The 60,948-nt window shown below is 44.0% G+C and overlaps 1 protein-coding gene across 1 annotated transcript; it reads right to left on the bottom strand.

The window, feature by feature from the left end:
- Positions 1–8,798: 8,798 nt before the first annotated feature.
- On the bottom strand, positions 8,799–50,237 carry LOC115476025 (protein BTG3-like). Its single transcript, XM_030212134.1, has 5 exons — positions 50,171–50,237; positions 22,061–22,270; positions 17,349–17,486; positions 12,022–12,235; positions 8,799–9,613 (listed from the first exon to the last, which is right to left on the bottom strand). The coding sequence occupies exons 1-5, from the start codon at positions 50,182–50,184 to the stop codon at positions 9,425–9,427; spliced, it is 765 nt and encodes a 254-aa protein (XP_030067994.1). The 5' UTR covers positions 50,185–50,237; the 3' UTR covers positions 8,799–9,424.
- Between the last annotated feature and the right edge of the window lie 10,711 nt (positions 50,238–60,948).

Genomic DNA, 60,948 nt, shown 5'->3' on the forward strand with positions numbered 1-60,948 from the left:
TGAGTTACATTGAGGTACACTGAGTATTTCCCAAGCTCCTTGCCCAAGATCACAAGGCGCAGCAGCAGGATTATGAACCGGGCACCTCTGGATGTCAAGATTGGTGCTCAAACCACTAGGTCACTCCTCTACAGTGCGGGGGAAAACTTCCTGCATGTACTTCCAGGCATAGGAGCCAACTTTTTCAAAATTACTGGGGGTACTAAATATATTGGAAATTACCTCTCCATGGACACAGTCAAAGAGTTTGTTTAATATTGTGGGTGTTCAAGCACCCACAGAGCTGGCTCCTATGCTTCCAGGGGCGTTTGTACCTGTGAACTCTGCTGGTAGTTAAGCACTTGTAGGCCATGCTGAGACTGAAACTTTCAAAAGGACAATTAGTTTCCCTGGGGGTAATTCTGTAACAGTGCACCTAAATATACAGGTGCTCAGAAGGCACCCGATAAGTGCATATACTATAAAGGAAAGCACCTACTTTTCATTTTAGAATGCTTGTGCAGCTGAGTATATAAGCACTTAGGTGTGATCAGGGGTATGCTAGTTAAATTTTAACAACAGGCTCTCTCTCTCTCTGGGTGTAGCCAGTCCTGTAATTTGTTTTTTTTTTTTTGGGGGGGAGCAACATATGCCTCTTCCCCCCCCCCCCCCCCTTGTGCGGGCATGCTAGGCAGGCATACCTTTGCTGTCAGGGATGCTGAACCCCACCAGCCAATAAATGGACTGCCACCACTCCCCACTTCTGGATCTGAGCAGCATGCTCATTAGGAGTCACCAACCAGGAAAGTGATCTAGGTGTCATTATTGATGATACGTTGAAACCCTCTACTCAGTGTGCAGCAGAGGCTAAGAAAGCAAATAGAATGTTAGGTATTATTAGGAAAGGAATGGAAAACAAAAATAAGGACATTGTAATGCCTTTGTATCACTCCATGGTGCAACCACACCTCGAATACTGAGTTCAATTCTGGTCACCGCATCTCAAAAAAGATATAGTGGAATTAGAAATGTACAGAGAAGGGTGATGAAAATGATAAAGGGGATGGGACGACTTCCCTATGAGGAAAGACGAAAGCGGCTAGGGCTCTTCAGCTTGAAGAAAAGACAGCTGAGGTGGGATATGATAGAGGTCTATAAAAATGAGTGGAGTGGAATGGGTAGACGTGAATCGCTTGTTTACTCTTTCCAAAAATACTAGGACTAGGGGGCACACAATGAAGCTACAAAGTAGTACATTTAAAACAAATCAGAGAAAATATTTCTTCACTCAACGTGTGATTAAATTCTGGAATTCGTTGCCAGAGAATGTGATAAAAGCAGTTACCTTAGTGGGGCTTAAAAAAGGTTTGGATGGCTTCCTAAAAGAAGAGTCCATAAGTCAACAGCTCCTATCAACAACAGCATTATTAAGATGGGGAAAATCCACTGCTTATTTCTAGGATAAGCAGGATAAAATGTACTGTACTGTTTTGGGATCTTCCCAGATATTTGTAACTTGGATTGGCCACTGTTGGAAACAGGATGCTGAGCTTGATGGACCTTTGGTTTGTCCCAGTATGGCAACACTTATGTACTTAGCAGCAGGCTATTTACTTGGCTGGCAGAGCTCAGCATCCCTACCAGCAAGGTAAAAGAAAATTCAGGAGGGGGCCCGAGCCCACATTTTGGGAGCCAGTTGTTAAAGTAGCCATGGGGGGGGGGGCTACTTTAACAACTGGCTCCCAAAATTCTTAACAAATGGCTCTCGGTAGCCCGTGAGAGCCCGCTCCAGTATACTTCTGAGCCTAATACCAATGGCTGGCAGCAAGCCTGTTTGCCACGTGGTAACTTGGAACATGGGTGCCAGCGGTAGCTCCACCCTCAGTGCACGCCATCTCCAAACGCTATAGAAAATCAGACCTGACTTTCTAGTGCAGAGGCCCCTAAAAGATTTAGGCGTGCATGTTTATAGAATATTGCCTAACAAGATGCGCATGTAAATCCAAACTTAGCAGAGTGGAAGTATGGCCTAGTGGTCTTGACATCCAGCAGTGCCTGGTTCAAATCCCACTGCTGCTGCTTCTTGTGACCTTGAGCAAGTCACTTAAACTTCCATTGCCTCAGGTACAAATTTAGATTATGAGCCCTCCAGGAACAGGGAAATGCCCAGTGTACCTGAATGTAACTCACCTTGAGCTACTACTGAAAAGGTGTGAGCAAATCCCAAATAAATAAATGATGTCACCTTAGTACGGCCAACACACAATCTCTCTACTGCAAAACACTATACACAAACTTGTGCAAAAACACACTCAGAACATTATCAAACCAAAACAGCACTAATTCCAAGGACAGGACGAGCTACAACCTTATGCGTGGAAAGGCAGCACTGTAATTACACCAGGCTCTAAAACACCAATACACTATCTAGTGAAAAAAACAAAACCAAAATGGTTGCAAATAGTATACGCTAGCAGAATACTGCACCTTGATCACACATGAAAAACACATGACAACGCACATGACACATGACACGTGCTGCAACGTCACACTCCGAACTGGATTCAACAGCTGCTATCAACAACAGCACGGCCACGGAGGCCGAAGATGAACTTTAAACACCTCGGGGCGGCTGGCAGGGGTTTGGGGTCCCCCCGCCAGCTGAAGAAATAGTTTTTAAGGCAGTGGCAGATGGAAGCGGACCTCGGCTGGCGGGGGTTGGGCCCCCCCCCCCCCCCCCCCCGCCAGCAAAGGTAAGCAACGGCAGCGGGGGACGGTTGGCGGCGGGAGGGGGGTGGAGAGAGTCGTTGGTGGCGGGGGGGGGGGGGTCTGACAGTGGTGGGGGGGCTAAAATGTGCCCCCTCCCTCTGGCTCTGGCCCCCCATACCGCCGGAGTCCAGATACGCCCCTGGTCCTAACCTCTTTAACCTTTCCTCATATGGAAGCAGTTCCATCCTATCATTTTGGTCGCTCTTCTTTGAACCTTTTCTAATTCCGCTTATCTTTTTTGAGATACAGCGACCAGAACTGAACACAATACTCAAGGTGAGGTTGCACCATGGAGCAATACAGAGGCATTATATTATTTTTGGTCATATTTTGCATCCCTTCCTCATCCTGTTTGCTTTTTTGGATGCCGCCGCACACTGTCTTAATGGTAACCCATTTGATAACTTCCCTCTTAATTAAAGAAAAAGATGTCTCTAGAAATCAAAATCACTGCTATATGTAATAAAGTTGAGCCAAGTATAGGGCAATCAAGCCATTGTGACATCACTGATTGAGGTTGACTCTTAGGCATTGGTGGAATGAGGCATTATGGCATCACAATATCACCTCTGGTTACCAGACTGAAATATTTCACACTAAGGGGGAAATTATTAAAGTGAGCTACCGTTAAGGTGTGTTATTTTACCACTAACTCATGCTAGTTTAGCACAGGTCCCATTTTATGCAACAAAACCTAGTTTCTAACAGGGGAATTCTATATATGACGCCGAATGATAGGCACTACTTGCACACCAAATTTTCAGCATGGAAAAGCATTCTAACAGATGCAAGGCACCAAAATGGGGCAGAAATGACTTTACACCTGGTTTCAGTTGGTGTAACCTCACAGCCAAAGGTGAGCGCTGATTCCGGAGCAACACAATATTTCTATAATGGCGCTGATCTCGAAACACCCACTATATAATACTGTTCAGCACTGATTTTTTTCGGCACTAAATTTTGAATGCCATTCACTGAATCCAAACCTAAATAAGGGGCTCTTTTACAAAGACTCAGTAGGCTCTACGTGCATGCATTGTGTGGCAAAATGAGACTATTGCCAGGCTAGCGTGCCCCCCCCCCCCCCCTGGAAGTAATTTCGGACTTGCTGCGCACCCATACTGCCGGACAAAGTATTTTTTTTATTTCCTACCGTGCACAGCGTTTCTGGTGTTTATTGGCAGTTGTCATATGCTGACGGGTCACTGCATGTTTAGCACATGAGCCCTTACTGCTAGATCAATGGGTGGCATTAAGGGCTCAGGCAGTAAATAGGCACACACTAAGTACATAAGTACATAAGTAATGCCACACTGGGAAAAGACCAAGGGTCCATCAAGCCCAGCATCCTGTCTACGACATCGGCCAATCCAGGCCAAGGGCACCTGGCAAGCTTCCCAAACGTACAAACATTCTATACATGTTATTCCTGGAATTGTGGATTTTTCCCAAGTCCATTTAGTATTGGTTTATGGACTTGTCCTTTAGGAAACCATCTAACCCCTTTTTAAACTCTGCCAAGCTAACCGCCTTCACCACGTTCTCCGGCAACGAATTCCAGAGTTTAATTATGCGTTGGGTGAAGAAAAGTTTTCTCCGATTTGTTTTAAATTTACTATACTCTAGTTTCATCGCATGCCCCCTAGTCCTAGTATTTTTGGAAAGCGTGAACAGACGCTTCACATCCACCTGTTCCACTCCACTCAATATTTTATATACCTCTATCATGTCTCCCCTCAGCCGTCTCTTCTCCAAACTGAAAAGCCCTAGCCTCCTTAGTCTTTCTTCATAAGAAAGTCTTCCCAACCACTGGTTTCAATTTTACTGCAGGCCCTTTTCCTGGTCCACTGGAAAAAAAAAACCTTTTTCCTAGACACGGTAAAAACTGGCTCGGTGCGTACCAAAAACACGCACCCACACTACCAAAGGCCACATTTTGCCACGGCTTAATAAAAGGACCCCTTAGGAAGTTAAGGGTTAAATATCGCACTTAGGGGCCCTTTTACAAAGGCAAGGTAGGGTTATCACATGGGTAGCGTGTAGCAAAACAACACTACCATGTGGCACACCATGGCACCCTGCGGTAGTTCTGTGTTTGCCACACGGCATTTCCCACTCCGGAAAATATTTTTCTATTTTCTAGCGCAGGGGGCAGGGAGTAGACGTGCCCAGCGGTAATCGTCCATCGGTGCTCGCTGTCCAATTGCTGCCGGGTTAGTGCGTGAGCCCTTACCACCTACTACATAGGAGACAGTAGGGGCTCAGGCAGTAAATTGCCGCGCATCAATATTTTCATTAGCGCATGGCCACTTATGATTTCCATTTAAATGGAAATTTCTGTTGCAGTAGAAGTGGCCTGGTGAGTGGCAATTTTCATGCTCCCACACTACCGTGGGTCACTTTTTACTGCAGTTTTGTAAAAGAACCCCTTAACTGGATAAGAGATAGCTGGCTGCACAAACCTGGATATTCAGTGCTGGTGTTTGAACCTGGCCCTGCATTGAAGTTCCAGGGATAATGCTGGCAGCAGCCAAAAAAAATACTCACCACTGCCGGCTTGAATATCTACCCCTTAGTTAGTAATAACTGGTATTAACAGTAAAATAACATCTTAACAGTAACCCATGTTGATAACTTCCCCCTTTAACTGGGTAGATTTTTCAAATTTCCCTGTTAATCACATAATTCTATTAAAGTCACCAGAAATTTTATGTGTAAATTTGGGCGCATGCACAATTTAGTTGAATAAATAGCAGATTAGCGCCAATAATTGGCTTTTAACAAGGGAAAGGGAAATGGGACTTGATATACTGCCTTTCTGAGGTTTTTGCAACTACATTCAAAGCGGTTTACATATATTCAGGTACTTATTTTGTACCAGGGGCAATGAAGGGTTAAGTGACTTGCCCAGAGTCACAAGGAGCTGCAGTGGGAATTGAACTCAGCTCCCCAGGATCAAAGTCCACTGCACTAACCACTAGGCAGTGGCGTAGGAAGGGGGGGGGGGGGCGGGAGGGGCTGTCCGCCCCGGGTGCACGCGCTCAGGGGGTGCCGGCCCCGCTGGTTCCCTGCTCCCTCTGCCCCGGAACAGGTTACTTCCTGTTCCGGGGCAGAGAGAGAGCAGGGAACCAGCGAGGCCGACGCAGCTCCGAGCTTCGTGCACTCGGAGCGGATCGGCCCTCCTGCAGGTAAGAATGTGCTCCGGGGGGGGGGTCGCTCCAGAGGGGGGTGCGCCGTGGAGGGGGGTGCACGCCGTGCTGCACCCGAGGGGGGGTGCGCAGCGGCGACCCGCCCCGGGTGTCATTAGCCCTCGCTATGGCACTGCCACTAGGCTACTCCTCCACAAGGAATTATTGGCACTAATTATATTTAATTGGCATTTATGTGTATAAATTTAGGAACAGGATCTGCACTTATACTTTACATGCGACTGGAAAAAGAGGGTGCGGATATGGGAGAGGCATGAATGTAATGTGGGTGTTCCTAAAACTAATGTGCGTTATTATAGAATAACGGGGATATGCCCTTAATGGAGGTACGTACATTTGTACTATGTTTCAGTTGGTACAAATGGCTGCGCCTAAAGTTAGGCACGATTCCTGGGCGTAAGTGCTATTCTATAAACCACGCCTAACTTTAAGCACAGCTCATAGAATAGTGCTTTTTTCGGCGCCAGTTTTTTTGGTGCCATATACAGAATTCACCCCCACATGTCCATTTAACTTTAACCAGTTAGGTTCTGGAGCACTGAACATCAGCTTCTAAATTTATTTCTCCTCTGCAGCAAAATAACCAAAGGGTTCCACATATAGTTGAATTTATTTTTAATTTTTCATGATCATATTTATTAGAAAACAAAATTAAGTTAGACACAAACATATAAAAACCCAATACATAAAAAAATACCTTAGAAAGAATTTTTGGTCTGGCAATCTTTACAGTGTTAATAAATATCACAGTAATTTAATACTTTACACTTGTGTGTGCATGTTTATATATATATGTATATGTAAACAAACAGTGCACATGAATCTGCTGAGATATGTTATTTACATACATGTACATTTATTCTAATCTTATTTATATATACAGTGGAATGTTACTGATTATGTCCAGATGAGTCTCAGCAGCCATTTTGAAGCGGTGCCGGCAGTGAACGGGAGCGGCATCACCAGGGAGGAAAGAGTGGGATTCTTTCTTGCCCCAAAAAGGCCACTAGCCCACCAGGGCACAATAAGGTAGGGGAGGAGAGGACACCCTGAAGCCCGCCAGTGCCAGCACCAGCCTCAGCCTGCCAGCCAGCCTGCCCGCTTGTCCACAAACCCGGACAAAAGGGCAGGCTGGAAAAACCCACCTGGATGTTCCACAGTGTCCTCAAAAAGAGGACATGTCCGGGTAAAACCGGACATATGTTAACCCTACTATAAAGGAAAGTATTTTCCCTTACAGAATACCAATGTAACTAGGTCTATATACACAAATGTGCTTAGCTGCGAGCACTTATGCCAGCCATAGAGTTTGTGGAAATGTTTGTGTCTAATTGCCAGAGAACTACACTCTTCCCCAGATTCTATATATATGGCGCCTGAAATTCTGTGTGGAAGCCGAGGTGTATTCTATAGCAATGAACATAACTTAATTGGTTAACTAGCTAATCAATGCTGTTCATTGAATGTTAACAAGCAATTATCAGCACTAATTGGCATTGAGATTTACGCACACAACTCACTAAGTTTATTCTATAATGTGGTGCGCCTAAATTTTAAGTCGCATAGTTGAAAAGGGGGCAGGGTGTGGGCATTTCTAAAATCTATGCGCATTATTATAGAACGCACCCGCTCTGCACTTACACCAAGTAAAATGTGGCCTAAATGGATGTGACCAAATTTGGTTGCATGGTGAGCCACTCGACGTATTCTATATACCACATGGAAATTTAAATCTATTCTATAAAATTTAGGCATACTTTAGAGAATACGCCAAGGCGTAATTTTTTTACACACAAATTTTTCAGGCACCATATATAGAATCTCCCCCTCTGCCCAGACTCCGCCCATTTATATTCCTCCTTGCAAATATATTCCTCTTGCATAGCACGTATTTTACAGCTGGCAATACAGAATAGGACATAACCAGATTTTTGGTATTTACACACATATGAACATGCATATGCATGTATTTGCCAATATTCTGGCCATTTATGCTTGTATTTGATATATAAATTTTAGCTTCTTCTTTACAGAATTATCCCCCTCTCCTCCAAGTGTCATTTCAAACCTCCATGCGATTTCTCATACTCTCCAATTGTCCAGCACATTCTCCTGGAGCCTTCTACACTCTGCACTTCATGAATTAGCCCAGGACCACCGAGGGGGAGGGGCAGCCTCTAAGGAGGGCCAGACGCTGGCCATAAAAACCTAGACGTGCGCTCCACAGTCCGATATCGCTGTTATCCTTCCCTCCTCCCCTTCAGCAATCCTCCATCGTTTCTGCAGGCTGCCGGGCTGGCAGCATCAATAGCCCCAGAAGTGTTCCCTCTGCTGTGTCCTGCCTCCTCTGACACAACTTCCTGTGTCTGCGTAGGTGAGACACAGCAGATGAAACACTTTCAGGGCCAGCCAGAGATAGCTTGCTCTCTTTAATGATGCTGCAGGCAGCCCGCAGAAATGAAGGGGAGCAAGGAAGGATGACACTGATACCAGACTGCAGGGGGGAAGGGGAAGAGATGCTAGCCTGTGTGAAGGGAAGGAAAGAGATGCCAGTAAGCAGGTAATGGGGAGAGGGACAGAGGTGACTCTGGGTAAGTCACTTAACCCTCCATTGCCCCATGTAAGCCGCATTGAGTCTGCCATGTGTGGAAAGCGCGGGGTACAAATGTAACAAAAATAAAAATAAATAAAATGGCAGACCATAGGGGTGTGGCTCCAGAAAAAGGAGGACGGATTGAGCCAGCCGGGTTTTACTTCCATTGCTTTCAATGGAAGTAATTGAGCCAGCCGGGTTTTACTTCCATTGCTTTCAATGGAAATCAATGGAAGTAAAACCCGGCTGACTCAATCCGTTCTCCTTTTTCTGGAGCCATATGGTAACCCTAGGGGTGGGGGCCTTGTTTGCCCTGGGCCCAACTCTGCCTTTCGGCAGCCCTGAATTAGCCAAATGTGTCTGAGACACCAGCAAAGTTCCAGAAAATCTGGCACTGCTCTGAAAACCCTTGGGAACCACATTAATCTATGCTGTTGCCAATCTCAACAAATCTTCAGAGAAATGTCACTTTAGTGAGCTCTTTTTAGGCAACCTCTTCAAAACAACATCTTGGTTTTTGCAAATAGAAGTCTGGTTTTTCTCCCTTCCTCTCCAGGCCCTCTCTTAGTTAGTTCTCTGACATCAAAACACTTACGTACTACAGAAAAGGTCATTAGTGAGCAGTTCATTCAGTGTATAAAGACCCCACAGAAGATAGAATTCTTTACGTCTAACTTAAATTTGATCTGATGTATTCCCACTAGCCTCCAACTTAGAAGCAAAAAGCCCCTATTTTAAATCATATATTTGCCCTCACAAGTAGGCCTCTTTGGTGTTAAGATGGCACAGGAAGGGACCAGGCAGCCAGATTTTTTTTGTCCTTTTGTGGCCAGGATAGAGTTAGTGGAGGCCTCACCCCCTCCTGCATGGAAACTCAGGATTTCACAGTTTTCTGTTTCTGACGCCTGGCATGAGGCAGAGGCTGGGGGCAGAATTTCTGGAGTTTGGGGTAGATGTAGTAGAGGGTGACAGGCTGGTAAGTGGGGATGAGACTCACACCTCTTCTGCTGAAGGGGAGGAAGACTGGATTTGCTTGAGCAGGGTGGTAGAAATATTCAAGTCTCTGTAGAAAAAAAAAAGGAGAGTGACAGAAATGAGTCTGGGTGAGGTAATTGGTGCATTTTTAACTATTCAAGTTCTAGTGGCATGCAATGTTGAGAAGCTACCTCCACTGCAGGGTTTGTGTTATTTAACTATACTTCTCAAAATCACATTAATTGACCGCAGCAGGAAACTTAGCACACTTTAGTAAAGTGTGGGGTACTGGCAATTTATACCTCCAGCTCAGTTAGAACCCTTAAAAGCACAGAGGTTCACAGACCAGCATCTTTAAAACTACCAGTAGTTTCTCCTTAAAATAGTTTTCTCCTTACCCCCATCTAGGATTGTGGTCTAAGAAAGCAACCTATATTTTCTTATCGTTTATTATATTTCTACTTATTTTAGAGAATGCAAAACTAAGAGAAGTTGGGAATATTTTATTTTGTATATAAGGAATAATGCAATCTCTGTAATTACATGGCTGGGTTACTGTTTTATAAGTGTTTATTTTGTAAATTTGAAAACAATAAAGAAATTAAAACTACCAGTAGCTCATAAGCTCCGGAACCTTTAAGGGGCTAGACTCAGACAGAAAGCACCACTGCCACTGGTTGTGCAATAGTTGTGCAATAGTGGCCAGTATGGATCACAAGAAAAAGAGTAGACAAAAAAGCTAGAGGTGAGGAGGATGGAAAGCAACAGACAGACATGTTTGTAATGCATCTTGTGCAGGGCCGGCACAAGGGCATGTAACACCCTAAATAAACATTCAGCCATGTACTCTCCCATAGACCAGCATCACTCTTTCCCCTCTCCTCCCACTGTATCCTACACCTCTCTTTCCCATCTTTCTGCCACTCCCCCCCCCCCCCCCCCCCACCATATCCAACATCTCTTCTTCCCTCCCCTGGTATCCAGCATCTCTCTTCCCCTCCCCTCCCCTTTCCTTTCCCTGCTGCTGCTGTTACTTCCATCCTCCTCACCTGAGAAGGAAATGTGACACAGGGCCTTTGAGTACCATATGAGCTACAGACCTGCAGCAGCACCCCCCCCCCCCCAATGCAAACTTTCTGTCAGAGAAGGGCGGGACACAGCTGGCCTTGAGCACATGCATGTATTCAAAGGCTCATTGCTGCTGTATTGCCAGGACTACCCTGCCACCCCCTGAACACTGCCACCCTGGAAGGATGCCTAGCCAACAAAGTGACAGGGCCAGCCCTGACCTCATAATGCTGTGTCTGAAGGAGAAAGGGTAGAGAGTTACTAGGTTGCTTAACTTCATGCAGAAGCTCTATCAGACAGGCCAGGTAGGGGGTTTCCTCCTTTTCCCACATCCTCAGGGACCCTTCTCTCCAGGCTGGCTTTTTTAGTTGCAGTCAACCCGGTGGGATGACCCTCTGTCACCACCTCAGAGAACACCCTTTGATAAAAGTCATATTAACATTACCACTTTCAAACGGTTGACCTTTCTTCACCAACCCTCCTCTCTGGCAGACGGATCAGGGTCTACAATAGCAAGCTGGTAGCATGGGAACAAAATAGCTACATACAGCCAATCTCTGCTTCTCCTCCTCTGTCTTGCTCCTGTGTGTCCAGACTATAAAGGAAACAGTCCTCATGTGGAAGAGAAGCCAAGAGGGCAGGGTGCACACACATCATGTGTCCACTCTGCTCATATCCCAAGAAAGCAATGGGAAGGAGAGGAGGGGAGATGGAGGAGATCTAAGTGAAAGAAGAATCTAAGTGAAAGAAGAGGAGACAGTGAGAGGAAACCAAGGGCAGGGGCACAAAGAGGATTCTAGCACAGGAGAGAGGATGTTGGAGAGGGGCTTGAGAGCACAGAAGAAGGAGAAGAATCTTTTGGGCATTAAGGAAGGAGATGGTGATTAATTAAGGGCAATGGGAGATAGAGAGAAACACGTGAGAGAAGGTGGGGATGGAGAGAAACCTAAGAAAGAGATGAACAAGAACCTGGAAGGGGTAGAAAGTGTGTGGGTGGAAAGGGTGTGGGGAGGAGAGGTCAGAGTAGGAGGCTGATAATACACAACACTGCCTACACCTTCCTTTCTAAAATCCTAGATCTGACCACATGCATCATTTTCCATGAGTGGCTAGATTGAAAACTAGGACAGTTGTGCACGCTGCTCTTGCTTAAGCAAAATAAAGGACAATTTCTTAACAAACAAGATTGTTCCATATAAAGCAGCGCTGAGATACCTAGTTGCTATTTCCAGGGCCCACTCAGGCTCATTTCCTCTGAGGCCCAGTTCCTCAAGGTCTTTTCCCATCAACAGAATAGGAGAACAATATGTTATCTGATCACTTCAAACACCCACCAACTCCCCAAACCATGTTTGGCTGAAATCAGGAGCTACCCCTCTGGGTCTCTAGTGGTGGCAGGAACTTCTCTTTTCCCCACTACCCTCATACCTGCTTTGTGGAACCTTTCGCAGAAGTCTCCAGCTGGACCTGTTTCTCCTTCTTTTTCCTGGTGCTCTCATCATCATCGGAGCTGTCAGCCTGTGAATCAGAGCCTTCGGAATGATAATCGGAGGTCTCTTGCTCTGAGGGGCTTCTTTTCTCTATATCTTTGTCCTTGACCTCAGGGAATCTGACTTGGAAGTGACAGCTGTTTTCCCCCAGCCTTGGAAAAAGACAAACAGAAATCAGTACCACATCACCAGGCAGTTTGCAAGGAAGAGAAAACCAGGGGGTGAGCCTGAAGAAGAGCAGAGAACAGTCACTCTGTTTCCTAATCCAGCCCCCCCCCCCCCCCGCCCTTCTCCCATTGCTCCTGTCCCCGCCCCCAGCTCCACAGTTCCATTTCCTTTTTGTCTATAAATTAAGCCCCTGGTCTGGCGCAACATAGCACAGTATTCACATAGGGCCTGATATTCAAAATAATTTAAGTGGGCAGCAGAGACTCCTGCTCACTTAAATCACGTTATGCGGGTTGGAAGGGGATATTCAGTGGCACTTAACCAGGCAGTGCCATTGCATATTGCATCTGACCACTGTAACACTGTCTGGGCAGTGATTGGGTGGTCTGGGGACAGAGTTTGGGCAGAGCTGGGAGCTATTCAGGCATTGGCAATATTCAATTCCAGTCCCTTTAGAGATAACTGATAAAGTAGAACTCCTTAAACAGCAGTCATAATTGTGTCTGGTTAGCTATGTGGGTATGGCACTAAATACTGGCTGTGGATAAAGGTGAGCCGGTTGATATTGTGTATCTGGATTTTCAGCAGGCGTTTGACAAAGTACCTCATGAAAGACTCCAGAGGAAATTGGAGAGTCATGGGATAGGAGGTAGTATTCTATTGTGGATTAAAAACTGGTTAAAAGATAGAAAACAGAGAGTAGGGTTAAATGGTCAGTATTCTCAATGGAGAAGGGTAGTTAGTGGGGTTCCCCTGGGGTCTGTGCTGGGACCGCTGCTTTTTAACATATTTATAAATGACCTAGAGATGGGAGTAACTAGTGAGGTAATTAAATTTGCTGATGAAACAAAGTTATTCAAAGTCGTTAAAATCACGGAAGGATTGTGAAAAATTACAAGAGGATCTTACGAGACTGGGAGACTGGGCGTCTAAATGGCAGATGACGCTTAATGTGAGCAACTGCAAAGTGATGCATGTGGGAAAGAGGAACCCGAATTATAGCTACATCATGAAAGGCTCCATGTTAGGAGTCGCGGACCAAGAAAGGGATCTAGGTGTCGTCGTTGATGATACATTGAAACTTTCTGCTCAGTGTGCTGCTGCGGCTAAGAAAGCAAATAGAATGTTAGGTATTATTAGGAAAGGAATGGAAAACAAAAATGAGGATGTTATAATGCCTTTGTGTCGCTCCATGGTGCGACCGCACCTCGAATATTGTGTTCAATTCTGGTCGCCGCATCTCAAAAAAGATATAGTGGAATTAGAAAAGGTGCAGAGAAGTGGCAACGAAAATGATAAAGGGGATGGGATGACTTCCCTATGAGAAAAGGCCAAAGCGGCTAGGGCTCTTCAGCTTGGAGAAAAGGCGGCTGAGGGGAGATATGATAGAGGTCTATAAAATAATGAGTGGAGTTGAACGGGTAGATGTGAAGCGTCTGTTTACGCTTTCCAAAAATACTAGGACTGGGGGCATGCGATGAAGCTACAACGTAGTAAATTTAAAACGAATCGGAGAAAATTTTTCTTCACGCAACGTGTAATTAAACTCTGGAATTCGTTGCCAGAGAATGTGGTAAAGGCGTTTAGCTTAGCGGAGTTTTAAAAATGTTTGGACAGCTTCCTAAAGGAAAAGTCCATAGACCATTATTGAATGGACTTGGGGAAAATCCACTGTTTCTGGGATAAGCGGTATAAAATGTTTTGTACTTTTTTGGGATCTTGCCAGGTATATAAGCATCGCCATGCTGGGACAGACCAAGGAGCCATCGAGTCCAGCACCCTGTCACCGACAGCGGCCAAAAGAACAAGCAATTTGTCCCGCCCATCCTAGAAATACTATACCTTGGATCTTTTATGTGAAGTGCACTGCAGTGCCCCCTAGGGTGCCCCACTGCTCTGTGTGGCCAGTCTGCTAAGAATGCTGCCCCCCCCCCCCCCCCCCCATATATCCCAATGGCTTGCTTTTGTGCGTTTTTCCCTTGGACTTTTTCTTTTTCAAAAATGGTCCAAACAGGCACAAAACATCTAACAAATGGACATTTTTGAAACAAACCGTTGATGTTTTTCTGGTTTGAAAATGGCCATATTTGCTACGTCATATCAAAAATGTCCCTCCACGTGCCCTTCAACTAATCCAATCTTTAAAAAATTGCTGAATGTTAGATTCTTAAGAGTCTTTAGCTTTATTGGGCATAGTAGCAATACTATGTCTCAACTGAAACCATTTATAATAGTGAGATTGAGGCAATCCATAATGTGGTTGTAAGTCCTGGAACGATGACAAGAGATCTCCTTTTCTTATATGAGTCAATATTTTTTACTACCATAAAGGCCATGATATTGTTTGATGACCAATTTTTATACTGGGGGTTATACTATAATGGAATTTGTTTAGATTTAAGCTAGGGAATATCACAGTTGTCAAGAACTGTGAAAGATTGTTGAGTAGCCTTTAATGGAACAATGTTATTGATCCTTTTAAACTTACATTCCAAAGCAGTGTAGGATTTGTAGTCCTTGATTCTACTCATTGAAACCAGTGAAATGATAACGTATAAGGATGAGATTGGCAAAAATCTGGGACTGGGCCAATATTTCCCTCCTTGAAACGGGTCACTTCAAACCTCTACAGCTGCCTTCTTGTCCTGTTCATCCTCCACTTTCTGGCAAAACACTTTGCTTGTTATAGTGAATTTTGTTTGTAGAGAGAGAAAGATTGTCTAGGGATAAGGGAGTGGAGACATGTAAGAACTGCCTACTGAGGTCACCAGAGTCCCCAGGCAGGCTCCACCTTTTTAGTGCAGGCTGATCCAGGCCTAATCTTATCCACTTGCTCACATGGACTTGTAGTTGTGAATTTCCTAAGAACAGGAACTAGAAACCCTGGCAGGTGGGTGGGCTGATCCAGGCCTAGACTTATCCACTTGCTAACAGGGACTTGTAGTTTTTAAATTTCCTAAGAATTTCCCTCATCCATTCAATAACATTCTATAGCTTTTTCCTCCAGGAAGCCGTCCAACCCTTTTTTGAAGTCCGCTCAGTTAACCGCCTTAACCAGCTTTTCCGGCAGTGAATTCCAGAGTTTAACTACAAGTTGAGTAAAGAAAAATTTCCTCCGATTCGTTTTAAATTTACCACACTGCAGCTTCATCACATGCCCCCTTGTCCTAGTATTTTTGGAAAGCGTAAACAGACGCTCCACATTGACCCGTTCCATTCCACTCATTATCTTATAGACCTCTATCATATCTCCCCTCAGCCGCCCTTTCTCCAAGCTGAAGAGCCCCAGCCTCTTCAGCCTATCCTGATAGGGAAGTCATCCCATTCCTTGTATCATCTTTGTCGCCCTTCTCTGCACCTTTTCCAATTCCACTATGTCTTTTTTGAAGTGCGGCAACCAGAATTGAACACAATACTCAAGGTGCGGTCGCACCATGGAGCGATACAATGGCAGAATAATATCCTTATTTTTGTTTTCAATTCCTTTCCTAATGATACCCAACATTCTTTTTGCTGGGCTTGATGAACCTTTGGTCTTTCCTAGTATGGCAATACTTAAGTACTTATGCCCGCATTACTTCCGGCAACTGCCAAAAACTAGATATTCATGCCAGTGCTTAGATATAGTCCGACACTGAATATCCGGTTATATTTAAGTCAGCAGTGGTCAACCTTTACAAAAACATTGACCGCCATCTCCTGAATACTGGACCAATAGTATTTGATATAGTAGTGTTCTGCTCCATTAGAGATCACAGAGACCTCTCGTGACTCTACAGGGTAATGGACACTGATTTGTAAATATCCCCACAGTTTCTAAAAATGAGGGAGGTCTCTCCTGACCAGAAGGGTCTTAGAGGGAATCTACTGGTATATAACCCATGCCCAGTTTCTTGTCTTTGACTCCTGCTTCCTCAACTGTTATACCTTACTGCAAAGGGAAGAGAGTCCTTGGCTAACACAGCCATTGCACCTGGAGAGGCAAGGGGTGAAAGGCAGTGACAGAGCAAGGAAAGCTGCTGCACTAATCCTTAGATGTAAGCTGGAACAGGGAACCAACCCATTTCCACATCCTGTAAAGGAGAGTTAAAGAAGAAGGCGGTGGGAGAAATTAAAGAAGGTACAAAAGGTTCAACCTGGAGGAGCAGGAGGAAATAAGAAAAAGTTCCTGGGATCTACTATTATAAAGAAGTTACAACAAAATTCCCATCTGAGGAAGATTCCTTGCTAGATAAGGAAATTTCCCTGGATTCTATGTAGCGTGCCTAGAGATTCGCGCCAAAATCTATGCGTATTCTATAACAATGCGCATAACTTAATTGGATTAACAAGCTAATCAGCATTGATAACAGCTCTTAACAAGCAATAATGAGCACTGATTGGCAATATTTAGAAGTTACGCAGACAACTCATTAAGTGCATTCTATAATGTAGTCTGCCTAAATTCTAACGTGCACAGGCAAAAAGGAGTGTGGCTATAGGTGGGGAAATGGGCATTTCATGGGCGTTTTGAAATTTACACACGTAGTTATAGAATATGGCCCCAGTGCGTTTAAATCTACTTGCTAGGATTTCATGGAGGTGTGTAGATTTAGGTGCTGCTTATAGAATATATTTAGTCAGCATTGATTGCTGTGCTATTTTTTTAGGCATCATATATAGAATCTCCCCCATTGTGACTAGAGGTTTTCTTTGGAGCCTCCACAGAGAGCTCTGAACAAGCACATGGGAGAATGTTAGAAACTAATTTTTGCTCTAAGCCTCTGCCTATACTGTTGTTACTGAGAAGGACTGTTTCTTATTTTGCTTACTTTATGTTAAATAAAATCTCGGGTTCAGAACTCCAAATTCTGGCTGGGCTGTCTTATTGAGAAAAAGAGGAGTGTGGAGTGAGTGTATTTTGTGTGTAAATAGCCTCCCAGGGTAAGCTGATTCCGGTCCAGATCTCCTTATAACCCTTTTAATGAGTTACTAAAAGCAACCCACCCCAGCTATCCAGACAAGAAAGGGATTTAGTAGTGTTTTGATCTGGCACTTTAGTGCTGCAGTAATTTAGCCCACTCTTCACCCCCACTACCTTCATGTGTCAGGACTCACCGGCAGCTGACTTCTTTGGGGTCAATCCAAAGTGACATTTCTTTGGGCAGTGCTAGCTCTGAATACTGTAGACCACTACTCTCGCACGCCTGCAGGAGGCAGTCATCCACCTGCTGCTTCCGGTTAATTCTGATACACCTGTGGGAAGATAGAAAGAGGATCAGTACAGAGATATGACACTAACCAAATATCACACATGTGACATAAGATAGCCTTGTCTCAATTTTCCTGAAGGTGCAGGACATTGGGGCTTCAATCCAATCTCTATCCATTTCTGATGTCTATAAACCCTTATCAGAGTCCACAACAGGATAACATCTCTACAGAAAGCCCAAGGCAAACAGAAAAAGTAGAAAGTATGACACGAACTCCAACGTAGGAAGTATCAATCAAAACATCTTTATTGCACCAAACATAGACCCGACACAGGGCTGTGTTTTGGAGGGAAAAAACGTCTGTCTCAGGGGTCAAATCACTGTAATGTAATCTTAGATCCAAAAACGTTAACAGAAAAATGTTTTGGTCCCAAGACATTTTTTGGTTTGCGTTTTTGGATCTAAGATTACATTACAGTGATTCCATCATACACAATTGAACAAAGATAATTTCACCACAGGCACCATTCACTTTTTGGTCTCACCATCTTTGACCCCTGAGACAGGCGTTTTTTCCTGCCGAAACACGGCCCCCGTGCCGGTCTATGTTTGGTGTAATAAAGGTGTTTTGATTGATACTTTCTATGTTGGAGTTCATGTCACACTTTCTACTTTTTCTGCTTGCCTATAAAACCTTAGCCTCATTATGGACCTCTTGCCTAGTCCTTACCCGACCTCTAAAGACTTGTGTACACTTACAGCTTTCAACCTCCTCTCTTTGATGAACTTGAAGAAAACATTAGTCACCATGAAAGCCACATTCTCCCAAGCTGATCCCCTTCTATTCCAACCGATTAAGAAATTCTCTTATGTACTTGTCCCTCATCTTCATCTCAGTATGAGCTTATTTCAGGTTTAGTTCCTACTGTTTGGTATGAAGCTAGAATTTTTTTTTCCTTACATTTGTACCCCAAGCTTTCCCACTCATAGCAGGTTCAATGTGGCTTACATATTATATACAGGTACTTATTTGTACCTGGGGCAATGGAGGGTTAACTGACTTGCCCAGAGTCACAAGGAGCTGCCTGTGCCTGCAGTGGGAATTGAACCCAGTTCCCCAGGACCAAAGTCCACCACTAGGCCACTCCTCCACTCCACTCTCAGGTAAACAATATATCTCCTATGATCCATCAACCCTTACTATCACCTAATTTTCAATTTCCTGTTCATTTCCAGAGTTCCTGAGTAAGTTGTGTTCACTTAACTATTAGATTTCATTAATAAATACAATGCACTTCACCCAAGACAGCCAGGCTTTCGACCCCACCACAGTACAGAATAAGTGCAAGTGGGAATGGTAGCCTACATCCACAAGTAACTTGATGGGGATTCGGATGTCCTTCTGGTTTCATTAGACATGAATGTGGCTTTTCATTTAATCAGTCACTCTTCTCATCTCCAAGCTCATGGATATTGGTCTTGAGGTTTCCTGTCTCAATTAGTTCTAATCTTATCTGAACAAACAAAATTTCCAAGAATATTGGAAGACACCCTTTATAGATTTTACCTATCATCCTCTGCAGTCTTCCAAGATTCCATTTTCAACTTGTTTCTATCACCAGTGATCTCTCTTATTCAGTCTTTTGGGATCACTCGGGTCAATATTGAAACGCCATGGTCAGCAGTATTTTGAAACGCTGGCAGCGGCATTTAAATCTATTCCATACATTTAGCATCACTCTATGGATGGTGAGTGATGCTGAATAAACTTGGAGAGTGGTGATTACTACTGGCTTAATGGATAGTAGTGATATTCAGCCGCAATCTGTATAGTTATGCAGTCTAAATTAGATGCCTCTTTGCTGCCCTAAATTAAACTGCATTTCTACACAGATTCAGAACTTAACCAGCTATGGGGCACTGCATAAAGACAGGATTGACTTTTATGTGGTCACCTTGGCTAGTTAAGTGCTAAATATAGGCACAACTGGCTAAGTGCTGGCTGACCATTTGGGCAATCGGGCAGTGCCCGAGGGCCCAGAGGCTGTAGGAGGCCCAGAGGCTCTGCCCGGTTGCCCGCCACCACCGCACACTGCAGCCCTCTCTGGCGGTCCTGCCTTGAAAGGCCCTGGTGGTCTAGTGGCCTCTGTGGGGGCAGGAAAGAATCCCATTCTTTCCTGCCTGCTGCTGCTACTCTGCCTGTGCCTGATGCTGCCGTGTTTTAAAAATGGTTGCTGAGACTTCCTGTGGCAGTCTTGTGAGACTGACGAGCAGGGCTGGTCATAGCAACTGCGGGGCCCTGTGCAGATCAGTTCGCTGGGCCCCCCCCCCAGTCCCACCCCCCCAGCCCCGCCCCTTGTTGACTAATATGTTTTAAACATTTTCTTTTATTTCAAATAAAGACAAATCAAGCAAAACTTGTAGACAAAAACGAATTCAAACATGAAAAATGCTATACTATGAAACCTTTGGGTTTAAAAAGCAAAACCATGTGCATGTAAGGACTAGATAAATGAATTAAAATGAATCCCCTTAATATGTAATACTTGGTAGCAATAATGAAACAGTGATTGTCTATTCACATAGCAAGCAGCCTGAGCCAACAGATTTATTTTCCACTGAACATAATTAACTTTGTATGAACTTGGCTGCTAATAGTGTGCTGGACTATGTTGGCACATTTAGCCACACCATTTTACCAGCCATAGCGCATATAAACAGTAATCACTGAAAACATTACACCAGCACAGGAGAAGAAAAATAACTTTTTTTTTTCATTATAAATCATTTCTGTAAGCTGTTACAGCTCCAGTATACCCAAAATGACACAAACCAAATTAGCATACAGACTGCATGCAGCACAATACCAGAAAAAACAGAACATTGCTATACATTGCAAAATAAGACAGCAGATGTAAATTCTCAAATTGGACATATTCCAAACACTAAATGAAAATAAAATGACTTGTGACTTTGTTTTTCTGATCATGTTGGTCCCAGTCTCTGATTCTGCTGCTCTCTATCTGCTCCCTCAACTCCACTTCCAGGGCTTCCTTTTCATTTATTTTTTTACTTTCCTCCTTTCTTCTTCATTTCTTGCCCTACATCATAGGTAAAAGCTGGGTCCTCCGCAGACTTGACTGGAGGAGATATAGACTGGATCCAGCTTTTGCCTATTTTCTCCAGCCATGTGCAGTTTTTCTCCTTTTTTCCCTTTCCCTCATCTCCGTCAGTATGCATCTCCTTCCTCTCTCTTCCCTCTTCTCCATCCATCTCCAGCATTTCTCCTCTCTCTCCTCCCCTCCATCCATGTTCATCTCACTTCATCTCACGTCCTCTCTCTTCCCTCCCCTCCATCCATATCCAGCATTTCACTTTCCCTTCTCCTCCATCCGTGTCCAGAATTTCTCCTCTCCCCTCCATCCATGTGCATCTCCTTCCTGTCTTCCCTCACTTCCATCCATATCCAGCATTTCTCCTGCCCTCCCCTCCATAGCAACCCTCTTCTCTCCCCTGCCCTCCCCTCCCATCTATGTCCAGTGATTCTCCTTTGCCCCCTGTCCTCCCCCCTCATCCACATCCAGTGATTTTCCTCTGTCCTCTGCCCTCCCCTTCCATCCATGTCCAGCATTTCTCCTGCCCTCCCCTCCATCCATCCATTTCCAGCAACTCTCCTCTCTCCCCTGCCCTCCCCACCCATCCATGCCCAGTGATTCTCCTTTGCCCCCCTGTCCTTCCCTCTCAGCCACATCCAGTGATTCTCCTCTGTCCCCTGCCCTCCCATCCCATCCCATCCATGTCCAACAATTCTCCTCTGCCCTCCCCTCCATGTCCAGTGACTCACCTACCCCAGCCCCCAACTTAACTTACCCCCCTTTTCAGCCCCAGCCCCATCATGGCCCTCAGTTTTCCTAAGCTGCTTTCCTTCCAGCCGCCCTGTGTTTAAACAGTCGCAGTGGTGGCAGCAGCAGCAAAAAAGTAGGCTCGCCTCTAGCCTCTAAGCCTTTCCTTCTCTCTCAGCGTGCACTGTGCTGCCTTTGCGGAAACCAGAAACCGGAAATTGTATCATAGAAAGGTGGCACAGTGCACGCTGAGAGAGAAGGGAAGGCTTAAAGGTTAGAAGCGAGCCTGCTTTTTTGCTGCCGCCGCTGCGACTTTTTAAATGCAGGGCGGCTGGAAGGAAAGCAGCTGAGGATCAATGGCAGGGAGCGACAGGAAGCGCCATGGGGCCCCTGGAGGTGCAAGGCCCTGTGCAACCGCTCCTGTCGCCCCTGCCTAAGACCAACCTTGCTGACGAGACCTGTGAGACTACCAAGGGAAGTTTTGGCAGCCATTTTGAAAACATGCTTATTGCACAGGCATTTTAGACCCAGATTCTAATCCCACTCCTGACACCAATTTACTGTAAAATTACTCAGCGATAGTTGAAAATCATCCTTGATGGTCTGGAGCATACTACTAACCCTTCTAAGACTACAAATAACACAATGCACTGTGGCTAGAGGTAAAATAAACTAAAAAAAATAGGACTCAAAGAAAGCTTATCAGGACTGTATGTAAATTGGGACAGGAAAAAAAATGATAATGAGTAGAAGTCAGAGAGAGGAGAGTTCTTACCTGTAGGCCTGTCCTTTCACAGGGCTCTCAGGGTACCAATGACCTGTATATTTTCGGCTCAAGATCTCCATCAGCTTTTCCCCAAAGGCTTCCACTTTGCTCCTGTCCAGGTTTTGGTGCCTGTTTACCATTTTCATGAGGTAATCAATGCCAGCACAGAGCTCCTCCTTCATCTCTGTGGGAACCTGTGGACCTTCGGCTGGGTCAAACCTACAATGAAGGGACAAATTACAGTGCTACTTTCTCCAAAGGTAATTCTGACAAAGCAGCCATGGCACCTAGGTTTAAAAACATTTAGGCAAGTTCATGGAGGAAAAGTCTATAAACCATTATTAGCTAAACAGGCTTGTGAAAGTCACCGCTTATTGCTAGGTATGAGAACAAGGTTTGAATCTATTCTTTGGGGTCCTGTCAGGTACTTGTGACAGGAATAAATCACTATCAGAAACAGGATAATGGGCAAGGAGGAGTAGTCTAATGGTTTGAGCAGTAAGCTGAGAACCAGGGAAGTCTGGCTCAAATCCCACTGCAGCTCCTTATGATCTTAGACAAATCACCTAATCCCGCACTGCACCCTCAAGCTACAGCTAAAAAAAGGTGAGAGCCAAATTCCTTCCCTTATGTCACAGACTGAAGGGCTCAACTTCCAGCAGACTGAATTTATTAACAGGGTCTAAAGCAGGGGAGTCCTTGAAACATACCTAGCCAATCTGGTTTTCAGGATATTCCCAATGAATATGCATGAGCTAGATTTATATGCACTGCCTTCATTATATGGAAATCTACCTCATGTATATTCATTGAGGATATCCTGACTGGCTAGGTGTGTTCTGAGGACAGGGTTTGATAATCCCTGGTCTGAAGAATGAATCTTCATACATATTATATAACTCCTAGGGAATAAAGGTTTTATCTGTCAGTGTACTGAATAGACCTATAGTGGTACAAACAAGAAGGAAAAGATTGCAGAGCATAGCTCATGGAGAGGGTCTTTTACTAAGGCACGCTGGCATTTTTAGTGCGCATTAAAAATAGGTGCACGCTAAACACTAAAGACGCCAATGTATTCCTATGGGCATCTTTAGCGTTTAGCGTCCACCTATTTTTAACATGCGCTAAAAACACCAGCAAGCCTAAGTAAAAGACCCCCTGAGCTTTTTCCAAGCTGTCTGTGTGTGAACATGTTTTTGTATCTGTTTTGCATCTGTGTGTATCTCATCTGGAGTAGAGAGGCATGAGTAATTTGAATGGAACAGCAACAAACATTCTATTGGTATGGAAAGAATAAAAAAATGAAAGCAACTGTGATAATATTGAACCATTTGATGTCGTCATTAGCAGATTTCAAAGGATGTGGTGTATTTATTTATTTGTTGCATGTATGCCACATTTTCCCACCTATTTGCAGGCTCAATGTGGCTATGTTTGTGTGTCTATGTTTTGTTTGTGTGATGTCCAGAAAAAAGGGACTCCCAACATTTTTCCAAATAACCCAAAAACAAATGTACTATTGCTAAAAAAAATTATTACTGTTATTGACAGGTATTACTGCAAGATGATGTAAAAACTGGATGATCCCTGTTTTCTTAATGATGTCATTCAGAAAGTGGCCATTTAAGATCTGATGTAGCAAAATGGCATTTACTGAAGATAAAGCTGCGATTAAATTTTTGCAACAGAGTAAGGCATACAGTGTAAAGTGTTTGCTAAGGAAATTTCCTATTAAAGGTTGGACTAGTGTATTTTCAAAGGTCATACTGAATGTTTAAACATTTACAAAGTATTTTGAAACTGTATAAGGGATCCAGTTTTATCTGTACACAGTGTATATCTGTGGATATATCTTTGCAGGTGTTTGTGAGTGAGCATGCGTGTATTTGTGCTGGCTCTTTGCGTCTGTGTGACCAGGAGAGTATAGGAAACAGAGAGGTAGTTTGAAAGGAGTAATTCCTCCTAACCACAATATTTCAGTGTATTGATGTGTCTTTTCTACAGATGATGAAACTGCCTCTCTCTTAGAAATGCAATGGGCCATTTTTAGAGGACATTGGGTGTCTTTTACTAAGGTGCGCTCACATTTTTAGCGCATGCTAAAATTGTGGGCATGCTAAACGTTAGAGACGCCCATAGGAATGCATTGGGGTCTCTAACATTTAGCGCACCTACAATTTTAGCACGTGCTAAAATCGTGAGCGCGCCTTAGTAAAAGACACCCATTATTTCTCTGGAGCCTTCGGTCCAATATGGTCAATTTTCAACTTCAATTTGTCTTTGCCTCAGTTTTCTTCTGTGCCAAATTTAGTCCTGTTTCACTAAAAATTTGGAGCCTTATTTTGTCCCCAGATGGATATACAGATAGACACAATTTATTTCCAACAGTCTATTCAGTTGGAGAAAATAAAAAGGTTTCTCTCCTAACAGAGCTGAGCACCACAAGTTCACATGCAGTAGAGTAAAACCAGACTTTGAGCAACCCATCCAGACAATAAAGGAGAAATGGGACTTGATATACCACTTTTCTATGATATTTTGCAACTACATACAAAGCGGTTTACATATTTACAGGTACTTATTTTGTACCTGGGGCAATGGAGGGTTAAGTGACTTGCCCACAGTCACAAGGAGCTGCAGTGGGAATTGAACCCAGTTCCCCACGATCAAAGTCTGCTGCACTAACCACTAGGCTACTATAACAAGAGCAGGGTGGCAACCCTAGAATTTGGAAGGAAGGGAGAAGCAGCTGCTGCTGCCCCACTCCCTCCCAGATCCCAATAAACCGGACCCCAAGGGAAAGGAATGATGCAAAATGCAGTTAACAGTGGACCAGTCACCAGAAGTAAGACAGACACAGGCAGGTGGATCATGTAATTGCTCTGCAATGGTATAGTACTCTATGCTAATTCTCTTTATGATGAGATCAGGGGAGAGGTTGAGCCAGGCTTCCTCTTACATAAGGTTAGGCTTACTGGAAACCTCCCCCTCCCGGAAGCTCTCTGTTCTGAGGCTACAAATGTAATTTCAGAAGATAGGGACATTCTGAAACACGCAGCCTGTCAACATGATTCTCACGCCACACAGGGAGGTTTCACTTCTGGGAATTTCCCTCCCAGTTTGGAGGACTCTTATTAATTTATAACATTTATGTTCCACAACTCTGACTGGGCCATCTTATGTGGTGCTCTGAATTTAAGAGCCTCTCTCTCTTATATCTACTAGACATTGATTAATCCCAGCACAGAGTCACAATATTTTGAATCCTGTAGCATGAAAATTCTGTTAAAATACAAATATATATCACCAGACTAGGGATATGCATTCATTAGCATGCTTCAGTTCATTTGGGTGCCTTAAAAATATTAGTGTGCACAAAATCAATGTAATGAGCATTAACCTAGAAATTAAAGCATGTACAATCAATTTTCAAGTATTAAAAAGTTCTGTGTTAAAATGTTTTAATCCAAATGTGTGAGATGATCCAAGACTTGGATTGGCCACTGTTGGAAACAGGATACTGGGCTTAATGAACCTTTGGGCTGTCCCAGTATGGCAATGCTTATGTTCTTAATTAACAAAAATCATGGGATAAAGTCAAATTTTTCATTTCCTTGTGTGCATCCCTAAGCCAGATTGTAATAGCTTCCAATATCTGCCCAATATACATGAAGCTTTAAACTCATAGCAGAACCCCGACATGACTTTTAAAGGTTGGGTGCATCAGAATTGTAAGGGAGGAAAAACAGCGCAAGATAAAGAGAGACAGATCAGGGCTGGCATAGCTACTACTACTACTTATCATTTCAATAGCGCTACTAGAGGTACGCAGCACTGTACACTTGAACATGAAGAGACAGTCCCTGCTCGACAGAGCTTACAATCTAATTAGGACAGACAAACAGGACAAACAAGAGATAAGGGAATATTAAAGAGAGGATGATAAAACAAGGGTTCTGAACAAGTGAATAAGGGTTAGGAGTTAAAAGCAGCATCAAAAAAGTGGGCTTTTAGCTTAGATTTGAAGACGGCCAGAGATGGAGCTTGACTTACCGGCTCAGGAAGTCTATTCCAGGTATATGGTGCAGCAAGATAAAAGGAACGGAGTCTAGAGTTAGCAGTGGAGGAGAAGGGTGCAGATAAGAAAGATTTACCCAGTGAATGGAGTTTCCAGGGAGGAATGTAGGGAGAGATGAGAGTGGAGAGGTACTGAGGAGCTGCAGAGTGAATGCACTTATAGGTCAACAAGAGGAGTTTGAACTGTATGCGGAAATGGATAGGAAGCCAGTGAAGTGACTTGAAGAGAGGGCTAATATGAGTATAACGACACTGGCGGAATATTAGTCATGCAGCAGAATTTTGAACAGATTGAAGAGGAGAGAGATGGCTAAGTGGGAGACCTGTGAGAAGCAAGTTGCAATAGTCTAAGCGAGAGGTGATAAGAGTGTGGATGAGGGTTCTGGTAGTGTGCTCATAAAGGAAAGGGTGAATTTTGGTGATATTATAGAGAAAGAAATGACAGGTTTTAGCAGTCTGCTGAATATGTGCAGAGAAGGAGAGGGAGGAGTCGAAGATGACCCCAAGGTTATGAGCTGATGAGACAGGAAGGATGAGAGTGTTATCCACAGAAATAGAGAATGGGGGAGGAGGAGAGGTTGGTTTAGGGGGAAAGATAAGAAGCTCAGTCTTGGTTATGTCAGGCAGGCTGATACTTTGGCCTGGATTTCGGCTCAGATTTCTGGTGTGGAGAGGTAGATCTGGGAGTCATCAGTGTAAAGATGATACTGAAAACCATGGGATGAGACCAGAGTACCAAGGGAAGAAGTATAGATGGAGAAAAGAAGAGGTCCCAGGACAGATCCCTAAGGTACACCAACTGACAGTGGGATAGAGGTAGAGGAGGATCCACTAGAGCATACACTAAAGGTACGCTGGGAGAGATAAGAAGAAAACCAGGAAAGAACAGAGCCCTGAAATCCAAGTGAGGACAGCGTATCAAGGAGTAGGCTGTGATCAACAGTGTCAAAAGAAGCAGACAGATCGAGAAGGATGAGGATAGAGACCTTTGGATCTGGCCAGGAACAGATCATTGGAGACTTTAGCAAGCGCTGTTTCAGTTGAATGAAGGGGGCGAAAGCCAGATTGAAGTGGATCAAGAGTAGCTTGAGATGAAAGAAAGTCAAGGCAACGGCGGTGAACAGCACGTTCAAGTATCTTGGATAGGAAAGGGAGGAGGGAGATGGGGCGATAGTTGGAAGGACAGGTAGGGTCCAATGAAGGTTTTTAAGGAGTGGTGTGACTACAGCATGTTTGAAGGCATCAGGAACAGTCACAGTGGACAGTGAAAGATTGAGGATAAGACAGATAAAAGATGACAGTAGGAGATATAGTGTTAAGTAGATGGGTGGGAATAGGATCAGAGAAACAGGTATTTAGTGTTGAGGACAACATAAGATGTGTAGTTTCCTCTTCAGTGATTTCAGAAAAGGAAGAAAAGGAGGCTGGGGTTGGAGGGTTGAGAGAATGGACTAAGGGAAGGAAAAGTGGAGGTGACCTGGTTGAGAATTCTAGTTTAATCTTGTGAACCTTATCATGAAAGTACTCAGCCAGAGTCTGGGGGGAAAGTGAAGGGGGGGTTGGAGGTGAAGGCACTTTGAGGAGAAAGTTCAGTATGGCAAAGAGACGCCGAGGGTTTGAGCCAAGAGAATTTGTCAACTGGATGTAATAGTCCTGTTTGGCAAGTAAAAGAGCAGACTGGAAGGAGGTCAGCAAGAATTTGAAATGTATGAAGTCAGCATTGGCATTGGATTTCAGCCAAAGACGTTCGGCAGAGCGGGCACAGGAACATAGGTAGCAGATTCTAGAGGTCAGCCAAGACTGGGGTTTGATACGTTTTATAGAACGAGAATGGGAGGAGCGAGAGTATTCAGAGCAGAGGAGAGAATAGTATTATAGGAAGAGACAGCCTCATTGACAGACTTGGATAACATAGTGGTAGAGAAAAGATTTGAAACAATGGAGGACAGAGTAGAAGGGTCAATAGCTAATTCCACTATATCATTTTTTGAGATGCAGCGTCCAGAATTGAACACAATATTCGAGATGCGGTCGCACCATGGAGCGATACAAATGCAATATAACATCCTCATTTTTGTTTTCCATTCCTTTCCTAATAATACCTAACATTCTATTTGCTTTCTTAGCCGCAGCAGCACACTGAGCAGAAGGTTTTAACGTATCATCAACGACGACACCTAGATCCCCTTTCCTGGTCTGTGACTCCTAACGTGGAACCTTGCATGATGTAGCTATAATTCGGGTTCCTCTTTCCCACATGCATCACTTTGCACTTGCTCACATTAAACATCATCTGCCATTTAGACGCCCAGTCTCCCAGTCTTGTAAGGTCCTCAGTCCTCTTGTAATTTTTCACAATCCTCCTGCAATTTAACGACTTTGAATAACTTTGTGTCATCAACAAATTACCTCACTAGTTACTCCCATCTCTAGGTCATTTATAGATATGTTAAAAAGCAGCGGTCCCAGCACAGACCCCTGGGGAACCCCACTAACTACCCTTCTCCATTGAGAATACTGACCATTTAACCCTACTCTCTGTTTTCTATCTTTTAACCAGTTTTTAATCCACAATAGAACACTACCTCCTATCCCATGACTCTCCAATTTCCTCTGGAGTCTTTCATGAGGTACTTTGTCAAACGCCTTCTGAAAATCCAGATACACAATATCAACCGGCTCACCTTTATCCACATGTTTGTTCACCCCTTCAAAGAAATGTAGTAGATTGGTGAGGCAATATTTCCCTTCACTAAATCCATGTTGACTTTGTCTCATTAATCCATGCTTTTGAATATGCTCTGTAATTTTGTTCATAATAATAGTCTCTACCATTTTGCCCGGCACCGACATCAGACTCACCGGTCTATAATTTCCCGGATCTCCTCTGGAACCTTTTTTAAAAATCGGCGTTACATTGGCCACCCTCCAATGTTCCGGTACCACGCTCGATTTTAATGATGAATTACATATTACTAACAATAGCTCTGCAAGCTCATTTTTCAGTTCTATCAGTACTCTTGGATGAATACCATCCGGTCCAGGAGATTTGCTACTCTTCAGTTTGTAGAACTGCCCCATTACATTCTGTTACGTCTGTGCTCACCTCGCCCTCTGGTGGCCAGAACCGGAGGCTGCTGTGGACCGTCACCCGTTTCATATTTCAGCCAAGTCCAGTCTGGATCTTCCGGGCTGCCAGACTTGCTTGCTCGGATTGAACCTACACAGCACCCGTAGTTTCCTGGTGATGGTTGCAGCTGAGCTCCAGGTGCTGCTGTGCTTATTAGCCATTCTGAAACCTGGCTGCTTTGCCTTTGCATTGCGTCTTAGGCCCTGGTCGTGGGTGCTTGTGCACTTCTGCCTGAGAGACTTTGTCTGGACCTGTTTCTGTGTTTGCTGGTTTCCTGCCTTTTGAACCTTGCCTGATCCTGGACTTTGCTTTGCTTGCCGCCTGCCTTTTGAACCCTTGCCTGGACCTGGACTTTGTTTTTGCTTGCAGCCTGCCTTTTGAACCTTTGCCTGGACCTGGACTTTGTTTTGCTTGCCGCCAGCCTTTTGAACCTTTGCCTGGACCTGTCTTCTGCTTGCTGGCTGTCCGCCAGAGACCTTGCCTGGATTTGCCGCTACGTCTGTTCTGCCTTGCTTCTGGTGTGGGGTGGTTTTGCCTGCCACTGCTGCTCCTCGGCAGTGGCCCAAGGGCTCACAAACCCAGTTCCTGTTTAGTGAATGTGACACATCCTCCAGGTTTACAGAGAATTCATTCAGTTTCTCCGACTCGTCAGCTTCGAATACCATTTCTGGCACCAGTATCCCATCCAAATCTTCCTCGATGAAGACCGAAGCAAAGAATTCATTTAATCTCTCTGCTATGGCTTTGTCTTCCCTGATCGCCCCTTTTACTCCTCGGTCATCTAGCGGTCCAACCGATTCTTTTTGCCAGCTTCCTGCTTTTAATATACCTAAAAAAAAAATGTACTATCCTGCTTATAATCGAAAGAGAAAAACGCCTATATTGCAACCCAAATCGGGAGATGGGCGTCTTTCTCCCGTGGGTGCCCAAATCGGTATAATCGAACGCCGATTTTGGGCGTTTCCAACTACAATCCGTCGCGGAAACGGGAAAAGTTGACAGGGGCATGTTGGAGGCGTGGTGAAGGCGGAACTGGGGCATGGTTATTGGCCGAGGAGAGATGGGCGTCTTTAGCTGATAATCGAAAAAAAAGGCGTTTTTACTGCGATTTTGGGTCACTTTTTGTGGACCCTTCTTTTTCACGAACAGGTCCCAAAAAAGTGTCCCAACTGACCAGACGACCACTGGAGGGAATCGGGGATGACCTCCCCGGACTCCCCCAGTGGTCACTAACCCCCTCCCACCAAAAAAAAACCACTTTAAAAACTTTTTTTCCAGCCTCTATGCCAGCTTCAAATGCCGTACCCACCTCCATGACAGCAGAATGTGTTCTATCCTGTGACAGCCTTTCCCTGGTTCTGATGTGGCTCTCGGGTGAGTGTGACACCCTTTCTGTTATGCGCACTGCAGAGTTACATCAGCAATGCATTGTGGTGGGTGTAGGGTATTGGGCTCCGTGATTCCACTAGCTTGTGTTACATGCTCACGATGTTGGTAGTTGGTAGGCTCTACTCCCATGGTGCTTTTCCCTCTTCTTACTGGATCAGAGTGTGCCCTGTTTTGTTTCCGGTAGTCCATGAGGTAGTGGCCATTTTTGTAAGCCGGTTTTAGATCCCTTTCACGTGTTAGCCACGTTACAGAACTTAGTTCTTACCTTGAATGTGGCTGAAAGAGGGCATTGTACAGCATTCTTCCAGCTCTGACCTACTGCTAATCTCAGTACCAGGGAGACTCGTTGCCAGTGGGGCACAGCCTCTGATCTGCAGTTAACTGTGAGTAAGCGTGCTTATTCCAATAAAGGACGTTTTCGGAGAGATTAGTCTTCAGGTGTCAACTGGTGTGCCAATGTTATATAGCAGCAACAAGCCCTAGAGGCCTAGAGGTATGCAGGTCCCTGGAGCACTTTTAGTGGGTACCGCAGTGCACTTCAGCCAGGTGGACCCAGGCCCATCCCCCCTACCTGTAACACTTGTGCTGGTAAATGGGAGGCCTCCAAAACCCACTGTACCCACATGTAGGTGACCCCTTCACCCCTAAGAGCTATGGTAGTGTTGTACATTTGTGGGTAGTGGGTTTTGGGGGAGGGGGGTTGGGTGCTCAGCACCCGTGATAAGGGAGCTATGCATGTGGGAGCGTTGTCTGAAGTCCACCACACTGACCTCTAGGGTGCCCAGTTGGTGTCCTGGCATGTCAGGGGGGTGAGTGTACTATGAATCGTGGCCCCTCCCACGACCAAATGGCTCGGATTAGGACGTTTTTGAGCTGGGCATTTTTAGTTTCCATTATCGCTAAAAAAAACAAACACCCAGCTGAAAAACGTCCATTTTTTCAAAAATACAGTCTGTCCCGCCTCTTCACGTACCCATTTTCGGACATAGACGCCCATGGAGATAGGCGTTCGTGTTCGATTATGCCCCTCCACGTGTTTTTGCCTCCAACGCAATCTTTTTTTCGAAGTCCCTCTTAGCCTTCCTTATCAGCGCTTTGCATTTGACTTGACATTCTTTATGCTGTTTCTTATTATTTTCAGTCGGTTCCTTCTTCCATTTTCTGAAGGATTTTCTTTTAGTTCTAATAGCTTCCTTCACCTCAATTTTTAACCACGTCGGCTGTCATTTGGTATTCCATCCTCCTTTTTTAATACTGGAATATATTTGGCCTGGGCTTCCAGGATGGTGTTTTTGAACAGCATCCACACCTGATGCAAATTTTTGACCCTCGCAGTCGCTCCTCTAAGTTTTTTTTCACTGTTCTTCTCATTCTATCATAGTCTCCTTTTTTAAAGTTCAACGCTAATGTATTTGATTTCCTATGTATACTTACTTCAAAGATAATATCAAATCCAATCATATTATGATCACTGTTATCCAGCGGCCCCAGCACCATTACCTCCCGCACCAGATCATGTGCTCCACTAAGGACATGAAAATGATAAAGGGGATGGGACAACTTCCCTATGAAGAAAGGCTAAAGTGGCTAGGGCTCTTCAGCTTGGAGAAAAGGTGACTGAGGGGAGCTATGATAGAGGTCTATAAAATAATGAGTGGAGTTGAACAGGTAGATGTGAAGCGTCTGTTTATGCTTTCCAAAAATACTAGGACTAGGGAGCATGCGATGAAGCTACAATGTAGTAAATTTAAAATGAATCAGAGAAAATTTTTCTTCACTCAACGTGTAATTAAACTCTGGAATTCATTGCCAGAGAATGTGGTAAAGGTGGTTAGCTTAGCAGAGTTTAAAAAGGTTTGGACGGCCTCCTAAAGGAAAAGTCCATAGACCATTATTAAATGGACTTGGGGAAAATCCACTATTTCTGGGATAAGCAGTATAAAATGTTTTGTACTTTTTGGGGGATCTTGCCAGGTATTTGTGACCTGGATTGGCCACTGTTGGAAACAGGATGCTGGGCTTGATGGACTTTTGGTCTTTCCCAGTATGGCAATACTTATGTACTTATGTAATGAGAGAGGGACAACTGCACAGCTGCTGTCCACGTTTCTCCCCACCAGTGTCTGAGCCCTCAGCCTGTCCCAAGCAGTTTGTCACTTAGCAACAGCAAGAAAGAACTTTCTGACCTGCAGCCTATTAATTTAATGAATAGATTGCTCCTCCTTCCCTGAGTGCAATCTCCCGCCCCCCCCCCCCCCCCCCCCCCCCAGTGAACCGAATTGCTTCAAACTAAACAATAACCTCGGCAACGGCAGGTAGAGTCTGCATGCTGGGTTTGGTGGCTGCAGCTCTTCAGGGGTCGGAGGAGTTCGGACACGGACAAACAAGCAAACACATGCGTCTGCTTTACCTCATAGCCCACGTCAAACAGGGAGGAGAAGAGAAAAAAAACGTAAAACCGATAGGTCTGCATCTTAAGATTTCTCTGGTTGGTGATAGAAGAAATGGATGGTGGATCTTAGGCCTTAAGAGTAGTTATTTGCTATTTCCATTAGGGCTGTACCGAATTTTCATATTTGATTCGGCCCCAAATAGTGCCCCAAATACATTATTTGTATTCAGTCGAAAAGTGATTTAAATTCGAATATGAATAATTCAAAGCTCTTCTATGCTAAATCCTACTGAAATAAACACTTACACTTCGGTTTACTAAGCAGTGCTAGCGGCTGTTCATGCGCTAGTGCTGACATTGCCTATTCACTTTGAATGGGAGTGTCAGCGCTAGTGCATGGACAGCCGCTAGCACTGTTTCATAAACAAACCCCTTCATCTCCGATTTTACGTTGCTTCTTTTATTATTTGTTATGTTAAAATTCAAAGCCCATTATTCATATTCGGCCAAATAATATTTTTCATTATTTGTATTCGGCCAAATAGTAAAATATGCTATTTGGTACAGCTTTAGTTTATAATAGTAGTCAGTTATGCACGCAAATTACAGTATTCTTTAAGTTGTTGTGCTCCGCCCATGCTCCCTCCATCTGAGCACCTCCTAACAATTATGCACTATATAAGTTGAGCAAGTAATTATAGAATAACATTTGAGTGCACTGCTGCCATTTACATAAGTGTACACTTATCCCGCGTGGATGACAATATTCTATAAACTTACATGCACAATCGCCACATAAATTTAAATAACCTGTTAAGGAATGAGGGAGGTTAATGTGTAACATGACCTATCTCGTTATTCCTGTTTCCAGGACATTTTCAAATATGTTAAAAATCAATGATCCCAGCACAGACCACTGAGAAACCCCACTATTCACCCTTCTCCATTGAGAATATTGACCATTTAACCCTACTCTTTGTTTTCTATCTTTAACCAGTTCTCAATCCACCACTATTTTCCTCAGGAGTCTCTCATGAGACACTTTGCCAAATGCTTTCTTAAAACCCAGAATGGCGCTCATTTTCAAAGTAGCTGGACATCTTAAAATGGCCAAAAATATCCATCTGCTGAAAACATCCAAATTGCGATTTTTGAAAGGCAGAATTTGGACCTTTTACACTGCAGTTCATCCTAATACCATGGGGTGCAGATTAGGTCAAGGTTTTCACTCCTCTCATTCCAGCTAGATAGTATTCATGCTTAGTATTTCAATTCACCTCTCTTTACTCCATATGAGTTAGTATCAATCACAGTCCCTAGTGCGTTCCTTCTCTAAAATTTAGGATCAAGCACTCACCAGATCTACTGCTCTCCAGTTTCCAATCCTTTCCCCATTAGGACTGTTGGTCAGCATCCTTGATCTTTCTCAAGTGAATATGAGATCAGATTTCTCCACTGATCTGTTCCTCTTTCTCTTGATGGCAACCCCTTTCACTCTCATTTAAGAACTGGGCTCTCTTTACTTCCATGAGCCTCAGCAGCCAGCTGTGCAACAGACTGGCAGCTTCTATGTTTTCTCTTTCTCCATCTAGTCCACTGGAGCAGGGAGCAAAGAGAGTCTCACTCACTCTCTTCCTCCACCCTCTCCTCCTGTCCTGACCTGACCTCACCTTCCTTACTGGACTCCTCCAGGAAGAGAAAACCTACATCCCTTCTTTAGCTCTAGATTTTCTACTTCCTTCCAAGGGCTAAAGCTTTAATTATATTGATCTACTTTTCCAGAATAGTCCACCCCTTCATAATACTCAACTGGCACTTAACTGCAGCAGGGATTCAGAGAGTTCAACTGTAACTACATAGGAAGGCAATTTCACATCCTGCTACACCAGAATCTCATCCTCCAGCTCTTTCTGGCCCAGGAATCAGATTCAAGAAATTTTGGTGGCCTGACAGATTGCACATACGTCGCCAAATTAATATATAAAGTGCTAAATGGGATTACAAAATACAGAACAGAAAAAACAAAGACAGTTCCTGGAAGTGGCATGACTAAACCCTCTCTCAAACTGCATCCTGATGCCCACAAGGGTTCTGCATCCTGGCATTGCTCTCTGAGATATGAACAGGAGTTCTGTTTCTTTTATATTGACCCAATATATCAACAATGGCGAATTATCCACTACTTTCAAAGAAAACTTTTGCCAAGCACCTTGTTACAAGTTTAATTTTGAATAACTAGTGTATGACATATTATGTGCAGTCCAATTTGTTAAAGATTATAAGACTCCAGAAGCAGGCAGAAGGTTCCTGCCGAAATACTGAGGAGATAACCACTTGCTTGTGGTATCTAATGTGGATTATCATTCTTGGCGTCGAGTCCATGACATTGTGAAGATGAACAGCTGTTCCTTCTTCAGAAGCCATGAACAGCTTTTTCGTGTTTAAATTTTTCAAATAAAATTTTCAGTTTAGTTGTTCTATATGAGAAGGATAAATGATTGATGACTGTGGACTTATGGTTGAGGTCTAAAATGGGTTGGCTCATAAGAGGCCTCATAACCTACAAAGAAGTATGAAACTGATATTCTTGTCATTTAGGTTTCAGTTTGTTTTGTTCTTTAGTTATTAATAAGTTTGTTCTGGAATACTATTCCTATTTCCACTATTTTTTGTTTTATATTGACAGCAGTCATGGATTGAATAACCTCTGTTAACTTTTGCCTACTGACCAGAGAAGAAAAATGCAGTGAAATTAGCTACTTTGTTAGACTTAGGTCTGAATTATCAGTTGGCCCAATTCTGGGTAGCACCTGGGGTGATTGCCCATTTCACCCTGCCAATGATTTCTGGGTTTCATGCTGGTCAGACTACAAATTTGGGCTGGTGGTATAAGGAAACATATTTTGCCACTCTAGATGCTGTTTCTTCTGTTTTCTCTAGGACTATACAGAGTTCTCCATGCTCATTTGTTTGTGGGAAATGATTTATTTTCCCTACCAACTTCTGGAAATATGCATTTCTTTCTCTTTACACAGTGAGCCCATTAAAGACAGTGGAAAGTACCGGTAATAGAAATTGTAAACCGCATAAGTCACCTCAGGGATCACTTGTGGTATTTCAAGTGCTGAAAATAAAATTAAATATCTCAAGTTGTAACTTTTCAATAAAATGTCATGGACTTAAAATAAATAAATAAAGAGGGGTATTTCTGGATCTTTTACATTGGTGTTGCACTATATGGTTTCTTTAGGTCTGGAATTCAGTTTTTATTCTGCACTTTTCTGTTTCTTTCTCTCCCTCTATCTGTCTCAGAAGGGTAGACTGCATAGGCCATATAGACAGGAATAATCAAACGGCGCTGGCGAAATAGATTGCCGGCGATCTATTTTGGTGGCACCGCAAACAGCTGGCTGGAACCGTATTATCGAAAAAGATGGCCGGACATCTTTTCTTTCAGTAATATGGTTTGGACCGGCCAAATGCCAGAGTTCGCCGGTTTTGAGATGGCCGCCTTTGTTTTTCAGCGATAATGGAAACTAAAAGCGGCCATCTCAATCCCGGCTAAATCCAAGGCATTTGGTCATGGGAGGAGCCAGCATTTGTAGTGCACTGGTCCCCCTGACATGCCAGGACACCAACCAGGCACCCTAGGGGGCACTTCTAAAAATTAAAAAAATATATACAAATAGCTCGCAGGTGCATAATTCCCTAACCTTGAGTGCTGAGCCCCCCAAATCCCCCCCCCAAAACCCACTCCCCACAACTCTACACCACTACCATAGCCCTTATGAGTGAAGGGGGGCACCTACATGTGGGTACAGTGGGTTTTGGGGGGGTTTGGAGGGCTCAACACTTACCACCACAAGTGTAACATGTAGGGGGGAGGGGATGGGCCTGGGTTTGCCTGCCTGAAGTCCACTGCAACCAACAAAAACTGTTCCAGGGACCTGCATACTGCTGTCAGGGAGCTGGGTATGACATTTGAGGCTGGCATACAGGCTGGCAAAAAAGGTTTTTATTTTTATTTTGTTAGTGTGGAAGGGGGTTGGTGACCACTGGGGAAGTATGGGGAGGTCATCCCCCATTCCCTCCGGTCATCATCTGGTGAGTTGGGGCACCTTGTTGAGGCTTGGTCGTGAAAATAAAAGGACCAAGTAAAACCAGAGAAATACTCATTAATGCCGCTTTTGTTTTTTCCATTATGCGCTGAAGCTGGCCATCTGTTAGCCACGCCCATGCCTGCCCATGTCCCACCTTTGCTACACCGCCGACATGCCCCCTTGAACTTTCGCCAGCTCGGCGACAGGAAAGTGGTGATGGTGTCAAAAAAGGGGGTTTCGATTATACTGATTTGGCTGCTTTTGAGAGATCGCCTGCCATCTCCCGATTTATGCCAGAAGATGGCCGGCGATCACTTTCGAAAATGAGCTGGATGGTCTTTATCTGTGGTCATTCTGTATATTTCTCTGCTGTCTTTCCCATCTTTCTTTTTTGGTTTTTGGCTCTTCCCAGTTACTTTCTCAGTCTGTCTCAGAACTGGTACTGCCTTTTTTGCTGTCATGTTTGAATAATGAATATGCTACCTTCCCTTTCCTCCTCCCACAAAGATTCCAATGAAGCCCCTTGAAGAAGTATTTTTCTGTCACAACAATAACTTGATGAGGCATTTAACATGATTGTCTGAACACAATTTATAGTGAAGTAGGGTTAGAGTAAGGACATCAGATTTCAACATAACTTCTCTCCATGCCAACCACCAGCTGCCACTAGGAAGACTAACATAGCACCAACTATAACTATGAAAAGTATTACAAATATTACGCCATGACCCTATAACACCAATACACCTACCACAGACTGCTATATTGCAATAACATGTTATTGTCCATTTGTGTATGCTAAGCTTTAGTAAAAGAGCCCCTAACAAAATACTGCACCTTGATCACACACACACATTCACAAAACACAGCCTCACACAAATTAGAAATATGACGACAAAATTTTACTGAAAACCCCAAAGAAGTCAGAATCTGCATTCAGAGCAACACTGGAGAAACAAAAATAGAAATGTATTTCATTTTGTGCTGAACAAAATACAAATACATCAGAGATGCACATTTCCCAAAGATAACATTCTCAAGTTAAATTCAAAACAAAATACTTTTTTTTCTACTTTTGTTCTCTGGCCATTTTATTTTTCCAATCATGTTGGTCCCATTATCTCTCTTCTCCTTTCCTCTATCTTCTAACTGTGATGTCTCAACAAACTGGTTATGTTCCACCTGCCTCTGATTTTTTTAAAACTCTCTTTCAGTGTCTGTTGCCCTTTTGCTAGTTCTTCTCTCTTACATTCCTCACCTACATCTTCATTTTAGCTCCTTCCTCCATTACATTCTTTTACCTCTCTCTTAAGTATCACTCTCATTTTCCTCACTCTTCCTCTTTTTACTTTTCTCCTACATATTATCGACTTTTCATCTCCTTCTCTCACCTTTTGCCCAGCTTCATTTTCTCTTCTGTTTTCACCTTGTCCCTATTACCACATGTCCATTCTCTGTTCTAATCTCCCCCCAACCACAGTCCAGCATCTCCCTTCTTTTTCCAGACCACTCCATACAGTCCATGATATCCTCTTTCCCCCTCTCTCTCTCTGCCCTCATAGTCCAGCAGCTCCTCACCCCCTCCCCTTCCCCTCTATCCCCATGGTCCAATGTCTCTCTGTCTCCTGTCTCTTCCCTTGTCCTCCTACTATCCAGCATCTCCCCTCTCAAGCTTCTCCTTCCTTTCCAGCTTGTCTCCATCACCCTCCCTTCCATAGTCCAATATCTCTCACACAGAAACAGGACGACTCACACAGAAACAGAATCCTTCCAGATCAGCTGCAGCAATGCGCTGGCCCGGAGACCAGCGCTGAAGAGGACTTCGGCTGGCGGGGGTTGGGGACCCACGCCAGCACAGGTACCCGACAGCAGCGGCGAGGGAGGGTTGGCAGCGGCGGGAAGGGGGGTCGAAAGGGTCAGCAGCAGGGGGCCAGGGCCAAATCTGGGGGGCCCATGCCCCCGTGGCCCCACGTAGCTATGCCCCTGGCCCGAAGTAACTTGTTTGGCCCCACTAGTTGCAGACAGCGCGACTCCTTTCTCTGCTCAGCATTGCCTGCCCCTGCGGCTGCTTTCCTCAGGTCACACATTCTCGGTCTCAAAACTGAGCATGCGCAGCCTGAGGGCCCAGCAGCTGATAGACAGGCAATGCAAGGGGGGGGGGGCCCGGTGCTGGAGTTTTCTTTCTCCTGCTCCTGTCAAGATGCGATCACCCGGCTCCCGTCAGGAGCAGGAGAGAGAGAGAGAGACCCCGGCGTTAGGCCACCCTTGGAGGCCCGGGCCCAGAAAATGTTGTCCCTCCTCGGCGGCCCTGGCCATGCTAGCGATTCCCATGCTGAAATTGTGACAAAGCCCATTCAATTCCTATGGGCTTTGTCGTATTTGCTACGCCGAAGCCCCTAGAGCGGCTTTGTAAAAGGAGCCCTAAATAAAAGAGAAGAAAGGGGGGAACCCTGAGGAACCCTCATTTCATCTTCCAAGCATTTGAAAAGGAACTACTAAATTTTACTTTATATGACCTGGATGTAAGAAAGCCATTAAACCAAGAAAGGACTTTTTCATCAATTACAAAACTATTTAGAATGCTTAATAGCAACTGGTGATCAATGAGGTCAAAAACACTTGAGGGATCCACTTGTAAACTAATAGTATTTTGTCCTAGTCAAATAAGATTCCTACCCTTAACTAACAAGAAACCCAGAACTGTCTCAGTGCTATCGTTAGCACGAAAGCCTGACTGAGATTCGCGTAAAGGTTGGAATTTATTCAAAAAATCAGATAGTTGTTTAATAACTATTCCCTCCATAATCTTTATATAAAGTGGGATAGAGGCAACCAGGCAATAATTAGCAATATCTGTAAGTGAATGTTTCTCATTTTTTGGCATAGCCAGTGGTTCCCAAACCTGATCCAGATCAGGAGTTCACTGCACCAGCATCTGGCAACAGCAGTCCTCTTTTTTCCTATATCACACCTTAAAATGGATAAACACAACCAATGGCAAATAAAAGACACAACAAACTGGCTTTGCTCCATCATCTCCTAATAAAGGAAATTGAAATTACTTTTGCTATGGATTGTGGGAAATACACCACCTGCAAGCAGATCATGAGACAGAATAAGAAAACAGAGTGTCCTATAGCTGAAATCCCCAGTCTGCCACTTTGAACTGTCCATGCAAAGCAGCTAAGGGAGGAAGTCCCAGAGGCATTCAGAGAGCAGAAGAAGAAGACAAACTCAAAGAAAGAAAGACACACTACAGGATAAGCAGAAGGGACTCAACATTTATGTTCACACATTGTTCTAATTCCTCAAAGGAAATTAATGGATGTGATTCTCTGTATCACTGTGCCCATCCCCTGAGCCCTTCAGCTCTAAAAGTGACAGGCTTGTCTGCTGTGCCCATCCCTTGAGACCTTCAGCTCTAGCGATGACAGGCTTATATGATGTGCCCATCCCCTGAGACCTCCAGTCCTAGAGGTGACAGGCTTGTATTCAGTGTCTATCCCTTAAGACCTCCAATCCTAGAGGTGACAGGCTCATATCCAGTGTCCATCCCTTGAAACCTCCAGTCCTAGAAGTGACAGGCTTGTATCCAGTGTCCATCCCTTGAAACCTCCAGGCCTAGAGGTGGCAGGCTTTTATCTGGTGTCCATCCCTTGAGACTTCCAGTCCTAGAGGTGACAGGCTTGTATCTGGTGTCCATCCTTGAGACCTCCAGTCCTGGAGGTGACAGGCTTGTATCCTGTGCCCATCCTCTAACACCTCCAGTCCTAGAGGTGACAGGCTTGTATCCAGTGGCCATCCCTTGAGACCTCCAGTCCTAGAGATGACAGGCTTGTATCCAGTATCCATCCTTTGAGACCCCCAGTCCTAGGAGTGACAGGCTCTGTACCCAATCTCCTGCGAGTTTGCAGGTTAAATATACCCATGCCCATCACCTGAGCCCTCCAGTCCTAATAGTAACAGAAATGCCCATCCCTTGTGAATATCCAGTGTTTTCAATTGGTGATTATTTCTCAGGGACTGATGTAACATCATATGTGAGCTGATTGTGTTTTGCGTCCAAGTAATCTAAGATAATAGGGGCCCTTGAAGGAGAAACTGTGATCACTCACCTGGACTTTTTATTCTCTTTTTTGAGACTGTGGGGGCACCTTTATTCTCTCATTTAGATTTACTCCTCAGTTTATCCCCCTTTTTTCCTTTCCTCTTTCCCTTCCTGTGGTTTTTGAAATAGTAAATATCTTCAAAGACTAGAGGTCCCGTTTGATCTGTTTGTTCTGAGAGAAATGTTGATGTTGTTGCTTTTCTATTATGTATCTTGTACGTTGTGCCTCGACTGAAATAATAATAATTTAAAAAGAGCTGATTGTGAACCCATCCCACAGCACATGACATTTTTGAAAGAGTGACAAATCTACCCAGCCCATGTTGACATTTTTCACCTTGTGATGTTGGCAGCCGGATCAGTCCTGATTGACTGGCATTGCAAAACCATTGTTACTGTGTGTTTCATCATCTTCAGAAAGCTCTGAGTCTATCACCAAATCTCCCCAGCAGGAAAAACCCAGGGATTTTAGATACCAAGAATGCAAGGGAGGAGAAAAAGATTCAGATTCCCAGAAATTAGCCAGGCAGAAAGAGTGAAATCTAGTTTCATCCACAGTCTCAAGAACATGAGGTAGACACTGTATTCCCCTGAAGTCTTAAAGTGCAGAATATTTATTGTTTTGTATTATGTACCCAGAGGAAAATATTACTAGGGAAAGGCAGCCAGAAATTTTTAATTTCATGTTATTTCCCATGTCATTTTCAGGAATGTCTGTTTTATTTGTTTTCGTTTGGCTTTTTTGATGTTGTTATTGTTTCAATAGATTTTTATTGAATTTTTCAGCAAAAGAGCTAGAATATATAACTCAAATCAATCAATAACATTTTCTACATAATCTAACTCTGCATTTGACAGTATCCCAATTCTTCTCAAAACTCTCCTCCCTGTCTTCCTTCACTGTCCATTGCCCCCTCATTCTCCTCAATTCCCTCTCCCTTACATTAACCCCACCCTTCCACCCCATTACTTCTCCCAGTATGTCCCCAGCCAGCAGTCTGTTGCTTTTTCAGACACCTGCCCCTGCCCTAGTCCACCCATGTCCCTCCCTTATCCTCACCCCCTCCTCCCCTTCCCCCTTTTCTTACCTCTTCAATTCCCCTAGGTCAGCACTCATCAGTCTTTGTGTGATCATGACCCCATAATCACAGCCAAATAAAATTGTCTAACCCTCTCCCCCTCCCCCCGCATTGCAGAAGATGCACCTATGGAGAGCCCACCCAGGTCATAACCCCAAATGCGGGTTTTGTGACCTCATTTGGGGTCCCACTCACAGTTTGGAGTGGGAGGAGTAGCCTAATGATTAGTGCAGCAGGCTTTGATCCTGGAAACCTGGGTTCAATTCTCACTACAGCTTCTTGTGACCTTGGGCAAGTCACTTAACACTTTGTTGCCCCAGGTAAGATTGTGAGCCCCCTAGGGGCAGAGAAGGTACCTGTATATAATGTGTACATCTACCCTGTTTCCCCAAAAGTAAGACATCCCCCGAATATAAGACCTAGTAGAGGTTTTCCTGAATTGGTAGATATAAGGCCTCCCCCAAAAGTAAGACCTAGCAAATTTTTGTTTGAAAGCAGGGCCGCCGAGAGCCGGACAAGGACGCCCCCGGGCCACCCCCCCCCCCCACCCGAGGTCGCCAGGCCCCCCCTCCACCCACCCTCCGTCTCTCCCGGAACTAACCTTAAATGCCTCCTTTCACCTTCGCAGCAAGCAGGAGCAGGACAGACCTCTCCTTCCTTCCATGCCCTGCCCTCGCGGACATTACGTCAGGCGAGGGCGGGACATGGAAGGAAGAAGTGGCCTGCCCTGCCGCTGCTTGCTGCGAAGGTGAAAGGAGGCATTTAAGGTTAGTTCCGAGAGCGACGGAGGGCGGGCGGGCCAACCCCGATCCAACCCCGATCTTTCCCCGAAAAATAAGACAGCCCCTGAAAATAAGACTTAGCACATTTTGGGGAGCAAAAATTAATATGAGTGTCTTATTTTCGGGGAAACACGGTAGTAACAGTAGTAGTAAGCTCTGCCCTATGTATAATGGTCCTTCTTTTCTGCCTAGCAACCCTGCTTCCTCAACAACTTCTGAAGGTACTCCCATTCTTTACCCTCTTAATCATAATGCACCCTTCGTTCACTGCAGTCTCTGTCTCCAGTCTTGAATAGTGGGGCTTTTCCTACCTTCTCATAGCACTGCAATTTCACACCTGGCTGCTTCACATCCCCATCCACTACTACTACTAATCATTCCTATAGCACTACTAGATGTACCGGCACTGTACACATTATATGCAAGTACTTTCTCTGTCCCTAGAGGGCTAAGATTTGGTACCTGGGACAATGGAGGGTTAAGTGACTTGCCCAAGGTCACAAGGAGCTGCAGTGGGAACTGAACCCAGTTCCCCAGGATCAAAGTCCACTGCACTAACCACTAGGCTACTCCTCCACTTTGTATCCATTTCTTCCATTGTTCTAGTTTCCCCACAATCCATCCTAACAAACCATTTTTGGATTGCTTTGCCACCTTCACTCTCCCTCTAACAATCAAGGCTTCTATCACTCATGTCCAATTATTTTCCTGAATTTTTGGACATGTCCACCAGATACATATAAAAGTACCAACTTCTCCACATTGCCTCCAACACCTATCTGAGGCTCCAGGATACATCTCTTTAATTTGTTCTAGTGTTAAATATCACTGAGATGCTACTTTGTAGAAGTTCTCACAAACCAGTATACAGGGCGAAACCTTCATACTCTTTGAATATACTCACCCATTCTCAGTTCTTCCCCAAAATTGTGCTCCCACTTCAATATATAATGAATTCCATCCTTGCAAATAGCTATAAAACAGGTAATCACCCCCTTTAGCCTTTTCATGGACCCCTCAAAGACCTTCCAATTGTTCCCTTTATTTATTTAGAATTTGTTCACACCTTTTTCACTAGTAGCTCAAAGTGAGTTACATTCAGGTACACTGGATATTTCTCTGTCCCAGGAGGGGCTCACAATCTAAGTTTGTACCTGAGGCAATGGAGGGTTAAGTGACTTGCCCAAGATCACAAGGAGCAGCAGTGGGATTTGAACCGGCCTCTTCTGTTTTCAAGCCCTTTAAATGCATATAATGCATATATCTGCATTACCGGAATAAAATCCCCCTCCAGAAGTCCATATGTTTCCTTCAACGTTGCAAATGGAATTAATTCTCTATTCTCCGATAACTACCTAAACCAAACCAGACCTTTTCTTTCCCATTATTTGTACACCCCTAAGTCCCACCCCCCCCCCCACCCTAAAAAAGTCTGGTTCATAACCCAATGCTACACTGCTCGATAAGTTGGCTGCCCCTCCCTCTCTCCCCATATTTCTAAAAGATGACGCATGTAGGGATTCTCCATTCTTCTCCCCTTATACTGTTTCTCTGGACAGCCTATTCCTAAGCATTACCACTCATTCTATGCCATTATAATCCTTGTACTTAGAATAATTTTCAATTTCTACACGACCTGGGAGAACGTCGCTGATGAGATTCTTGAGTGACACTGGATCAGCTGTTGACTGACACAAACCAATTACTTCATTCTTGGTTCTGGTCTACTTTGGGTGGACAGGTCTGTAAATTCCTACATTTAAATCAGCACCAGCTTTTTATCCACTGCTAAACCCTGTTTCTACTACAGTCCTCTATATCTGTCCAAAGCATGCTCAGATCCTCTTACAGTGCTGGCCTTCACACTTTCACCGGTATGGCGATTCCAGTCTTTGTCATCTGCCTCAGTACAAGACCCGATGGATTAAATGCTATATACGGCACTTAAAAAATTGTCACCGAAAAAAAACAGTGCTTAGTGTTACAGTGAAACCTCAGTTTTCGTCGATAATCCATCCGAAAACAATCAGCAAAATCCCAAACCGACGAAAACCAAGGCAATTAACGAGGACGCCCAAAATCGGGAGAAGGACGTCCATCTTCCGATACAAATTGGGAGATGAACATCCTTCTTTTTTGACAAAATCCGAGGCAACCGACGAAAACCGAGACAAATTTCTAGTCGAAAAATCAACGAAATCCGAAACCGACGAAAACTGACGTGAACAAAAACTGAGGTTTCACTGTATTCTATAAACGGTGCTTAACGTTAGCAACAGGAACCAAGACTACATTTAGGCATGACCACTTACATCAACGAAACTTTGGTGTAAATCTCCACACTGAAATTAGGCGCAAATTCCCCAAATTCTATAACAAGGTGCAGTGGCGTACCGAGGGCGGGGTGGTGGGGGCGGTCCGCCCCGGGTGCACGCCACTGGAGGGGTGCAGAAAGCAGTCGCGCGGCTGTCAACTCCGCTGGTTCCTTGCGCCCTCTGCCCCGGAACAGGTTACTTCCTGTTCCGAGGCAGAGGGAGCAGGGAACCAGCGGAACCGACAGCCACGCGGCTGCTCTCAGTAGGTAAAAATGCACCTGGGGGGGGGGGTGTTGTGTTGCACCTAGGGGGGACGGATGCCACTGCACCCAGTGGGGGGTGCGCAGCGGCGATCTGCCCCGGGTGGCAGCCAACTAAGGATTGCCACTGATCTACCCTTGACCTGCCTATGGCCATGCCTTCTTTTTGGACCCACATGTAAAATTTACGCGCAGATCCCGCACCTAAATTTACATGCATAAATTTTAATGAAAGCTAATTAGCACCATTAACTGTTAAAATTCCAGTCATCGATGCTAAGGGCCCATTATTCAATTAAATTGTGTGCGCAAATTGGGCACACCCAAATTTACACATGCAATTTTTAGCAATGTTTATTGAATTTGGGGGTATATGTAGTCCAACACCTGGGCCCTCACCCATGATTTACCACCAAATTTTATCATAACCCAGACAGTACTCAAAACTAACACAGCTGATGATCAGTGATATTAGGGCTGTAATCATGGCCACTTTGTGTAGGTTGCCTCAGCCTTTTTGAAAAACTGATGTGCTCATAACACCGCCCTTGGCTCACTGGCTTGTCACCTGGGGGCAATGTCCCCTTTTGGGTTCATTTTGCACATAGCATGACAGTAATGAACCTCACTCCTAAGCCAGGGTATGTGAAATATGATCTCAGTCTCTCAAAAGTACTTGCTGTAGTACTTCCATGCTTCCATCTTTGGCCCTCTAAGGTTCATATCATGCAGCAATAAAAAGAAATAAAAACAAAAAAGGAAGGCAAGGTGATACCTTTTTATTGGATTAAATTAATACATTTTTTCACAGACTTTCAAAGGCAGAACCTTCTTCAGGTCATATATGTGCAAAAGATGACAATATCAAAATATACAGTATATAAGTGAGACATAACAAACATTCCAATTACAGTCTCAAGGGAAAGGTATAGTGGGGATGGGGAAGTAGTAAGAAACAGGGAGAAGTACATGGGTAATCAGAATCTGACAAAGCAGTATAGTTTTATAGTTCATATGTGATAGGAAACTGCTTCCTTCCCTCCCCCCCCCCCCCCCCCCAACACACACACACCTTTCCCTCAAGACTGTCTTTTGGAACATGATCTCATATATATTTTGATATTGCCATATTTTGCTCATATCTGACCTGAACAAGGCTCTGTCTTTGAAAGCTTGTCAAAAAATCTATTAAGTCGTCCCAATAAAAAAAGATATCATCTTTGCTTATTTTATTTCAATTTATTACCTTTAAAGTGGACTTTAAACATAGCATCCATGCTTTATTATATCATACGTCAGTCACACTGATGGCAAATTCAATATGAACCTTCACAAGCAATGTAATATACTGTAGTAATCACAAATATAATTTTGCTTGTATATAGAAATTAGCCATAAAAATACAACTTTAGAAAATTTTCTGTTGATTGGATTTAAAAGGACCTCAGCAAGGATGTCTGGCGGTCTGTTAATTTCGATGCCGCCCAGGACTCTCCCAAATTTGTCACCAGTCCCCTTAATATTTTTATAACTTTTTATCTCTTAAATATCTGCTCAACACTTTTCAAACTTTTGTAGTTGAATATAGTACTTAGCTTTTGCATAAGCATGGTTGGCTGTAGGGGTTCTGCAATCCGACATGTCACATATTTTGCCTACAAGAGGCTTTATCAAGGATGACCCCCCCCCCAAATTTTAATGCCTGCTATTCATGCCGACTACTAATTTTTATTATATTATACAGCATAAGCTACTTCCTCGTTTCTGTATCTTAGCCCCCTCCCCCCCATCACTATACTCTTTGTCGTACCCGTGTGTATTTGAATTCTGTCACGGTTCTGTTGGTTACTGCTTTTGCTGGTAAGCTGTTACCAGCACTGATCCTTTAAGATGCTGCACATGATCTCACGTACACATTATGTGAATCAGGCAGTTACTGCTGTGTCTGAATGATGTAATTTATGACTCTTTCAAAGATGGCTGCCCCCAAAGAAAAATGTGTACCCACTTTATACCAATTTACTGAGCTGCTTTCTTCATTCTCTTTTAGGTGTTCTTTACAAAAACAAAAGAGCACCTTTTGGGCAGGATGGTCTCTCTGAAACCCCCTATGAGTAGAGAAGCCATTGAAGGAATTCACATGAAATGTAACATTTGAGAGGTTTACACAGAGAAGAATTTAAAGTGATACATAAGAGAGACACTCACTCAGTGAGTTGGGTAAAAACCCAGAAGACACATGAGAGTGAGAGGGGAAGGAGGGGAAGGGAAGAGAGGAGTGGTAAGTTGACAAAGGACCATATCTAGATAGTGGGATGGCTGATGTGAAATATTAGGGGGGGGAGGTAGGGCAGAAGTACAGGCAAGTGTCCTTCATCCCTGTGACTAAGGGGCTCTCCTACTAAGCCATGGTGAAAAGTAGCCTGCGCTAGTTTTGGCCTGTGAAATTGGCGTACACTCAGGGGGATTTTCGAAAGAGAAGGGCGCCCATCGTCCAACACAAATCGGGAGATGGGCGTCCTTCTCTCAGGGTCGCCCAAATCGGCATAATCGAAAGCCGATTTTGGGCGCCCTCAACTGCAGTCCATCGCAAGGACAACCAAAGTTCACAGGGGCATGTCAGAGGCGTAGCGAAGGTGGGACTGGGGCGTGCTTAAGAGATGGGCATCCTCGGCCAATAATGAAAAAAAGAAGAGCGTCCCTGACGAGCATTTGGTCGACTTTACTTGGTTCCTTTTTTTCATGACCAATTCTCAAAAAGGTGCCCAAACTGACCAGATGACCACCGGAGGGAATAGGGGATGACCTCCCCTTACTCCCCCAGTGGTCACCAACCCCCTCCCACCCTAAAAAAATGTTTTTAATTTTTTTGCCAGCCTCTATGCCAGCCTCAAATGTCATACCGAGCTCCATGACAGCAGTATGCAGGTCCCTGGAGTAGTTTTAGTGGGTGCAGTGCACTTCAGGCAGGCAGACCCAGGCCCATCCGCCCCTACCTGTTACACTTGTGCTGGTAAATGTGAGCCCTTCAAAACCCCACCGAAACCCACTATACCCATATGTAGGTGCCCCCCTTCACCCCTTAGAGCTATGGTAGTGGTGTACAGTTGTGGGGAGTGGGGTTTGGGGGGCTCATTTGGAGATGGGCGTCCTCGGTCATTTTTGAGATGGGCGTCCTCGGTTTCCTTTATCGCCGAAAACCGGGGACAACCATCTCTAAGGTCGACCATCTCAACATTTAGGTCGACCATCTCTAAGGTTGACCTAAATGTTGAGATTTGGGCATCCTCGATCATATTATCAAAATGAAAGATGGACGCCCATCTTGTTTTGATAAAAGCGGTTTCCCCATCCCTTCATGGGGCCGCCCTGCGGGGCCGGCCTCAGGAAAACTTGGGCACCCCGTTTGATTATGCCCCTCTCTGGGTCATTTTTTACCGTGGTGAGGAAAAGGCTTGTTTTTTTTTTTAATGGGGCAGTAAATGGCCATGCACTAATATTAAAAATTAGTGCATGGCTATTTACTGCCTGAGCCCTTACCACCACTTATTTAAAAGGCGGTAAGGGCTCGCACGCTGCTTATGTGGTAATCAGGCAGAGCGCAGCAATGTGGGCGTGCTGCCGATTACCACTGGAAACACCTCCATGGTAGAAAATAGACAATTATTTTCTACTGTGGGAAACTGCGTGCATCAACTGAACTACCAACAGACGTCCGCGCTACCCCGGCAGGTCGATATGGCATGCACTACCCTGCGGTAGCCCTACTGCAGCTTAGTAAAAGGACCCCCAAGTGCTGGAGGTAAAGAACACTTTTGCAAGGGTTGTGCATCCCTTGGAGTACATCCTTGTTTTTTTTAGTGGTGCTTGTATTCTGTGGCCTGCTCCACCAACAGCCACGTGGTATATTTATGACCCCTACACAAACCATGCTTTTCTGACTAAATAAGACCAGTAAAACTACAACACAAAATGTTATGTGAACACTGAGCACCAGAATAACTGAACTTCTGGAAGTCACAAAACCAGTTAGAAAGAAAGGGGGGGGGGGGGGGGATTCAAACTCAGGAACAACATATGAATTACAAACCTCACCCATACTTTCACAGTACTTTTCAAGAGAATTCACTTTTCCCTGTGGAAAAAATGTCACAGCACACTGCCACGACTCACTCAAAACCCTCTGGCAAAAACTTTCTTTTTATATAGTCAGACCTGAAAAAATTATTTGTGGTCAACCTCCCCCCCCCCCCCCCCCCCCCCCCCCCCCCCCACATTTCCCGTCTTTTCATAAGAACCTTATAAGTCACCCTATTAAGAAAACTGCACCCCAAATTTTCGGCACAAAGTACACCGGTACCAGGAACTAGTATTTTAGCATATCCCCCCATCATAATACTTAAGAACATCAACATCTGGTAATACCTTTGCACCTTGTAAGCCCTAAGAGATCCAGGAGAGGATTAAATAAAGCTGGAAGCCCTTACCCTGTTGTCTGCATCGCTGGAGTTTTTCCTGCTGCCACGCGCTCTCTCTGTCTGTGTATGAATTGTAATCGCGTGCTCCAGTTTCACTACATGGAAGTGACTCACGGAGGATTCATCAGCTGGAGGGAGGGGATTCCCAGCACCTTGTGATGTCACACACTATATAAGGAGATCTTGAGCAACACCCACTCCCAAAAATACAGCCTATGTGTACAAGCAGTGCAGCCCAAACTAGGGCACGAACAATACCAGCGTGTACTGGGACACTGCCTGCAGCGTGGCGAGCACATTGCAATAGTACTGGTTAAACACCAGCCCCTCGCTTGTACAGTGGCACTGTTATGGCTTCGATTTGGTTTTTTAAAGAATGTTTACAGTTTGGGGCAGGATCATGGCCATATGTCCATTTATTTCCATTACATTCTCCTTCCTTCGCAGGAGCTTTGACACTGGGAATGTCTTTTCTCCTGAGGTTTACGATGTATAGTGAAAGAATTTTGCTCTCTAAACCCTAAACAACTACTAGAGCTCAGGAACTGATTCGGTCACAGGAGAATCTGGTGAAGGAAAAAAAAAGTTGAGGGGATGTTTATTGATGCCTTTAGTAGCTGGTGATGTATTTGTAGGTTGTTTTTCCTTAATGGCCTGGGAATGATTACAGTCCTGGCAGCCGCCCCCCCCCCCCCCCCCCCCTCAATTACCGTTTTACAGTGGTGGAAATAAGTATTTGATCCCTTGCTGATTTTGTAAGTTTGCCCACTGACAAAGACATGAGCAGCCCATAATTGAAGGGTAGGTTATTGGTAACAGTGAGAGATAGCACATCACAAATTAAATCCGGAAAATCACATTGTGGAAAGTATATGAATTTATTTGCATTCTGCAGAGGGAAATAAGTATTTAATCCCTCTGGCAAACAAGACCTAATACTTGGTGGCAAAACCCTTGTTGGCAAGCACAGCGGTCAGACGTCTTCTGTAGTTGATGATGAGGTTTGCACACATGTCAGGAGGAATTTTGGTCCACTCCTCTTTGCAGATCATCTCTAAATCATTAAGAGTTCTGGGCTGTCGCTTGGCAACTCGCAGCTTCAGCTCCCTCCATAAGTTTTCAATGGGATTAAGGTCTGGTGACTGGCTAGGCCACTCCATGACCCTAATGTGCTTCTTCCTGAGCCACTCCTTTGTTGCCTTGGCTGTATGTTTTGGGTCATTGTCGTGCTGGAAGACCCAGCCACGACCCATTTTTAAGGCCCTGGCGGAGGGAAGGAGGTTGTCACTCAGAATTGTACGGTACATGGCCCCATCCATTCTCCCATTGATGCGGTGAAGTAGTCCTGTGCCCTTAGCAGAGAAACACCCCCAAAACATAACATTTCCACCTCCATGCTTGACAGTGGGGACGGTGTTCTTTGGGTCATAGGCAGCATTTCTCTTCCTCCAAACACGGCGAGTTGAGTTCATGCCAAAGAGCTCAATTTTTGTCTCATCTGACCACAGCACCTTCTCCCAATCACTCTCGGCATCATCCAGGTGTTCACTGGCAAACTTCAGACGGGCCGTCACATGTGCCTTCCGGAGCAGGGGGACCTTGCGGGCACTGCAGGATTGCAATCCGTTATGTCGTAATGTGTTACCAATGGTTTTCGTGGTGACAGTGGTCCCAGCTGCCTTGAGATCATTGACAAGTTCCCCCCTTGTAGTTGTAGGCTGATTTCTAACCTTCCTCATGATCAAGGATACCCCACGAGGTGAGATTTTGCGTGGAGCCCCAGATCTTTGTCGATTGACAGTCATTTTGTACTTCTTCCATTTTCTTACTATGGCACCAACAGTTGTCTCCTTCTCGCCCAGCGTCTTACTGATAGTTTTGTAGCCCATTCCAGCCTTGTGCAGGTGTATGATCTTGTCCCTGACATCCTTAGACAGCTCCTTGCTCTTGGCCATTTTGTAGAGGTTAGAGTCTGACTGATTCACTGAGTCTGTGGACAGGTGTCTTTCATACAGGTGACCATTGCCGACAGCTGTCTGTCATGCAGGTAATGAGTTGATTTGGAGCATCTACCTGGTCTGTAGGGGCCAGATCTCTTACTGGTTGGTGGGGGATCAAATACTTATTTCCCTCTGCAGAATGCAAATAAATTCATATACTTTCCACAATGTGATTTTCCGGATTTAATTTGTGATGTGCTATCTCTCACTGTTACCAATAACCTACCCTTCAATTATGGGCTGCTCATGTCTTTGTCAGTGGGCAAACTTACAAAATCAGCAAGGGATCAAATACTTATTTCCACCACTGTATGTACTGCATCTCATTCAATTTTTAGGTTTTCTCTGGAGGGTTTTATCAGGAGTATTTTTATGATTTTCTCATCTGTTTCCTTTATATTCTCCCCCCCCCCCCCCCCCCCCCCCCGCTATAGTATTACAGTTAGAATCCTCATATATACATTTCAAAATGCGTTGAAAACATTTGTTTGGTAAAGCTTTTGAAACTTAGGATGTTGATAGGGCAATCAAACACCTTTAGTCTGTGCTTATATTTTCTATGTCATAATTTGTCTCAATTGTATTTATATTTTCCTTGGCTCTCAGAAGGGTTCTTTTACTAAGCTGTGGTAAAAGGGGGCCTGCGCTAGTATCAATACGTGTTTTTCATGCATGCTGAGGCCCCCATTTACCGCAGCGGAAAAAAAATGGCCAAGCTGGAAAAGAAATGGCCGTGAGGTACGTGAACCACTTGCTGCATATCCATTTGGGGGAGGGGGAGCGCATACTGCCAGCTATTGAGGTGGCGGTAAGGGCTCCTGCGCTAACCAGCGCTGATTACCGCCAGGTAAGCACCAGCACTACAGAAATAGAAAATATTTTTGTAGTGCTGTAAATGGCGCGTGCTGGGGCTGAGAACTACCGTCGGGCTCTTGCGGTAGCCTGGCAGTAGTTCTGGACTGGCGCCCGGCAAGCCTGTTGCCATTCACCAACCCTTGAAAGGGCCCCAGAGTAAGGTCACCCTGAGGTAGCAGACAGAGAAAATGACGGCAGATAAAGACCTGTATGGTCCATCCAGTCTGCCCAACAAGATAAACTCATTTTACATGGTATGTGATACTTTATATGTATACCCGAGTTTGATTTGTCCTTGCCTTTCTCAGGGCACAGACGGTAGAAGCAATTCTTATTGTGTGATTTAGGGGTCCTTTTACCAAGTTGCATTAAGTGCTAATGTGTGCTAAGGACCCTGTTTACTAAGCCATGCTACAGGTGACTACTGCAACCTACTCCTCACCGGCCTCCCACTTAGCCATCTATCCCCCCTTCAATCTGTTCGGAACTCTGCTGCACGTCTTATATTCCGCCAGAACCGATATATCACCCCTCTCCTCAGGTCACTTCACTGGCTTCCAATCAGATACCGCATTCAGTTCAAGCTTCTCCTTCTTACCTACAAATGCACTTAGTCTGCTGCCCCTCACTACCTCTCTACCCTCATCTCCCCTTACGTTCCCGCCTGAAACCTCCGTTCACAGGACAAATCCCTCCTCTCTGTACCCTTCTCCACCACCACCAACTCCAGGCTCTGCTCATTCTGCCTCGCCTCACCCTATGCCTGGAACAACCTTCCTGAGCCCTTACGCCAAGCCCCCTCCCTGCCCATCTTCAAGTCTTTGCTTAAAGCCCACCTCTTCAATGCTGCTTTCGGCACCTAACTCTCACCTTTCAGGAAATCCAGACTGCCCCAATTTGACTGCCCCTATCGGACTGACTGTTCACTTGTCCTTTAGATTGTAAGCTCTTTGAGCAGGGACTGTCCTTTATGTTAAATTGTACAGCGCTGCGTAACCCTAGTAGCGCTTTAGAAATGTTAAGTGGTAGTAGTAGTAGTAGTGTCATAGCGTTTTTAACAAGTGCTAAGCATTAGCATGTGCTAACCATGTAGATGCTCATAATATTCCTCTGGGTGTCTACACAGCACATGCTAAAAATGCTAGCGTGACTTAGTAAACAGGGCCCTTATGCTCTAAAGTGTTCTGTGTTAGTTTTGGCAGGTGCACATGCTAACGGCACCATGATTATTTTTTGAGGGGGCGTGTCAGGGTGGAGAGTGGGCATTCTGCATTACCATGGTTACTGGTTAGCACATGAACGCAGGAGCCTTTACAACTTCCCAGGAGAAATGGCCTAGTGGTTAGGGTGGTGGACTTTGGTTCTCGGGAACTGAGTTCAATTCCCACTTCAGGCACAGGCAGCTCCTTGTGACTCTGGGCAAGTCACTTAACCCTCCATTGCCACATGTAAGCTACATTGAGCCTGCCATGAGTGGAAAAGCACGGGGTACAAATGTAACAAAAAAAAAAAACAGGTGAGGGTAAGTACTCCTGCAGTAATTTTTTTTAAAGTGGCTGTGTGCTAATGGTAACATCATTGCTAATACAGGGATACTGCTATTTGGCATTTTTTGCACTCGACTCTTCTCTCAACTTTATTTACCCATCTACAGCTTTTTTAAAGACTTTATTTGGTTCACTTTCTTCAACTCCATCAACTGACATTTACCAAGTACAGACTCCTGCGGCAGGTGGTGTTCGCCGAAACACGGTGCCGTGTCGAGTCTTATCTACTATTAAAGAATATTTTGCCATCTCTCATCTCCTTGGATTTTTTTGCAAGTGTCCTGCTGATCACGCTACTCCCTTGCCTCTGCATTTCTTCTCGTAGCGGATCCAGTTTCTCCACCTCTGTGGCAACATTAGTGCACAGCCGTTAATAAAAATAATAGAAAAAAAAGCCTTTCTTTATGCTCATGGTAAAAATGGCCTTAGCTTGTGGAAAGACCCACGTATGGGTACACGAAGGTCAATTCTTACTGCAGCTTAGTAAAAGGACCCCTTAATTCTTCTCTTGTCTCTGTCTTATTGTCCTTTGTGTTCTGTCCTATCATTTTAATGGAGTTCTCTTTGACCTTTCTTCCATGTATTATAAACTGCTTTGCTCCTGGCAATTCTGCTCTGAAAAGCAGTATATTAAATCCAATAAACCATAAACATTATCCTCCGTTGCTGTTATTTAACTTTGTTGCATTTTAGTTTTGAAAATTAATTTAAAAAATGAAATAAAAACTCCTCCCTTGAATTGACTGTGGCTGCCTTCATGCTTTACACATATTGGTGCAACACTGACATGGAACTTTGACGATGAACTTCAACTATTTGCAGGGCCAGATTCAAGATTCTGGCCCCCTAAGGCAGGACTGGAGCAAGTGGAGGTGAAGGAGGTTAGAATGCCGCAGCACTCCTTTTGAAGTTTGTGTCCCTAAAATCAAAGGGGAGCAGGCTCTTCTTTAGTGATGCCTAGGCCTAAATGTAGGGCAAGCTGCTTGAGCTGTATGCATGCTTCACTGCCATGATACCTGCATGGGTTCTGAAGATGTCTGTGCTGTAGGGGATGGGCAGCCAGACATTTTTTGTTTCATGTCATTTATGGGAATGTTTCTTTTGTTCAGTGTTTTGCCTTTTGGGCCTGGGTAATAGACAGGGACAAGTGGAAATCCAGATTCAAGAGAATTTGATTAGTGGCCACTAAATGTGAAACTGGCTAAATGGAGGCATCTGCTGGTCCCACCCTGCAGGACTGGCTCATACAAGTGAAAGTTGTTCAAGATTTGGAGAGATTGAGTGACCAACATCAAAGCTGCTATGATCCTATACATGAAGAATGACCTACAGGACATTTCAACTGTGGGGAAGGGGGAAAGGGGGGTAGTTCTTTGTGAGAAAGGAGTTCACTGAAGAAACAATGGCAAACCCCCAAATATTATAGGAATCTAATTTTATTGGGGGGGGGGAGGGGTTACCTTCCAAGGCATTGTTTTTTTTATGTAATCAATAGTTTTTTGGGAGCGGTACTATTTTTCTGTGATTTTCCTTTCTCTGTTATTTGAAATTATATGTGTTACTGTTTCTTTATATGGTCTGAATTTTGTTCTTACTGAAAACTTTAAATAAAAATCTAGAGATGCCAAGAAAGCCATGCTTTTTTTTTCTGCTTGTTTTCATTTGCCAATGGAATGGGGAAACATTGACATCTCCCCTGTCATTTCAAATAAATGTACATCTCCACTGTGCTGTATGTATTACCCATTGATTTATGCATGCAAACGTTACATTGACAATGTGTTTCTGATTTGGACAGATCCTGAGATAAAATTTCAATAATTTTTACAGTGGCTCAATTCTTGTAATGTTCATCTTCAACTTTCAGTGACTATGAGCCATTATGAATTGCCATTTCTAGACATTATGATAACTCTTCAAGGGTCTCAATTTGTTATCACCATATTGTTTATAGTGGCACTATAAACAATATATAGAAAAGAGACAGATCGTAATACATTACTTGAGTACACTAGTTTCCATCTGAAACATTTGAGGAATAATCTTCTAACTGGGCAATTTTTACACTTAAGACGGTTGTGCTCAGATGTAGATGGTTACAAACAGAAGGCTGTTCTTATGACACTGTGGTTTGCAGAGTGTGGCTATCCTCCAAAAGGTGTATAAAAGGGTGTTATGCAAAGAAAGAATTATTACTACAATGTACAACCTTCTAATAGAGACATAGATTTATGTTTGGTATGTGTTTTGCCATAATTCTGACAAAGCCTTTAAAATTAAACACATTATAAAAAGATACTGGCATGTTTTGCAATATCGAAAATCCAACTAATCTTAAACCCATATGGTAATGTTCTAAGAGAGAAAATATCAGTTGACACACTCTATAAAAGTGGAAAAAAAAAAGTTGTGCCATATCACAACTTCAATATTATTGGAGGAAATTAGCCAAATCACAGTATACAAAAAATAAAACATAATTGAAAAAAAAAAAAAAGGAATTTATTGAAAAGCCCACCATTCTACTTCGCAATTAAGTCCCTAAGGTTCCTTAGTATGCCAGTTATAAATTCATTTTTGTTCTAGCCTTCACAGCAAGCACACTTAATCTCCCTGCTACGAAGTTTAGGAACTTCAAGAACAACATACTTAAGATCTTCCATTGTGTGATTGTATTGCAATACTCCGACTGGTACAAAAACTCCTCCTCAAATTTAGAAACATAGATGCATGCTATGGTCGAGGCCATAGTGGCCACCATAGCTGTGCCTTTGATTTGCATAAAAAAGCACTTGTCAAATGTAAAACAATTTTTACTCAATGTTATTTTAACTATAGTGATCAAAAACTCAATGCGTTTATTTTTGTATACAGTGATTTGTTAATTTCCTCCAATAATATCGGAATAGGGTAAGTGGCACACCTCAGCAGAAGATTTAAGAGAAGTGGTACCCACTTCCGGTAAGCTTTGGTGTTTTTCATTAAAATATTTTGAGCACTCCACAGTAAGGTATTGTATCCTGCTTTATCCTATTTAATTCACTTGCATTTTATTGTTTTTTTTCTAACATCTTGTAAGAAGATAAGTTTTATTGCTTTATATCTGATAATGTGATTTGTACTTGCAGAGATAAAAAAAAAAGTCAAGCTATTAAGCCTTTCACCATGCGGGTACCTTGAAAAGCAATATGCGAAATATGGCCCATATTGGGACCCCAGATACTATTTAAGATAAGTTTTGTCTTTTTCATTACATTTTTTTTATTTATGATATAGATGGAATACACAAGAGAATTTTGGGAATTCCCTTTAAAGCTTAACCCCCCGTTTACTAAGCTGTACTAGCAACTGCCCTGCGCTAATGCCGACACAGTCCATTCACTTTGAATGGGCTGTGTCGGCATTGTCGTGCGGCTTAGTAAAAACAGGGGCGAAAGTGTGTGAGAAGACCATTGCAGTGAGTGACAGTCCTAAGAAGATCTGATGAGCACACATTCACTGATTCATGAAGTCCTATACTGATTTGGACTCAGTAAAGCTCTAAAAATATGTTACATTTGCTCTGTGGGATTCTAGTATTTGCAATATATTATTTATTACAGATAATAAAATTAGCAAATATGGCAAGATTCAAAAATATACCGAGGATTACACAAAATAGATATATGGATATATATGTGTGTTTATACAATTAGGCTATAGACCATGCATCTGAGAATAACCAATTCTTAGTGAGCAAAAGACAAGTAACTGCCTAGTCCTTGAACTACAGAAGAAATCCATTTCTCTCACCCTTAGAGGTCTGCAGCTTCAGCATCAGATGAGTGATGAACTGGTTCCTCTTCAAGGCTCTAGCTGTTCCCTGCAAATCCCCTGTAAGCATTAAGTATGGTCTGATGAGTCCTTGCTCTGCACAGGCAGCTGGATTCTCAGTCCGGTAGAAGCTGTAAATAATCAGCTCCTGAATTCTTCCTTGTACTGAACGAAGCACAGAAAGATGCAGTTCATAGGCATTACTGACAATTCTGTCCCTCTCCTCAGAGAGATGCGTACACCATCAGGTCGTCTTCTCTTCTCCTTTTCCTATCCAAAATTCTCTTTCAAGTCCAGTGTTGACTTTGCCCCTGATGATCCACAGGTATTTATGTTTATTGATACATTTGATATACCACCTTCTCAAATATAGAACAAAGATGGTTTACAAAATAGGCTAAATAACAAAATATATATATATTAGAGGAAAATAACTCCATTTAAGATAGGAAAGGAATCACACAACCAAGAAAAAATCATACCCATACACAGACCAAGACAAAAAAGGGTTTTAGGTTACAAAGAATGTAAACATATTGAATACAATAAAAAGAGATAAAACTATACTACAAATTGCAACTACAACCTACAAAAGGCACTGCTGTGCCTACTAATTAGGAATACAGCTAATCAGAACCAATGACAAGGCCAAAAAAGTGGGTCTTGAGTAATGTTTTGAACTAAGGAAAAGAAAGTTCTAGCGAAGGGGAGAGGTCATTCCAGAGTTTGGGGGCTAAAAAGAAAAAAGTTAAGTTCCTAGTAGATTCATAGTGGGCTAGTTTAGGGAAAGGGAGGATGAGCCGGTGGAAGTGAAGGGAACACAGGGAACAGTCAGGGGTGTAGGGAATAACAGTAGAAGCCAAATAGGATGAGACCTCTGAATGAAGAGTTTTATGTGTAATGCAAAGAACCTTAAACCAAGAATGAAACTTAACCGGCAACCAATGTAATCTGGATAGATGGGGTGTGACAGAATCAAATTTATAAGCGTTACAGAGAAAACGGGCAGTCACATTTTGGAGGGTTTGCAGCCGCCAGGATTGATGAAGTGGTAGACCAAGATAAATCACAGTGCAATAATAGAGAAGTGAAATAACAAAAGCATGGACTAATGAGTGGAGCAAGGGAAAAGTCAAGTATTTGGAAATTGAATGGAGTCGACAGAGAGAATAGAAACTGCATTAAAAGGACTTGGGAGATTTGGGTGCTGAAAGAGAAAGAGAGGAACCAAGCGTCACATCAAGGTAGCGGAAAGATTCGACCGTAGGGATATAAGTGTCGAAAAGAAAAGGAGTCAGTGCTGGCTTAGAAAACGGACCAGCAATCCAACAAGTGACTGTTTTGGAAGTATTCAGTATGCGTCTGTGATCAGTAAGCCATTGGGATAAGGTAGCAAGGCAAGTCACATGCTGGTCACATGATGATACTGGTGCAAGAGCCTCTGGTAATAGGCTGAGAATGAGTGAGCACGAAGAGCCTAGTGCAGGGAGAAAATAAACAGTCATACTACAGGTTTGTTCAACAAGCATGCAGTCAAATAAGATCCGGGACCAATCAGGAACTGTACACCTGTCCAGCAGGTGATCTACAGTCACAAAATAATGAGGATTAGGTTTCCAGATGGTCCACCTGATCAGGAATGGTACAGAATGCCTTGCTAACAAGGTAGCTAACGAGGATTACTTCATTCCAGTGTTTCTGTGAAATTCTTTCTTCCGTAGCTTCACACAAGATAGACTGGAGGGCTAGTGCAGGTGGACAGCATGTCTTTGGATGATGTCAGCTAGCCCAGTGCTTCCAGAAAATCATGCAGAATCCATGAAGGTATTATTCATATAAGATGGTTCATGGCCTATCTAGGCCTCAGGCCTAAAAAGGTGAAATACAGGGGATACCCCTACAGGCTGCAGCCATCATTTGAGATTGTAGCTCGCATAGGTAGTTTGGCTCCTACCTTTGCCGGTTCCAACCTCAAAATGGCTGCCACGGGAAGTTGCTGCAGCAGGGAGGGCCTATGGGTAGGGGAGGGGAGCTTGTGATCGAAGGGGGGCACTTTTCTGCTCGCCTGCCCACCCACCGGCAGCAGTTGTAAAAAAGTGGAATCAGGAGAAAAAAAAGCCCTGTAACTGAATCATCATAATCAAGAAAAAAGTTATCTTAAGACACAAAAAAAGGGTGGGGAAATGTAAGAAATTTTTAGAAAAGTGTGAAGAATAAAATGTTGGAATGATACAAAGTCTTTCTAAAATCAGAAAATTTCTAGTGAAGAGCGAATCCACTCTGTCTAGGAATGAAACCCAGTTCCACCCATCTAATGATCCAGAGTCATTCATGCCCAGGGTTTCTGTGAGGTGTGAGTTTACCAGAATGACACGTCATGAAAGTACGTACACACATGAATACGTAGACATATCCTACCTGCTCAGTCATGGCCTCACATCCCAATAAGAGCAGGAGATCAGCATTTTCTCTGGGCCTTGCCTAACATGAAACAGGAGAGCACTTAGGATACACCCTCACTCTGCACACTGTAGTCAATTGCCCAGAGCCATAGGCAGGAATTTGGCACTTA

This window comes from Microcaecilia unicolor, chromosome 8 (assembly GCF_901765095.1).
Source record: "Microcaecilia unicolor chromosome 8, aMicUni1.1, whole genome shotgun sequence".
Taxonomy (NCBI): domain Eukaryota; kingdom Metazoa; phylum Chordata; class Amphibia; order Gymnophiona; family Siphonopidae; genus Microcaecilia; species Microcaecilia unicolor.

What these genes read in the sequence shown, in the direction of transcription:
- LOC115476025 (XM_030212134.1), bottom strand. An exon ending in CCCAAAGAAGTCAGCTGCCG is followed by an intron (nt 12,236 to 17,348) that starts GTGAGTCCTGAC and finishes TCTTTTTCCAAG; the next exon opens with GCTGGGGGAAAACAGCTGTC. An exon ending in CGAAAGGTTCCACAAAGCAG is followed by an intron (nt 9,614 to 12,021) that starts GTATGAGGGTAG and finishes TTTTTTCTACAG; the next exon opens with AGACTTGAATATTTCTACCA.